Source organism: Hemitrygon akajei, chromosome 8, assembly GCF_048418815.1.
Source record: "Hemitrygon akajei chromosome 8, sHemAka1.3, whole genome shotgun sequence".
In the NCBI taxonomy this organism is placed as follows: Eukaryota; Metazoa; Chordata; class Chondrichthyes; order Myliobatiformes; family Dasyatidae; genus Hemitrygon; species Hemitrygon akajei.
Genome location: NC_133131.1, coordinates 65,009,173 through 65,081,261, shown reverse-complemented (window position 1 = coordinate 65,081,261; position 72,089 = coordinate 65,009,173). Strand labels below are relative to the sequence as shown.

The following is a 72,089-nucleotide window of genomic DNA, read 5'->3' as shown; positions in this document are numbered from 1 at the left end:
CCTAATCTGAGGAAAGACATTCTTGCCATAGAGGGAGTACAAAGAATGTTCACTAGATTGATTCCTGGGATGGCAGGACTTTCATATGAAGAAAGACTGGATTGACTAGGCTTACACTCACTGGAATTTAGAAGATTGAGGGGGGATCTTATCGAAACGCATAAAATTCTAAAGGGATTGGACAGGCTAGATGCAGGAAGATTGTTTCCGATGTTGGGGAAGTCCAGAACGAGGGGTCACAGTTTAAGGATAAAGGGGAAGCCTTTTAGGATAGAGATGAGGAAAAACTTCTTCACACAGAGAGTGGTGAATCTGTGGAATTCTCTGCCACAGGAAACAGTTGAGGCCAGTTCATTGGCTATATTTAAGAGGAAGTTAGATATGGCCCTTGTGGCTAAAGGGATTGGGGGTATGGAGAGAAAGCAGGTACAGGGTTCTGAGCTGGATGATCAGCCATGATCATACTGAATGGCGGTGCAGGCTCGAAGGTCCAAATGGCCTACTCCTGCACCTATTTTCTATGTTTCTATGCTTCTATAATCAACATCATCAGGCATTAAGTAATCCTGTAAGTAGGCCAAATTAAAAAAGTATGCTTTTAGAAGAGTTTTGAAATGTTCCGCTTTACCAGCCTGACACATCTCAGTCAGCTGAGTATTAAAAACTGTTGGTGCATAAGAGCAAAAGGCTTCATCACCAGTTCATATATGCTTGGCTCTAGGAACAGTAAGTGATCCAGTATTCACAGATCTAAGACTATGATTAGGGTTGTCAGGAGATAGACACTCCAAAAGATACAGAGGAGCTAGGTTATTTAATTAAGAATATTAATTGCCTTATATATAATTAAGATTATTTTAATATTCATCCTGAAGGACACAGGAAGCCAGTGGCATGGGTAAGCCAACTCAGATTTTCTTTGTTTTGGTTAAGATTGTTTCTGCTACAATTTCAAAAAGCTGAAGCTGATTGATATCTTCCTGAAAAGAGTACATTACAGTAATCTAATCTGCTAAAAACAAAAGCCTGCAAAAAATTTTCTGCATCTCTGGATGTTATAAGAAATCAAACTGTTGCAATATCTCTTAAAGTAAAGAATACAGAGAGGTGTCGAAGGAGTCGGTGCACGAAAGCAGTGCGCTACAATGAGTGATCACCTTAGTCACTTTTCTTGTGATCACAAGACTCTGTCTGAATCCCTGACTTATTGGCGGACAGCAGGGGCCGACTGAGTGTGAGCTGTGTGGGCTTGGTTGTAGCGAGGATGAGGCCGTGAGCCATGGTGTTGTCTGTTTACAGCCGCCCTAGAGAGAGGCATAAGAGTCAGTATGCTCCACTGGAGGTGGTCCAAGCTGAACTGGGTGCTGCCCCCAGTGTTTGCTCAGTAGAAGATAAGCTGTTTTGTCTTCAACTGCAGACAGCTGCAGCATAAGTTCTTGGGTCTTGCGCTATACATTCTTTTGCATGACTGTACTTGACTGATCACTCATATGTGCTACATGTGCCTTGTGCTGTGTGACTGTTGGTACTGTGTTTTGCACCTTGGCTCCAAAGTAATGCTGTTTTGTTTGGCTGTATTCATGTATGATTGAATGATAATTAAATATAGAAACATAGAAATACAGGCCCTTTGGCCCACAAAGCTGTGCCAAACATGTTCCTACCTTAGAAATTACTAGGCTTACCTATAGCCCTCTATTTTACTAAGCTCCATGTACTTATCCAAAAGTCTCTTAAAAGACCCTATCGTTTCTGCCTCCACCACCATTGCCGGCAGCCCATTCCACACACTCACCACTCTCTGAGTAAAAAACTTACCCCTGATGTCTCTGTACCTACTCCCCAGCACCTTAAACCTGTGTCCTCTTGTGGCAACCATTTCAGCCCTGGGAAAAAAGCCTCTGACATGATCAATGCCTCTCATCATCTTATACACATCTTAAACTTCAACTTGAACTTATTGCTGCCAATAAAAAAAATTCATTTTTTTCCATATTTACTGTAGTTTAAGGAAATTCAAACTCATCCACTCAGGAATACTTGTAAGATATTGGACCAGAGGCCTCACTATTTTTTAATTTTTGCTTTCTTTTTGCACCATGTATTTCATTTCAATATATATACAATACCGTGCAAAAGTCTAAGGCACATATGTATAGCTAAGGTGGCAAAGATTTCCGCACATTACTGTTTTAGGAGTGGAGAGCGAGTTTGTAAATCAGAATCAGAATCAGGTTTGTTATCACATGTGATCATTTGTTAACTTATCAGCAGCAGTTCAATGCAACACATAATATAGAAAAGAAAAAAAAATAAAATAAAAAAAATAATAAATAAGTAATTAAATCATTTATAGTATACGTATATTGAATAGATTAAAAAACATGAAAAAACTGAAATACTGTGTATTAAAAAAGTGAGGTAGTGACCAAGGATTCAACGTCCAATTAGGAATTGGATGGTAGAGGGGAAGAAGCTGTTCCTGAATCTCTGAGTATGTGCCTTCAAGCTTCTGTACCTCCTACCTGATGGTAACAGTGAGAATAGGGCATGCCCTGGGTACTGGGGTTTTTTTAATAATGGACGCTGCCTTTCTGAGAGACTGCTTCCTGGACATGTCGTAGGCTAGTACCCAAGATGGAGCTGACTACTTTTACAACCCTCTGCAGCTTCTTTCGGTCCTGTGCAGTAGCCCCTCCATACCAGACAGTAATGCAGCCTATCAGAATGTCTTCCATGGTACATTTATAGAAGTTTTTGAGTGTATTTATTGACATGCCAAATCTCTTCAAACTCCTAATGAAGTACAGCCATTGTCTTGCCTTCTTTATAATTACTTCAATATGTTGTGACCAGGTTAGATCCTCAGAGGTCTTGACATCCAGGAATTTGAAGCTGCTCACTCTCTCCATTTGGTAGATGTTCCTTCGTCACTACCTAGGACAGAAGGAGGAAGAGGAATAACCAGAATTAAAATCTACACAACAGTTAAATGAAGCTATTAAGGATATACTTTCATCAACCAAAACAGGATTCAGCACTTCATGTGAACATATGGAATTCTGATGAGAAGTATACATCACTAAACTTAAATGAGAGCACAACCCAGAAAACTGAAGACATTATCACTACTGAAGAAAAAGTTAACCAAATGAACAGCGTGATCCTTCACGGGAGACATCCCCACTATCTGAGCAGACTATATGTCAACAAGGAAGCGTCGAACGTCTGGCTCAGAGTTGGAGACCTCTTCCCAGAAACAGAAGTGTTCCTTTTGGCAACACAGGACCAGGTGATTAACACAAAAAATATCAAAAATACATAATGTTACGCCTGTGCCCCAACTCTGAGGGGCCGAAGGGTAAAAAGTAGCCCCCTCCTTTTTGAGACTCGCAAGATCGCTATTAATTCAGGTCAGGAGACCCAGGAAATGAGAGAGAGATGTTTGGAATGTGTCCTGGCCTCTGTGATACAAAGCCACAGATAACAGCCATTGTCTCTTGGAGACGGAATTGTGTATTGAGTACTGTACTATTCATTGAAGCCCTCAGGGAACGATCAGAGGGGGTTGATTGAGGGATTGCATCATCCCAACCTGATTGACATCTGAGACCCCGTGAGTAAGGATAAAAGAGGGTCTGGGGAACAACCCCTTTAGACGCACCAGGAGAAACGCTGGAAATCCCGTGACAGCGTTTAATAGCGACAGCCAGTGGAGGGCCCACGTGTGTCCTTTCCCGTTGCCTGGGATTGAGGCCTTACCATGGAAGACAGCTTAGCTAAAGAAGAGATCACCACCGACGACATTTCGAAGGATCGACATCATAAAAAGGAAAACGGGCAAGTTCTAAAAAAATCGTCTCTCTCTCCAACCAAAAGCTGCAGCCTGAATGAACTTGAGTGACTTTTATATTTCCATCGGACAATACATTATCCCCTAGACAATGATAGAGCTATTTCTTATTGATTATTATTATACCCGCACTTTTAGATTTAGTATTGACGACATATATTATCTGTATGTTTGCATTGACATTATTTTTGTGTATTTTTATCAATAAATACTGTTAAAAATAGTACCATCAGACTTCAACGGATCTCTCTATCTTTGCTGGTAAGTGACCCAGTTATGGGGTACGTAACAACTTGGGGTTCTCGTCTTGGGATTTGACACCAAATTGGGGGGCCAGTGAATCAGGCTTGTAAGTCCAAACTCGGATCTGGTACGCGGGTAGCCAGACGGGAAACCAGCAAAGATGGACGTGGATGAATTTATAGAAAACCTGACTCTGGAGGCGCTAGAGGCGGCAACCAAATCGGACTTGATAAATATGGTGAAGGGACTAAACCTTGCAGAGGTGAGGTTGTCAATGAAAAAGCGGGAGGTGCGAAGGGCCATAACTCAGTATTATATTGGGAAGAATGTGTTTGCAGCTGAGGTATTGGAAAATATCCCTGAAAGGGTACCAGCTAATGGGACGGCTCAGTTAGAGTTGAAGAAATTAAGGTTGGAACATGAAATTAAATTAAAGCAGCTGGAAGTGCTGAAAAGGAAAAGGAAAGAGCTGAGAGAGAGAAAGAAAGGGCCGAGAGAGAAAAAGAAAGGGCCGACAAACAAAGGGAGTATGCGCTCCAGCTAAAGGAGTTAGAGGTGAAACAGAAGCATGAGCTCCAGCTAGAGGTGAAAAAAGAGCAGGACAGAGCTGAGAAGCAAAGAGAGCATAAAATTCAGTTAAAACAGCTGGAAGCAGCTGAAAAAGAGCTGAGAAAGAAAAGGAAAGAGCCGAGAAGGAAAGGGAGGCAGAGAAACAGAGGCAACATGACTTGGATATGGAGAAATTAAGGCAAGAGCGAGGAGCTCAAGGGTCAGACCAAGAGGAGTGGTTTAATGTTAGTCGGGAGTTGAGGGTAGTACCTCCGTTCGAGGAGACAGATGTTGATAGTTATTTCTTGCTTTTTGAAAAGGTGGCAGTGAATCAGAAGTGGCCCAAAGAGCAGTGGGTGGCATTGTTACAAAGTGTGTTAAAAGAGAAGGTACAACGGGCATATGCGGCATTGTCCATGGAGGAGGAAGAGGCGGAGAGTTATGCCAAAGTAAAGGAGGCAATTCTCCGGACTTACGAATTGGTACCTGAAACGTATAGACAAAAGTTCAGAAATTTAAAGAAAGGGTGGAATCAGAGGTATACCGAGTTTGCCTATGAGAAGGGTGTGCTCTTGGATCGTTGGTGTACAGCAGAAATAGTGGAAGAGAATTTTTGGCGTCTCAGGGAGTTAATTCTGATTGAGGAATTTGAAGGTTGTGTTTCGGAGGATATCCGGATGTATTTGCATGAGAAGCCGAATAAGTCCATCTCCGAATTTGCTAGGTTCGCCGATGAATATGCCCTAACCCACAAGACAAAGTTTTCCTCGAATAAAAGTTCCCAGAGAGACCGGGGGAACGATAGTGAAAGCCCGCTGGCTGAGGCAGAGGTCCCGCCGGGAGCTAGTGGTAAGATTGAGGAGGAGAGGCAAGACGGCCAGAGATTTCTGGGCTTGACCTGTTTTAATTGTGGAAAGGGGGGACATATTGCATCTAGGTGCTTTGCTCCGAGGAGGGAGACAGGAAAAGGGAAAGCAGTAGTCCCTATAGGATGTGCCGTGGTAATCAGTAAATCGACAAGAGAGCCCCGGGTAGACGGAATACGAGAAGGGTCTGAGACTTGTATGTCAAACAGAACCATGTCTGTGAGAGAGGGAGGCCCACCAGTTCCCGTGCGGATCTGGAGAGACACGGGAGCTGAACTGTCATTGATTAGCAGTAAGGTACTGGATTTTGGTCGCAAGACGGGAATGGTAGCTTTGAAAGGAATAGGAAAAGGGACAGAAACGGTGCCCTTGCATAGGATCATTGTGAATTGTGAGCTGGTATCTGGACCAGTTGAAATGGGGGTGCAATCAGAATTCCCGAGAACTAATGCGGACGTCCTTCTGGGTAATGATTTAGCCGGTGGTAAGGTTTGGTCAGCAATGACGCTGACGAGACAGCCGGTGGGGGTCCCGCCCCTAGATTCCAAGATCTATCCTGCATGCGCGATCACTCGCAGCATGTTGAGAAAGGCAGCTGAGAAAGGGAGCAGTTTAAATCCGGCCAGTATCGATTTGGCCGAGACGTTTTTACCAACCCTGTACCAAGAGGGTTTAGAGGGTGGTAAAACGGAGAGTAGTAAAGTGAAAGAGAGTAAGGGCAAGGAGTTAGTCCTGCCCTTAGCCAGGAGAAAATTTATAGAGGCACGAAGTAAAGATGAGAAACAGGTAAAGCTGTTAAAGGGTCCAGAGTTGGACATGGATGATCTGTCTGGTTTGGCAGAACTGTTTGAAGAAGTTGAAAATTTTAAAGGTGTTCCCGATAATGAAATGAGGGCAGTCCTAGATGAAAAGGGTGCCCTTACCTCGAAGAAGTCTGCTGGGCTGGCAGATGAGGTTGTTTCAGCCCGCTGGGTTGAGTTTACTCCGGAAGGGAGTTGCCCAGAGAGTAGCTGGGAGGATCAGGGGAATTTAGAATTTGAACCGGGTACGGGTATTGAAAGCCTGGAAGAGGCAAATGTCCCGTATGAGTGTGTCCAAGATGTGGATGCACGTGGTACTGAACCTAGTAATGGAGCTCAGAAAAAGTCTGAGGTATTTGATTCAGTTGAAAAGGAATGCAGTCCTTGTGGGTCAGATGGACTTGGTTCAGTGAAGAAAGGGTTAACCTTGGTAATAGTGGGAAGTGAGAGTTCCCAGTTGATTGTGCTCGAAGGTGTGTTAAAAGTTAGTGAGGGGATCAAAGGTGGTGAGGTGAATATTATTATTGAAGGAAAAGGGAAAAGTGTAGTTCCCAAATTGAATGAAGAAAATTTAAAGGCTGGACTGATATCAGAAGCAGCAACCAAGCTACAGGGACAAAGGCTTGGTACCACAAAGCCTGTGAATCAATTACAGGTTGAGTTGGAAGGTAAAGGGGCCCCACACGCTATTGTTATTCCAGAGTGTGGTGTGAAACCGCAGAATTCGAAATGCTGTTTGAACAAAGAGGGATCGCTGGCATTGAGACCTAATCACCTGAAGGGTCCTGAAGAGAAAACTAGCAACTTGCGTAAAATTAAAGAATTGTGTGGACATTCGGAAAATGGTGCAAGTTTGGAACACATTGTTGATAAAATAACTCCTATGAAAGGAACGGGCGAAAACCTATTTCGCCAGGGTGCACAAGCCAACCACGTGGGAATTAACCAGAAAAGAGGCGAGGGTTAATGGGACGCCATTTTTGAATAGCAGAAGCCGGTTTTAAGGGATTTCGACAAAGCATGTGAATAATAAAGACAACCCCCAATGGAAGCTTGACTGTTAAGTTTGAAAGTAACATAAAGATTAGTATTTGGTATGAACTTTTGTAGTATACACGTAAGCTAAGATCACAACTCTTTAGATTTTGTTTGCTGAAGGAAAGAAAATTAAAAAAAGGTGGTTATTAAATTGGAGTCTGATGCTACAAGACTTTAGTAAGGTACAAGATGTTAAGATATTAAAGGAAGTGACAATGTAATCGGTAACTGTTTAGATGCTGAATTGAATGTATAATGGTATTACTCTGTAGAGAAAAAAAAATTTTTGTATTGTGTTAGATTCTAAAATCCTGTAAGACTCTGTATTACTTCGTTTTTACCGATGGTAAAAACACATTGAAGAAAGGGGGTGTTACGCCTGTGCCCCAACTCTGAGGGGCTGAAGGGTACAAAGTAGCCCCCTCCTTTTTGAGACTCGCAAGATCGCTGTTAATTCAGGTCAGGAGACCAGGAAATGAGAGAGAGACGTTTGGAATGTGTCCTGGCCTCCGCGATACAAAGCCACAGATAACGGCCATTGTCTCTTGGAGACGGAATTGTGTATTGAGTACTGTACTATTCATTGAAGCCCTCAGGGAATGATCAGAGGGGGTTGGTTGAGGGATTGCATCATCCCAACCTGATTGACATCTGAGACCCCGTGAGTAAGGATAAAAGAGGGTCTGGGGAACAACCCCTTTAGACGCACCAGGAGAAACGCTGGAAATCCCGTGACAGCGTTTAATAGCGACAGCCAGTGGAGGGCCCACGTGTGTCCTTTCCCGTTGCCTGGGATTGAGGCCTTACCATGGAAGACAGCTTAGCTAAAGAAGAGATCACCACCGACGACATTTCGAAGGATCGACATCATAGAAAGGAAAACGGGCAAGTTCTAAAAAAATCATCTCTCTCTCCAACCAAAAGCTGCAGCCTGAATGAACTTGAGTGACTTTTATATTTCCATCGGACAATACATTATCCCCTAGACAATGATAGAGCTATTTCTTATTGATTATTATTATACCCGCGCTTTTAGAGTTAGTATTGATGACGCATATTATCTGTATGTTTGCATTGATATTATTTTTGTGTATTTTTATCAATAAATACTGTTAAAAATAGTACCATCAGACTTCAACGGATCTCTCTATCTTTGCTGGTAAGTGACCCAGTTACGGGGTACGTAACAATAATAAAACACCAATAAGTTCAAGATGATAAATGTAGAAAATGCCAAGAAAAAGCAGAAACAATCCAACTCATTAAAGGATCCTGTAGCAGTTTAACTCAATTTGATTACTAACACAGGCACAACCAAGTGGCAAAATATCTTTCATCAAAATCAGAATCAGGTTTATTATCACCAGCATGTGATGTGGAATTTGTTAACTTAGCAGCAGCAGTTCAATGCCATACATAATATAGAAGAAATAATAATAATAATAATAATAATAATAATAATAAAATACAGTATACATATATTGAATAGATTAAAAACATGAAAAAAACAAATACTGTATATTTAAAAAGTGAGGTAGTGTCCAAAGGTTCAATGTCCATTTAGGAATCGGATGGCAGAGGGGAAGAAGCTGTTCCTGAATATCTGAGTGTGTGTCTTCAGAATTCTGTATCTCCTACCTGATGGTAACAGTGAGAAAAGGGCATGCCTTGGGTGCTGGAGGTCCTTAATAATGGACGCTGCCTTTCTGAAACACCACTCCCTGAAGATAACCTCAGTACTTTGTAGGCTAGTACCCAAGATGGAGCTGACTAGACTTACAATTCTCTGCAGCTTCTTTTGGTCCTGTGTAGTAGCCCCTCCATACCAGACAGTGATGCAGCCTGTCAGAAAGCTCTCCATGGTACAGCTATAGAACCTTTTGAGTGTATTTGTTGATGTGCCAAATCTCTTCAAACTCCTAATGAAGTATAGTTGTTGTCTTGCTTTCTTTATGACTACATCAATATGTTGGGACCAGGTTAGATCCTCAGAGATCTTGACACCAAGGAACTTGAAACTGCTCACTCCCTCCACTTCTGATCTCTCTATCAGGATTGATATGTGTTCCTTTGTCTTACCCTTCCTGAAGTCCACAATCAGCTCGTTTATCTTACTGATGTTGAGTGCCAGGTTGTTGCTGTGACACCACTTCACTAGTTATAGACAATAGACAGTAGGTGTAGAAGTAGACCATTCGGCCCTTCGAGCCTGCACCGCCATTTTGAGATCATGGCTGATCATCTACTGTCAATACCCTGTTCCTGCCTTGTCCCCATATCCCTTGATTCCCCTATCCATAAGATACCTATCCAGCTCCTTCTTGAAAGCATCCAGAGAATTGGTCTCCACTACCTTCCGAGGCAGTGCATTCCAGACCCCCACAACTCTCTGGGAGAAGAAGTTTTTCCTTAACACTGTCCTAAATGACCTACCCCTTATTCTCAAACCATGCCCTCTGGTACTGGACTCTTCCAGCATCTGGAATATATTTCCTGCCTCTATCTTGTCCAATCCCTTAATAATCTTATATGTTTCAATCAGATCCCCTCTCAATCTCCTTAATTCCAACGTGTACAATCCAGTCTCTCTAACCTCTCTGCGTAAGACAGTCCAGACATCCTAGGAATTAACCTCGTGAATCTATGCTGCACTTCCTCTACAGCCAGGATGTCCTTCCTTAACCCTGGAGACCAAAACTGTACACAATACTTCAGGTGTGGTTTCACCAGGGCTCTGTACAAATGCAAGAGGATTTCCTTGCTCTTGTACTCAATTCCCTTTGTAATAAAGGCCAACATTCCATTAGCCTTCTTCACTGCCTGCTGCACTTGCTCATTCACCTTCAGTGACTGATGAACAAGGATTCCTAGATCTCTTTGTATTTCTCCCTTACCTAACTCTACACCATTCAGATAATAATCTGCCTTCCTGTTCTTACTCCCAAAGTGGATAACCTCACACTTATTCACATTAAGCGTCATCTGCCAAGTATCTGCCCACTCACCCAGCCTATCCAAGTCACCCTGAATTCTCCTAACATCCTCATCTCATGTCACACTGTCACTCAGCTTAGTATCATCAGCAAATTTGCTGATGTTATTCTCAATGCCTTCATCTAAATCATTGACGTAAATCGTAAACAGCTGTGGTCCAATACCGAGCCCTGTGGCACCCCACTAGTCACCACCTGCCATTCTGAGAAACACCCATTCACCGCTACTCTTTGCTTTCTATCTGCCAACCAGTTTTCTATCCATGTCAATGTCTTCCCCACAATGCCATGAGCTTTGATTTTACCCACCAATCTCCTATGTGGGACCTTATCAAATGCCTTCTGAAAATTGAGGTACACTACATCCACTGGATCTCCCTTGTTTAACTTCCTGGTTACATCCTCGAAAAACTCCAACAGATTAGTCAAGTATGATTTACCCTTGGTAAATCCATGCTGGCTTGGCCCAATCCTATCACTGCTATCTAGATATGCCACTATTTCATCTTTAATAATGGACTCTAGCATCTTCCCCACCACTGATGTCAGGCTGACAGGTCGATAGTTCTCTGTTTTCTCCCTCCCTCCTTTCTTAAAAAGTGGGATAACATTAGTCATTCTCCAATCCTCAGGAACTGATCCTGAATCTAAGGAACATTGGAAAATGATTACCAATGCATCCACAATTTCCAGGGCCACCTCCTTTAGTACCCTAGGATGCAGACCATCTGGACCTGGGGATTTGTCAGCCTTCAGTCCCATCAGCCTACTCATCACCGTTTCCTTCCTAATGTCAATCTGTTTCATTTCCTCTGTTACCCTATGTCCTTGGCCCACCCATACATCTGGGAGATTGCTGGTGTCTTCCTTAGTGAAGACGGATCTAAAGTACTTATTAAATTCTTCTGCCATTTCTCTGTTTCCCATAACAATTTCACCCAATTCATTCTTCAAGGGCCCAACATTGTTCTTAACTATCTTCTTTCTCTTCACATACCTAAAAAAGCTTTTGCTATCCTCCTTTATATTCCTGGCTAGCTTGCGTTTGTACCTCATTTTTTTCTCCCCGTATTTCCTTTTTAGTTAAGTTCTGTTGTTCCTTAAAAACTTCCCAATCATCTGTCCTCCCACTCACCTTAGCTCTGTCATACTTCCTTTTTTTTAATGCTATGCAATCTCTGTCTTCCTTTGTCAACCACTGTGGCCCCTTTCCCCCCTTTGAATCCTTCCTTCTCCGGGGGATGAACTGATTTTGCACCTTGTGCATTATTCCCAAGAATACCTGCCATTGCTGTTCCACTGTATTTTCTGCTAGGATATCTGTCCAAACAACTTTGGCCAGCTCCTCCCTCATGGCTCCATAGTTTCCCCTGTTCAAGTGCAACACTGACACCTCCGAGCTGCCCTTATCCTTCTCAAATTGCAGATAAAAACTTATCATATTATGATCAATACCTCCTAATGGCTCCTTTACTTCAAGATCGCTTATCAAATCCTGTTCATTACATAACACTAAATCCAGAATAGCCTTGTCCCTGGTCGGCTCTCGTACAAGTTGTTCCAAGAATGCATCCCGTAGGCACTCTACAAACTCCCTATCCTGGGGTCCAGCACCAACCTGATTCTCCCAGTTCACCTGCATGTTGAAATCCCCCATAACTACTGCGACATTACCTTTGCCACATGCCAATGTTATCTCCCTATTCAACTTGCACCCAATATCCATGCTACTGTTTGGTGGCCTGTAGACAACACCCATTAGGGTCCTTTTGTCCTTACTGTTCCTCAGTTCTATCCACATAGACTCTACTTCTCCTGATCCTATGTCCCCCCTTGCAAAGGACTGAATCTCATTCCTCACCAACAGGGCCACCCCACCCCCTCTGCCCACATTTCTGTCCCTACGATAGCATGTTGGTATATAGTTGGTATATCTCACTCCTGTACGCCTTCTCATCATCACCTGAGATTCTACCAACTTTGGTCGTAGTGTCAGCAAATTTATAGATGATATTTGAGCTATGCCTAGCCACACAGTCATGTATATTTAGAGAGCAGAACAGTGGGCTAAACACATACCCCTGAGGTGTGCCAGTGTTGACCATCAGTAAGGAGGATATCTTATCAGCAATCCGCACAGATTGTGGTCTTCCAGTTAGGAAGTCGAGGATCCAATAGCAGAGAGAGGTACAGAAGACCAAGTTCTTCAATTTCTAAATCAAGATTGTGGGAATGATGGTATTAAATGCTGAGCTAATGAACAGCATCCTGACAAAGGTGTTTGTGTTGTCCAGGTGATCTAAAGCCATGTGGAGAGCCATTGAAATTGCATCTGCTGTTGACCTATTGTGGTGATAGGCAAATTGCAATGGGTCCAGGTCCTTGCTGAGGCAGGAGTTCAGTCTAGTCATAACCAACCTCTCAAAGCATTTCTTCACTATAGATGTGAGTGCTACTGGGCGATAGTCATTAAGGCAGCTCACATTATTCTTTTTAGGCACTGGTATAATTGTTGCCTTTTTGAAGCAAATGGAAACTTCTACCCGTAGCAGTGAGTGGTTGAAAATGTCCTTGAATACTCCCGCTAGTTGGTTGGCACAAGTTTTCAGAGTCTTACCAGGTACTCCATCGGGACCTTATGCCTTGTGAGGGTTCACTCTCTTTAAAGACAGTCTAACGTTAACCTCTGAGACAGAGATCACAGGGTCATCAGGTGCAGCAGGGATCTTCACAGCTGTAGTTGTGTTCTCCCTTTCAAAGCGGGCATAGAACGCATTGAGTTCATCTGGTAGGGAAGCATCGCTGCCATTCATACTGTTGAGTTTCACTTTCTAGGAGTAAATTCTTGCAAACCCTGCCAGAGTTGCCATGATCCGATATCACCTATAGCCACATTCAAAGTTGTCCCTTTGCCCTTGAAATAGCACTCCACAAATCATACCTGGTTTTCTGGTAGAGGCCTGGGTTGCCAGACCTGAATGCCACAGATCTAGCCTTCAGCAGACGACGTTCATCACACACTCCTGGCGTGTGTCCTGGTTCATCCACAGCTTTTGGTTGGGGAATGTACAGTAAGTCTTTGGAGGCACACGCGCATCCACACAGGTTTCAATCAAGTCAGTAACAACTGCAGCACCTCATCGTGATTCAAAGATGAATCCCTGAGTACAGTCCAGTCCACAGATTCAAAGCAGTCCTGTATCGCTCCTGTGCTTCCCTTGTCCAAACCTTCCCGGTCCTCACTACTGGTGCTGCAGTCTTCACTCTCTGTCTATACTCAGGGAGTAGAAGTACAGCCAGGTGATCAGACTCCCCGGAGGGAGGGCGTGGAATAGCACGGTAGGTATTCTTGATGGTGGTGTAGCAATGGTCTAATGTGTTGTTTCCTCTGGTATTGCAAGTGATCTGCTGATGTTAATTGCTTAGTGATTTATTTCAGACTGGCCTCGTTAAAATCTCCCAAAATGATGGTGAAGGCATTAGGGTGCGCTGTTTGGTGCATCCCATTACTTAGATCTGTTACGTACCCGTGACACGTGACAGTGGTACCCTTGTCACGTGACTGGGGTTGAAGCTATACTGGACTTGAGGTAATGGTCTTGTGATGGTGGAGTGACGTCATTTTCCCACCAGTAGAGGTCATGTGAAAGGTTTTTTTTACAGGTTATAAAAGGAAGACCCACCCTGTGGGGTGGGGCAGTTCGTGGCTGGGTTTGCCAAGCTGACTTCATGTCACTGCGTGATTTAATGTTATGACGCAGTTTAGTTGAAAAATGAAGTTTTATATAATGCCTAAAGTTTAAAAGGTCATTGCCAGCAGTTTCTTACAATACTGCTAGTGGAGAGTGAATATCGGAGTTCGGAAGTTAAAGATCGAGGAGAATCGATTTTCGACGGTGGATGGGTTTCGACCTTATTTGATCCTCATTCGGAAGGATTCCATTGACTATTCTTGCTGTTAATCCCTGGGTTTGACCAGAAAGGATTTGAGAATAGTGTGGAAGGAAGGTCAGTGCCTTTAAGCCGTTATATTTCATAAAATTCTTTGTGGGAAAGTTCGACAGCGGGGATCGAAGGACAACGACGTGGAAGAGAATTTAAATCGCCTTAAAAAGTCTCTCCTTTTAAATGGACTGTGAGCTTTTGAACTTTCGGCCTACCACTCTAAAGAACTGTTTTTTTTCAATACCGCTTTAAGAACTGTTTGAACTGCAACGCTATTAAGAACTGTGAATCTGCCGCACAGCAGCTGTTTTCTGGTTATGTTAGTGTTTGTTTACTTTTGGGGGGTTTGTTTTCAGTGCCTAATAAACGTGTTATTTGTTATAAAAACCCTTGCCTAACTCATATATATTTATTGTTGCCTGAATACGTAACATAAATATGGGGGCTGCGTCCGGATTGGATCGTATGAGTTTAAATGCTTGTTAACTTTTGAATCGGTGTTTTGGTAACGGGGACTGCTCGATTCTTTTGTTTGATTGGCTTGTGAGTGGTATTCAGCAACGATGAATATTGATGAGTTTCTGGATTCGCCAGCCGCAGATTTGTTAGCGAAGGCGAAAAAAACTGATGTATCTGAGATAGTTCGTAGATTGCAACTTAAAGGTATTTTGAAGACTACATCAAAAGCTCTAATACAGAGAAAAATCGCATCACATTTTGTGGCTTCGGGTGATTTTGATGAATCGATTTTAGAATCGTTTCCAATAAGTAATCTGGAGATGCAGTTGCAAGTCGAACAAATGATGTTAGAGAGGTGTAAATTGGAAGCTGAACAGAAGCAGAGAGATTTTGAATATGCAATGGCGAAATTAAGGTCTGGGAATCAGTCTTCTGATTCTAAAAAAATGTTTGTTGCTAGTCAAGAAATTAAATTGGTCCCTCCATTTAGTGAAACAGAAGTGGAAAGATATTTTCAACATTTTGAAAATATTGCTCGGATGTCAGACTGACTGAGAGATAAATGGTCAGTATTGTTACAGAGTGTAATTAAAGCCAAAGCACAGCAAGTTTACACAGCTTTAACTGCTGCGCAAGCATTAGATTATGATATTGTGAAAATGAATATTCTCAAAGCATACGAATTAGTCCCAGAAGCATATAGGGAAAGATTCAGAAGTTTGAAAAAGTCTGTGCAAAAGACTTATATGGAATTTGCCTATGATAAAGCTATGTGTTTTGAGAGATGGGTTTCTTCTAAAAATGATACATTGAAAGAGCTGATTTTGATGGAGGAATTTAAAAGAAGCATTCCTGTTGAGGTAAGGACCTACTTAAATGAGAGGGATACTGATAAATTGCAGGACTGTGCTAGATTAGCTGATGAGTATTTTTAATCCATAAGAATAAATTTCCTCAGGGTAGAATTTTTAAGAGGAAGAATAATATGGAGACTCAAGGTAAATCAGAAATTAAATCAGAGGTTAATGAGAAAGGTAAGGAGGAAGGAAAACCTGTGAAGGAAAGACAGTTTGGTCTTATTTGTAACTATTGTAAGAAGCCTGGCCATGTAATAGCTAACTGTTTCAAATTGAAAAAGAAAGAGAAGGAAGCAGTTCCAGATGCTTGTGTGCAACATACTGAAGCACCTGTAAAGTTACAGGGTTTGGTAAACACAAATGAGGATTTGTTAGAGTCTGACCAAGTTAGAAAGGGATATGATCATTTTATAACTGAAGGGTTTGTATCCTTGAAAGAAGGATCTACTCTGGTGCCAATAAAAATCCTTAGGGATACTGGAGCTTCTCAATCACTGATGTTAGATAGTGTGTTGAAGTTTAATGAAGAGAGTGATACTGGTGAGGTAAATTACATAAGAGGTCTTGGAAGTGATTTTATGCCTGTACATTTACATAAAGTAAATTTAAAGTCAGGGTTAGTTACAGGATTTGTTAAGGTAGGATTACAGCATAGCTTACCTGTGAAGGGTATTTCTTTATTGTTAGGTAATGACTTGGCAGGTGGACAAGTTTTTCCTGAAGTGCATTTGACAATGGAGTCAGAGGAACCAGAGATGAATTCTAACACAGATTCTTCCTGTGTTGTGACTAGAGCTATGGCTAAAAAAATTGATGTGCAGAATGAGGTTGTTACTCATGACTGTTCACCTCAGGATTCGAGTTTTGAGGATGTGTCAGAGACTTTCTTACCTTCGTTGTTTGAACAAGATTCTGGGAGTAAGTCTGACTATGAAGATTTATCTCTGTCTCAGAAGGAGATGATAGCAGAGCAGAATAGAGATCCTGAGATTATAAAATTAAGGGAACAAGCTTTACTAGGTAGTGAAATTGAGAAGGTGTCAGTAGGATATTATTTGGAAAAAGGAGTGTTGTTGAGGATGTGGAGGTCGCCTACAATTCCTGCAAGTGAGGAATGGAATGTTGTTTACCAGGTAGTTGTTCCTAAAGTTTATCGAAATGAGATTTTGACTTTAGCTCATAGTGTGCCTTTAGGTGGACATCAAGGGGTAAGGAAAACTGTGGACAAGATTTTAAAACATTTTTACTGGCCTGGTCTAAGAAAAGATGTGGCGATGTTTTGTAAAATGTGCCATACTTGTCAAATTGTGGGTAAACCAAATCAGGTTACACCAGTAGCTCCATTACAACCTATTCCAGCATTTGGTGAACCGTTTTCTAAAGTTATTGTAGATTGTGTTGGTCCATTACCAAAGACAAAAACTGGTTATCAGTATTTGTTGACTATCATGTGTACTTCGTCTAGGTTTCCAGAGGCAGTACCACTTAGGAATATAAAAGCTAAAACTGTGACGAAGGCTCTTATAAAATTCTTTACTTATTTTGGATTGCCTAAGGAAATACAAACTGATCAAGGCAGTAATTTTATGTCTGGATTGTTTCAACAGATAGTTTATAAATTGGGAGCTAAGCAAATCACTTCATCTGCATACCATCCAGAATCGCAAGGTGCCTTGGAGAGGTTTCATTCTACCCTCAAGAATATGATTAGGACATATTGTGTGGAAAATGAAAGTGACTGGGATGAGAGTATAAACTTACTTTTATTTGCAGTAAGGGAATCGGTAAAGGAATCTTTAGGTTTTAGTCCATTTGAACTTGTGTTTGGACATAGAGTTAGAGGACCTTTAGCTTTATTGAAAGAACAGTGGATTAGTAAGGAAGTGCATACTAATTTGTTGGACTATGTTTTGAAATTTAAGGACAGGTTACATAAAGCTTGTAGTTTAGCCAAGGAAAATTTAAAATTGGCTCAGGAGAAAATGAAAACCTGGTACGATAAAGAAGCTAGGATGAGGATGTTTAAGCCTGGAGATAAGGTGTTGGTTCTTTTCCCAGTGCAGACAAATCCTTTACAAGCTAGATTTCATGGTCCTTATGAAATTGTGTCTAGAATCAATGATGTGGATTACATAATAAAAACTCCAGATCGTAGAAGGTCAACACAACTTTGCCATATAAATATGATTAAACCATATTTTGAGAAACAATCTGAACTGTGACTGTGGTGGTTAGTGAGAATGAATTTGATTTAACTGGGAACATGATAGATGATTCATCTGACTTTCGTTCTAAATCTAACATTGTTTCTGTTAGGTTACCTAATTCGACCATTCTGGAAAATATGGATGAGAAATTAGCACAATTACAGCTAGAACAGAAACAACAGATGAAGGAATTGATTTTTAAATATAAGGATTTGTTTCCAGATGTTCCGGGAAGGACTACTATAGCTTCACATGATGTAGATGTTGGAGATGCCAAACCTATTAAACAACATCCATATAGGATGAACATGGAAAAATGTGAACTTGCTGAGAAAGAAATTGAATACATGTTAAAGAAATTGAATACATGTTAGAGAATGATATTATTAGACATTCTAACTTGAATTGGAGTTCGCCATGTGTTATGGTGCCAAAAGCCGATGGTAGTATTAGGTTTTGTACGGACTATAGGAAGGTGAATGCTGTAACGAAAACAGATGCATATCCAATTCCTAGAGTAGATGATTGTGTAGATAAGGTTGGAAAAGCAAAGTTCCTTACAAAGATTGATTTATTGAAAGGGTATTGGTGTGTTCCATTAACGGACAGAGGTAGAGAGATTTCTGCATTTGTAACTCCATCTGGGTTCTATGAATATAATGTTCTTCCATTTGGGATGAAGAATGCCCCAGGTACTTTCCAGAGAATGATTAACTCTGTGATTCAGGGATTGAAAGATACTGATGCTTATATTGATGATTTAGTGACAGGAAATGATACTTGGGAAGCACACATAATTGCGGTGGAGAAATTGTTTGAGAGGCTTTCAAAAGCTAACTTGACTATTAATTTAGCTAAGAGTGAATTTGGACATGCCACTGTGACTTACCTTGGTTATGTTGTAGGTCAAGGTAAGGTAGCTCCTGTTCAGGCAAAAGTTCAGGCAATTTTAGAGATTCCCACTCCGACGGGGAAAAAAAAACCCTCAGAAGATTTTTGGGAATGGTAGGATATTATCGAAAATTTTGTAAGAATTTTGCTAATGTTGCTCTTCCATTAACTAACCTTCTGCAGAAGAATGTGAAGTTTGTGTGGACAGTGTCTTGTCAGGAAGCATTTGAAAAATTGAAAACAATGATATGTCAACAACCTGTGCTTAAGGCACCTGACTTTGAAAAACCTTTTTCATTAGCTGTAGATGCTAGTGATGAAGCTGTGGGAGCAGTATTGATGCAAAGGAATGAGGGTGATGAGGTTGATCATCCAGTAGCTTACTTTTCTAAGAAATTTAATAAGCATCAAAGAAACTATTCAACAATAGAGAAAGAATTGTTATCTATTGTTTTAGCTTTGGAATATTTTGAGGTATATGTTGGTACAACTCAAAAACCACTTATTGTTTACACTGATCATAATCCGTTAGTTTTTCTGAGTAAGATGAAAAACAAAAACAGAAGATTATTAAATTGGAGTTTGATGTTACAAGAGTACAATATTGTGATAACTCATTAAAGGTAAAGATAATGTGGTTGCTGATTGTCTATCTCGATGTTGAATGTACAATGTAATTTTTTTTTGGAGTGGTTTTTTTATTGTAACACTCCTACTGTATTGTATATTGTGTATGTTATATAATTTATACCTTTGTTTTTCTTGTAAGTAATTGTTAAAATTTTTGTTCTTGTAAGATCAAAAATGTTTTTTTTGGAGGGAGGTGTTACGTACCCGTGACATGTGACAGTGGTACCCTTGTCACGTGACTGGGGTTGAAGTTATACTGGACTTGAGGTAATGGTCTTGTGATGGTGGAGTGACGTCATTTTCCCACCAGTAGAGGTCATGTGACAGGTTTTTTTTAAAGGTTATAAAAGGAAGACCCACCCTGTGGGGTGGGGCAGTTCATGGCTGGGTTTGCCAAGCTGACTTCATGTCACTGCGTGATTTAATGTTATGACGCAGTTTAGTTGAAAAATGAAGTTTTATATCATGCCTAAAGTTTAAAAGGTCATTGCCAGCAGTTTCTTACAATACTGCTAGTGGAGAGTGAATATCGGAGTTCGGAAGTTAAAGATCGAGGAGAATCGATTTTCGACGGTGGATGGGTTTCGACCTTATTTGATCCTCATTCGGAAGGATTTCGTTGACTATTCTTGCTGTTAATCCCTGGGTTTGACCAGAAAGGATTTGAGAATAGTGTGGAAGGAAGGTCAGTGCCTTTAAGCCGTTATATTTCATAAAATTCTTTGTGGGAAAGTTCGACAGCGGGGATCGAAGGACAACGACGTGGAAGAGAATTTAAATCGCCTTAAAAAGTCTCTCCTTTTAAATGGACTGTGAGCTTTTGAACTTTCGGCCTACCACTCTAAAGAACTGTTTTTTTTCAATACCGCTTTAAGAACTGTTTGAACTGCAACGCTATTAAGAACTGTGAATCTGCCGCACAGCAGCTGTTTTCCGGTTACTTTAGTGTTTGTTTACTTTTGGGGGGGTTTGTTTTCAGTGTCTAATAAACGTGTTATTTGTTATAAAAACCCTTGCCTAACTCATATATATTTGTTGTTGCCTGAATACGTAACAGATCATTTAAACAATGCTTGACATTAGCCTGAGGTGGAATGTTTTCCGCCTTCAAAATGATCGTGGTAATCTTCCGTGGTAGGTAAAAATGACAGCACTTTACTGCTACACATTCCAGGTCTGGTGTGCAGAATTGGGACAGCACTGATATATTAATGCACCAGGAAGTATTGATCATGAGGCATACTCCTCCACCTCTGCTTCTGAGAGACTCTATAGATCTATCCTGACGGTGTATATTAAACCCGCCAATCTAAATCGCTGCATCCGGTAGGGAAGGGGTTAATCAGGATTCCGTGAAATAAAGGACATGCGCGGTCCTAAAGCCCCTCCGATTCTGCACCCTAGGGCTGAGATCTTCAATTTTATTCACCAGAGACTGCACGTTCGCCACCAAGATAGTCGGTAAAGGGAGTTTAAAACCCCGTTTCCTTAAATGCACGCTGCACCCACGCTTCTTCCGCGGTATTCTATGTGGGTGCTTCCAACCAGAATCGGTGTTGTTTCCGTCAGTCTTAATCAGCGATAGTTCGTGTAAATGCATGAAGACATCTTTGTTGACTGTACTGACCTTGGAAACAGCTGTGTTTTTTAGCTGTAACAGGGTGAAACGGGAATATTTCATCTGGTGGGAACAAAGGATGTTGGGAATGGTGAGGACACAGCACCCAGGGATTGGGGGGGAGGGTGTTGCTGTGGGTAATGGGACAATAAAAGTGTGCCCGGGGCAGAGTGTGGCGCGGTGCAGTACCTCTCATCCAGCTCTGAGACACCAGGGAAGATCATTTGATTCCAAGCAATTGGTGTATTGATCATTACAGGATGTCTCTCTGGTGCTTTTCCACCCCTCTCTCCATTCCCCTTTTCCCAACTGCAATTCCCCTCTGAAAGGCTCTAGGTTTCATGTATTATCTAAGCATGTGTCCGTATACAACTCTGTAATTTGCCTTCTCCAGACAGCCACGAAACAAGAAAGAACTTAAACGTTCTTCAGAGAGAAACCCAGCCCCCCCCCACACAACAGAACAAACAGAAAATTGACCCCCTTCACAACAAAGTGGAAAGGGAAAGAGCGATAAAAAACACAGAAAATATAAACCCCAAGTCCGAAAATGTCCATAGTCCATAATGGAATAGTTTAATCCATTACGCAGAACCACGATGCCATCCTCCGATATCACCGACACTCATCCCTCCCTGCCCCCTTCCCGTTCTCGGCACAACAGCGACTCTTACGAAAATCAAGTTTATCTTCACTCACATATGTCATGAAATTTGTTTATTATTATTTGTGGCAGCAGTATAGCACAATACATAAAATTATGACAGTTATGTGCAAAAGTCTGTGGCACCTTAACTATGCCTCAGATTTTTGCACAGCACTGCAAACGGATTTCAGTCAGATTATTTCCCTGGGTGTTTGCTTCCCTGTTACTTCCAGAAAATTATTTGTGTCTTCCTTTCTGAAGCCAGATTTAAAGTATGTTTTTAGCTTCTGCCATTTGTTCCCCCAATTAAAATTTCAAAAGATTCCAGTTATAGGGGACAAGAATTTATTTGGAATTTCAAACTAATTTTATTGTGACCCCCCTATAAGCCTCCAACCTAGAGACACAGAGGCCAGATATGGCCACTGCCTGAGACAGGGTGGCGTGGAACCACACAGTCTGCTGAATCTTCCCTAAACAACGCCCTCCCCCAATATTTGCCACCCGCCTATGTACAACATTTGTAGAGTGCTGCCCAGGTCCTGGTTAAGTGTGATGCCCTCACTGCCCCACCCACACAGTTTACCCTCGTCTAGGATCACTGAGATACTTCCCATCCTTGTCCAACAAGAACAGCTGCAAATCTGAGGAATGTGGAATCTTTCTATCCCCCAAAACACACCAATTCCGCAGCCTGGCTTGCAGACGCAACACCAGTCTCAGAGAGGAAGATGGGCGCCTCCTGATTATATTGGTGGGGATTTTCCACGGGCTCCTGCTCCAGTCCTGATTGTGGCCATGCGTGGAATCCCCGGATAGTTCACTGTTTCATACATTTCGAAGCTGCTGTCCCTCACGTTCCTGCGGGCTCCTCGTTTACCCCTGTCTGGTTCAGCGGCTGGATTCCCAGGGGAGTTCACTGTGGCATACACGGTGTTCGGAACTTCCAGCCAGTCGTTATGCCCATGAACCTGCAGTGAAGCACAACGTTCAGAGTGAAGAGAGATCCAGTCCGGCACCACATTGGCTGGGCTAAGAAAGCAAAACGTAACCGGGTGTGGGGTGGGAGGATAGACTGTGTTCCCCGGAGATTCAGTGTACGGGAGGAGTGTTTGGCGGGGGTGTGCCAGGGGGTGAGTTAACAGTGTTCCCTGGTGACTGGGTGTGTGGAGGGCAGGAGCATCCCCCGGTGACTTAGTGTACGGGGGTGGGGGGTGGAGTGAATCAGTGTCCCCCAGTGACTGGGCGTGCAGGTGGGGGGTTACAATGTCTCCCCGTGACTGGGTGTGTGGGGTCAGTGAACCCCAGTGACTGGGTGTGTGGGGTCAGTGAACCCCAGTGACTGGGTGTATGGGGGCTAGTGAACCCCAGTGACTGGGTGTGTGGGGGTCAGTGAACCCCAGTGATTGGGTGTATGGGGGTTAGTGAACCCCAGTGACTGGGTGTGTGGGGGTCAGTGAACCCCAGTGACTGGGTGTATGGGGGTTAGTGAACCCCAGTGACTGGGTGTGTGGGGTCAGTGAACTCTGCATTCATTCGGTAGCCATCTCCGGTTCATCCCGGCACTGCTGTGTGTGTAAGCAGGTTCCTGTTGCAATGTGCCCCAGGATGTTGAAGGTGGTCCCAGAAGATTGAGCAGTTCACTTCCCCATTCCCCCTTCATGGGGGAATTGTGTCTGAGCTGGGAGTAGTGAAAATTGTTCAGAGTTTGAAGGATTGACCCCCCCCCCCCCCATTTGCCCTTCTCTGGGGTAATTTCTGTTCTGTTACCATCTCATTCCCCTGTCGAGTTTGCCGGCCAGCTGCATGACTTTGTACTGGCTGAACTACTGCATACTCAGTCTCCACGGGCGGTGGCTCTGTGAAGCACAGGGAGGGGTGATAAAGGCATCCACATGAAGGCAGCATTTACCAGTCCCCTCTACCCCCTCACCTTTCTATTCCCCACCCTTTCTGACTCACTCCTTCCACTCTCTCCCAACACTTCCCTTCTACTCTCTGAACCCTCTCCCCTTCCACTCCTCTATTGTCTCTCCCTTCAAGCCTCTGCCCCGTTGGAATTGGTATTTGTTATTTTCTTCACAGCTTAACAATTAGTTGTCTGATTGTGTTTTATGTTACCAAATAACTGTTTAGTGTGTCCCCCTATTGGTCACAGTATATATATGCAGTTACGAGGAAATCTGTAGATGCTGGAAATTCAAGCAACACACAAAATGCTGGTGGAACGCAGCAGGCCAGGCAACATCTATAGGGAGAAGCACTGTCGATGTTTCGGGCCGAGACCCTTCGTCGGGACTAAGAAAGGGGGAGGGGAGCACAAGAGGGAGATGGAGAACAGGCAAAGAGTGATGGGCAGAGAGAAAATAAAGGGGGGGGGGGTGAGAAAACTAAATATATCAGGGATATATATTTTTTTCTCTCTCCCTGCTCATCACTCTACCTGTTCTCCATCTAACTCTGATGCTCCCCTTCCCCTTTCTTTCTCCCTAGGCCTCCCATCCCATGATCCTTTCCCTTCTCCAGCTCTGTATCACTTTCGCCAATCACCTTTCCAGCTCTCAGCTTCACCCCACCCCCTCGGTCTTCTCCTATCATTTCACATTTTCCCCTCCCCCCCCACATTCAAATATCTTACTATCTTTCCTTTCAGTTAGTTCTGACGAAGGGTCTCGGCCTGAAACGTCGACAGTGCTTCTCCTTATAGATGCTGCCTGGCCTGCTGTGTTCCACCAGCATTTTATGTGTGTTGCTTGTATATGCAGTTGTTCAGCATGCTCCCCCATGGTAACATTGACTATGAAGTGACAAGTTTTGAAACTCTCCCACCCCTCACTACTTCCTCCCCCCTCTGACCATTGCACCTTCTCCCTTGTGTTCCCTGTCCCAGTCCCCTCTCCCCTCCAGCACCTTGTGCATCCCCACCCGAAATCATCAGACTCAAAGAATGGGTGTCAGATACTTACCTCCAGTGATTTGAGGCTTTTGACGATGTTTTACGTTTTTGATGATGAAACACAGCAGACAAATAAGGAGAACAATGACAAATATACTGGATACACTTGAAATAATAATTATTTCAATCATTGTTAATCCTGACGGTTCTGCAATAACAACAGAAATTTTAAAAAAAATCAGCAATTCAAATCTTAAGCACAAAAGATTCTGCAGATGCTGGAAATCCAGAGAAACAACTCTATCCTTTGTCTCCATTGACAGAGAACTGATGGGCCATACTTTGACATAAAGAATATTGATACCAGTTTCAATACAGCTCTCCAACATTCAAACTCACTGTAAAACTAACTGCTGGAGGAACTCAGCAGTCAGGCAGCAAACGTGGCTGTTAATTGGCAGACAACAGTCTGTCGTGGCCTCTGTGGTGTTCGTGGTTGATAGCCATTTCAGTCTCTCTGCACATTGCCACAGTGACCTGTCTGTCGTCAGTCTCCTCTACTGCCAAGGTGAGACTCAACACAGTGCAGAGGACCAGTACGTCACCTTCTGTCAGGTAGTGTACAACCCAGCAGAGTGTCACCTTCCATCAGGTAGTGTACAACCGAACAGCACGGCATCTTCCATCTGGTAATGTACAATCCAATGACACGTCACATTCTGTCAGGTTGTGTACAACCCAACGACACATCACCTTCCGTCCAGTAGTTTATAACCCAATGACATCTCACCTTCCTTCATGTAGCGTACAACCGAATTACACGTAACCTTCCATCAGGTAGCGTACAATCGAAAAGAACGTCACCTTCCATTAGGTAGTGTACAACCGAACATCATGTCACCTTCTGTCAGGTAGTGTACAATCCATCAGTATGTCACCTTCTGTCAGGTAGTGTACAACCCAATGACACATCTCCTTACGTCTGGTTATGTACAATACAAAGGCACGTCACCTTTTCAGGTAGAGTACAACCCAACAACATGTCACCCTCCATCAGGTAATGTACAATCTATCAGCAAGTCACCTTCCATCTGGTAGAGTACAATCCATGAACACGTCACCTTCTGTCAGGAAGTGTACAGCCCAACAGCACGTCACCTTCCGCAGGTAATGTACAATCTAATGGCTTCAACATCCGATTCTCCAATTTCAGATAATCTGCTTACTTTCTGTCCATTTTTCTCCTCTTTAATCTACCCATTTCCTTCTATCTACACCACATATCCCCAGCCCACAATCACTCTGTTCCTTTCCTCCATACACTTCATCTTCCCCTCTGCACACTTACCTCCCATTCGATCCCTCTCCCCACTGTCCTCATCTGCTCTCCCCACCGCCCGTATGTGATTCCGTGTTCCTGCTTTGTTTCATATCGGGTCCATCATGTGCAGCCCTTTGTTGTTTCCACCTGTCATTCCGTTGATTTATTTAGGGATTCCAGCCCATCAATCCCACCTATTTAACCCTAGCCGAATCACAGGATAATTTACAATCACCAGTTAACTACTCACTAGTCCGGTCTGTCTTTGGACTGTGGGAGGAAACTGGAGAACCCTGAGGAAGTCCACATTCTCATGGGGAGAACGTACAAATGTCCTGACATAGGATGCCAGAGTGAACTCCAAACGCAAACACCTCGCGTTGTAATCGTGTTGCGCTAATCGCTACACTACCATGATGCCCAATCATCTCTCTGCCTCTATCACTATTTCCTCTCTTCCCTCCTCCATCTGTTTATCCTCCATCCTACTAACCTGGAGCTTCCTATTGCTTCCCAGTTCTGAAATCTGATGGTGTAGGGGGAAGAAACTGTTCCTGCAATGTTGAGTGTGTGTCTTCAGGCTCCCGTCCCTCCTCCATGGTAGGAGCAATGAGAAGAGGGCATGTCCTGTGTGTTGGCTGTCTGTGATGATGGATGCTGCCTTTTTGAGGCATCACCTTTTGAAGGTGACCTCCGTGCTGGGGAGGCTACTGCCCATGATGGACCTTGCTGAGTTTACAACTTTCTGCAGCTTTCTCCAGTCCTGTGCAGTGACCCTCCATACCAGACAGTATGGAACCAGTTAGAATGCTCTCCACAGTACATCTGTACAAATTTCCGAGAGTCCTTGGCGATGAAATATCCTTGGCAAGGAAGATGAAGGAGAATTCCAAGATATTCTGCAAATACATTAAACAAAAGAGATTGCCAGAGAAATTGTGTGTGTTCTTAATCAATGTATGGCGATGGGGGCTGTGAATGAGATCCTTAATCAATAGTCCTTAACAATGGAAGGAATGTAGAGGATGACAAATTTAGAGAGGGATATATCGATGGTCTGGTTCATGTCAGTATCAAGAAGATGAAGCTGTTAGGTGTCTTGCAAAGCAAAAGGAGGAATAAATCCCAGGGATTGGATGGGAACTATGCTGGATTCTCAGGGAGTGTCAGCATTCATTTCAAGAAGATATAAAAACAAGGATGTAATGCTGAGGTTTTACCAGGCATTGGTCAGATCACACTTGGAGTATTGTGACCAATTTGGAGCATCTCATCTGAGGTAGAATGAGTTGCCATTGAAGAGGGTTCAGAGAATGTTCATAAAAAAGATCCCAAGAATGAAGTGGTTAATGTATGTGAAGGGTGGTGGGGTGGAAATATGTCTCTACCAATGGAGGTGTATAGGATGCTCGTGCTCCTTTTCTTCACTCCAACTATTCTTCAGGTCACCTTTGGGCAAGATGTAGCACTTGCTTAGCCCCCTGATGAAGCCATGGGAGCAGGTGGTGGATGGTCGTAGGTCCATATCACAAGTTCTGGTAATGCGTCCACTGATTCCAGGCGGACAATCTCTGATGATAATTAATAATGGCCGGGGTAACTTGGCTTATAAAGACATGCCTAAAAGAAGGCAATGTCAAACCACTTCTGTAGAAAAAAATTGCCAAGAGCAATCATGCTCATCATGATCGCCGAAGTCAGACAACGAGGCACATGTTGATGATTATCATGATGTTGATAATGTATGAGGAGTATTCGTAGCTCTGGGTCTGTACTCCTTGGAGTTTAGAAGAATGAAAGGGGATCTCATTAAAACCTATCAACTATTGAAAGGGTGAACTTGGAGAGGATGTTTCCTGTAGTGATGAAGTCAAGGACCAGATGGCACAGCCTCACAATAGAAAGACATCCCTGTAGAACAGAGATAAGGAGGAATTTCTTTAGCCAAAATGTGGTGAATGCGTGCAATTCATTGCCACAGATGGCTGTGGATGCCAAGTTATTGGGCACATTTACAGTGGAGGTTGATATGTTCTGATTAGTAAGAATGTCAAAGTTTACTGGTAGAAGGCAGGAGAATTGGGTGGAGAGGGATAATAAGTCAACCAAGATGGAATGATGGAGAAGACTTGATGGGCTGAATGGCCTCATTGTGCTCCTATGTCATATAGTCCTACGGAAGGGAAAGTTGGGGGTCTGGACCAAGATATCTGCAACTCTGTGAACTACCGGCAAGGTCTAGAAGACGGGAGGGTTGTTTGTAATGTTCCTTTATTTAAGAAGGGCAGCAGGTATAATCCAGCTGGTGAAACTTCTGTTTCTATTTACACCCTCTCCAGAAACTCAATTTGCAATGACTCCCTTTCCATTGCACCCTCGCTAGAGTTTCATTTAGAGTCATAAAGACAGTGTAGTACAGCTCCGAAACAGGCCCTACTGCACTTTGAGTCTGTGGCAAACAGATTCTGCCTTGTCCATCGACCTCCATATCCCTCTCATCCATGTACATATCCAAATTTGTTTTGAATTTTGAAATCAAACCTGAATCAACCACTTCCACTGGGAGCTCGTTCCACACTGTCATCACCCTCTGAGTGAACAAGTTCCCTCTCGTATCCCCCTGAATCATTTCACCTTTCACTCTTAACCTATGACTTCTAGTCTCAGCCAGTCTCAATAGAAAAATATCTGTTTGCATTTACACTATTAATACCCCTCATAATTTTGTAACCTCAATCAAATATCCTCTCAATCTTCTACATTCCAAAGAATAAAGACCTACCCTATTCAACCTTTCCCTATAACTCTGGTCATCCAGACCAGGCAACATCATTGTATATTTCCTCTGTACTCTTTCAATATTACTGATATCTTTCCTGTAGGTAGATAGCACACAATTCTCCAAATTCGGCCTACTAATGTCTTACACAACTTCAACTACTGTTCTCAGTGCATTGATTTTTGAAGCCCAGTGTGCCAAAAACTCTCTTTATGACCCTCTCCATCTGTGAAGCTATTCCTAGATATCTCTGTTCTACCGTACTCCTCATTGTTCTACTTCTCACTGTGTAAGTTATACCCTGGTTTGTCCTTCCAAAGTGCAACACCTCACACTTATCGGCATTAAATTCTATCTGCCATTTTTCAGTCCAATTTTCCATCTGGTCCAGATTTCGCAGCAAGCTTTGATCGGCTTCCTCACTGTCTACTACGCTCCCCCCTCGCCTAGAATCTTGCTGTTATCTGTAATTTTGCTGATCCAGTTTACTACATAATTTTCTAGATCCTTGATAGAGATAAACAACAACAGACCCAGCACCAATCCCTATAGCATACCACTTGTTACAGGCCTCCAGTCAGAGAGGCAACCGTCTACTACCATCCTCTGTTTTTCCTGGTAACCCGATTTACTTCCTCATCCTAAATGCCAAGCAAATGAACCTTCTTGACCAAGCTCCCACGTGAGACCTTGTCAAACACCTTGCTGAAGTCCATGTAGACAACATCCATTGCCTTGCCTTCGTCAACTTTCCTGATAACTATAAAGTACCCAGGACATCTTTAGGGAGCGGTGCCTCAGAATAGCAGTGTCCATTATTAAGGACATTCAGCACCCAGGGCATGCTCTTTTTTTCAGTGTTACCATCAGGCAGGAGGTACAGAAGCCTGAAGACACACACTCAGCAATTCAGGAACAGCTTCTTCCCCTCTACCATCCGATTCCGAAATGGACATTGAACCCTTGGACACCACCTCACTATTTTTTTTAAAGTATACAGTATTTCTGTTTTTGCATGATTTTTAATCTATTCAATATACATATACTGTAATTTATTTATTTATTTATTATTATTTTACTTCTTCTATTATATGTATTACATTAAACTGCTGTTGCTAAGTTAACAAGTTTCATGACACAAACCTAACTGATTCTGAAATTCTTAGTAAAACTCTATGAGTTTGGTTAGACAGGACCTACCATGCACAAAGCCATGTTGTCTATCCCTGTCTATCTGAATACATGTATCTGGTCCCCAAGAATATATTCTTCCAATAACTTAACCACTACTGATGCTAGGGTCACCAAACTATAATTTCCCTGCTAATTCTTAGAGCCTTTCTTAAACAACGGACCAGCACTAGCCATCCTCCAATCCTCCAGCACCTATCTTGTTCCAAAGGACATGTTAAATAGAGGCATAATATGATTAGAAATAGTCAGCATGTCTTTGTCAAAGGCACGTTGTGCCTTATGAGCCTGATTGAATTTTTTGAGGATGCAACTAAATACATTGATGAAGGTAGAGCAGTAGATGTAGTGTATATGGATTTCAGCAAGGCATTTGGTAAGGAACCCCATGCAAGGCTTATTAAGAATTTAAGGAGGCATAGGATCCAAGGGGACATTGCTTTGTTGATCCAGAATTGGCTTGTCCACAGAAGGCAAAGAGTGGTTGTAGATGGGTGATATTCTGCATGGAGGTCGGTCAACAGTGGTGTGCCTCAGGGATCTGTTCTGGGACCCCTTCTCTTTGTGATTTTTATAAATGACCTGGATGAGGAAGTGGAGGGATGGGTCAGTAAATTTGCTGATGACACAAAGGTTGGGGGTGTTATGGATAGTGTGTCAGAGGTTATAGCGGAACATCAATAGGATGCAAAACTGGGCTGAGAAGTTCAACCCAGATAAGTGTGAGGTGGTTCATTTTTGTAGGTCAAATATAATGGAAGAATATAGTATTAATGGTAACACTCTTGGCAGTATGGAGGATCAGAGGGATCTTGGGGTCTGACTCCATAGGACACTCGAAGCTGCTGCTCAGGTTGACTCTGTGGTTAAGAAGGCATATGGTGCATTGGCCTTCATCAATCGTGGGATTGAGTTTAGGAGCCAAGAGGTAATGTTACTGCTATATAGGATCCTGGTCAGACCCCACTTGGAATAATGTGCTCAGTTCTGGTCATCTCACTACAGGAAGAATATGAAACTATAGAAAGGGTGCAGAGGAGAGATAGATAGATAGATAGATAGATAGATAGATAGATAGATAGATAGATAGATAGATAGATAGATAGATAGATAGATAGATAGATAGATAGATAGATACTTTATTCATCCCCATGGGGAAATTCAACATTTTTTCTAATGTCCCATACACTTATTGTAGCAAAACTAATTACATACAATACTTAACTCAGTAAAAATATGATATGCATCTAAAAACACCCTCTCAAAAAGCATTAATAATAGCTTTTAAAATGTTCTTAAGTAGTTTACTTAAATACATTGAGTCCTAACCCCGGCACTTTAACATATCTTACTCCTGGCGGTTGAATTGTAAAGCCGAATGGCATTGGGGAGTATTGATCTCTTCATCTTGTCTGAGGAGCATTGCATCGATAGCAACCTGTCGCTGAAACTGCTTCTCTGTCTCTGGATGGTGCTATGTAGAGGATGTTCAGGGTTTTCCATAATTGACCGTAGCCTACTCAGCGCCCTTCGCTCTGCTACCAATGTTATACTCTCCAGTACTTTGCCCACGACAGAGCCCGCCTTCCTTACCAGCTTATTAAGACGTGAGGTGTCCCACTTCTTAATGCTGCCTCCCCAACATGCCACCACAAAGAAGAGGGCGCTCTCCACAACTGACCTATAGAACATCTTCAGCATCTCACTACAAACATTGAATGACGCCAACCTTCTAAGGAAGTACAGTCGACTCTGTGCCTTCCTGCACAAGGCATCTGTGTTGGCAGTCCAGTCTAGCTTCTCGTCTAACTGTACTCCCAGATACTTGTAGGTCTTAACCTGCTCCACACATTCTCCATTAATGATCACTGGCTCCATATGAGACCTAGATCTCCTAAAGTCCACCACCATCTCCTTGGTCTTGGTGATATTGAGACGCAGGTAGTTTGAGTTGCACCATATCACAAAGTCCTGTATCAGTTTCCTATACTCTTCCTCCTGTCCATTCCTGACACACCCCACTATGGCCGCGTCATCAGCGAACTTCTGCACATGGCAGGACTCCGAGTTATATTGGAAGTCTGATGTGTACAGGGTGAACAGGACCGGAGAGAGCACGGTCCCCTGTGGCGCTCCTGTGCTGCTGACCACCGTGTCAGACCTACAGTCTCCCAACCGCACATACTGAGGTCTATCTATCAAGTAGTCCACTATCCAATCCACCATGTGAGAGTCTACTCCCATCTCCGTTAGTTTGTGCCTTAAGATCTTGGGCTGGATGGTGTTAAAAGCACTAGAGAAGTCCAGGAATGTAATCCTCACAGCACCACTGACCCCATCCAGGTGAGAGAGGGATTTGTGCAGCAAATACGTGATAGCATCCTCCACTCCCACCTTCTCCTTATACGCAAACTGAAGAGGATCCTGGGCGTGCCTGGTTTGTGGCCTCAGATTCTGTATTATCAGCCGCTCCATGGTCTTCATCACGTGCGACGTCAAGGCAACAGGTCTGAAGTCATTCAACTCCTTTGGTTGTGGTTTCTTCGGTACCGGGACAATACAGGATGTTTTCCACTGTCTGGGTACTCTTCTCTGCTCCAGGCTCATGTTGAAGATGCGCTGTAGTGGTTCTCCCAGCTCAGTCGCACAGGACCTCAGTAATCGTGAGGATACTCCATCCGGTCCAGCCGCCTTGCTGGTACAGATCTTCCTCAGTTGACCTTCCACCTGTGCAGCCGTAATCCTGGGCGTGGGCAAGGTCTCCTGTGAGTGGCTATTTTCCTGTGAGGGAAGTAAGAGGGAGGACGAGTAGAAAGACAAGCCTGGTGTGGAATTCTGCGGTGAGGATGATATTGTGCTGTTGAACCTATTGAAGAAGTTGTTCAGCTGGTTCGCTTTCTCCACATCTCCACTTATGTTTGCCCCCCGCTTTGCACCGCATCCGGTGATGATCTTCATCCCTTCCCACACCTCCTTCATGCTTTTTTTCTGCAGCTTTTGTTCTAGCTTCCTCCTATACTGCTCCTTTGCCCCCCTTTTCTGTACTCTGAGTTCCTTCTGAACTCTTTTAAGCTCCAACCGATCACCAATTACAAGAATGTTGCCTGGATTGGGGAGCATGCCTTATGAGAATAGGTTGAGTGAACTCGGCCTTTTCTCCTTGGAGCAATGGAGGATGAGAGGTGACCTGATAGAGGTGTACAAGATAATGAGAGGCATTATCAGAGGCTTTTTCCCAGAACTGAAATGGCTAACATGAGAGGGCACAGTTTTAAGGTGCTTGGAAGTGCAGAGGAGATGTCAGGGGTAATTTATTTATGCAGAGAGTGGTGAGTGCTAGGAATGGGCTGCTGGCAACAGTGGTGGAGGCAGATACGACAGGGGCTTTTTAAGAGTCTGCTAGATAGGTACATAGAGCTTATAAAAATAGAGGGTTGTGGGTAACCCTGGGTAATTTCTAAAGTCATTATGTTCGGCACAGCTTTGTGGGCTGAAGGGCCTGTATTGTGCTGTTGTGTTTCTGTGTTTCTATGTTTCTATTTCTGCCGTGGAGCCTGCAATTTTTGCACTGGCCTCCCATGAGGTCCAAAGGAACACCCCATCAGTGCCTGGGGATTTATCCACCCTAACTTGCCTCAAGACAGCAAATACCTCCTCCTCTGTAATCTGTGTGAGTTTCGTGACCTCACTGCTGTTTTGCCTCACCTCAAAAGGCTCAGTCTTAGCCCACCTGATTTTCCCCTTAAGTGATCTTGAATTTCTTGTATTCAAAGCCTCATTTTCTCCCTACTGCCTGTGCACCTCCTGCTTCTTAACCAGGGCCTCAATACATCTTGAAAGCCAAGATTGTGAAAACCTGTTACCATTGCCTTTTATTCTGATAGGAACATAGGAAATCTGTACTCTCAAAGTGTCACCTTTGAACACCTCCTAATGACCAAAAACAGCTGTGCCAGAAACAGTCTGTCCCAATTCACACTTCCTGATACCATCAAAATTGGCCTTTCTCCAATTTATAATCTCAACTCATGGACCAGACCAACCCTTCTCAAGTCTTACCCTGCTGCAGACATTCCTTTTGTTCCCCCTTCCTTTGTCTGCTTGATACATGTATGGTTTCTAACCTTTCCTGGGTCTGACAGAAGGTCATCATCTAAAAAATTCACTCAGTTTCTCCTCCCACAGCTGCGGCCTCCACCATTTTCTCATCTCTCCTCCACCAAAGGACCACTGCTCCTCTCCACATCCATCTCTTTCAGTCATTCAGAGTCAGCAGTGAGCCTCCTGTCCCACCATTCAAGATATGACTGATCTGACTAAACTCAGTGACTTTTTACCTCTCTGCTCATTGGGAATCTCTCTCTCTGCCTTAACAATATTCATCACTCTTAGAAAAATATAGTTGAATCTGGTTAATTGGGACACACCAGGACCAGTGCATTTTAGCACATGTAAGTGTTTGCCCCAATTAGCTGAAATTTCATTCAAATAGTTAAAGAGGCATAAAAAACACACTGTTGTTTAACGGAGTAACAAATAATGTATTTAAATGAAACACAGAACAAATTAGAACACTACTAGGGTACTATAATAATTCCTAATAGTTACAGACAGAGGAATACACTCGGTGTATGCTGCTGTGTTCTTTTGATTGACAGTAAATTAACAGAATCGGCACAGACACCTCGTGTAGATAACTGACGGACTTCAGTGCCTTACTGCAGGAGCGTGTCATAATCCAACAATAAGTTTTCAGGCACAAAGTTATAAAACATCACTGCTTTTTCCAATCAGTGTCTTTTGGTCCAACTGGAAACCACAAGCACACATATCTGACATTATTTAAAAAGAATGTGCTCATAGCATATTGTAGTTTCCAATGGCCACACCAGTGCATGTAACTGACACTAGTTAGAAACTATTGGAACGGTCTCATGTCCCAATTAAGCAGCATAATGTACCACATAAACAATAGGAATTCTTATTATTTTCTTAATTAGTTTTTGTTCTTTAAGAGTTATCCCAATTAATCAATGGCCTAATTCAACAGAATCCACTCTATTTCCAAAGATACTCTCTAAATATACAGTGCCTATAAAAGTATTCAAACCCTTCTTGGAGGTTTTCATGTTTTATAGTTTTACAATATTGAATCACAGTGGATTTACCACTGTACCATTGAGATCATACTCACTAACTGCATCTCAGTGTGGTATGGCAATTGTACTGTATCAGGCCGCAAAGCACTCCAGTGTGTGGTGAAAACTGCCCAGCGGATTAATGGCACCCAATTGCCCATCATTGAGAACATCTACCATAAACGCTGCCTGGGCAGAGTGAAATTATCAAGGATGCATCTCACCCTAACCATGGACTTTTTAGCTTCCTCCCATCCAGTAGGTGCTACAGAAGCCTCCGCTCCCACACCAGCAGGTACAGGAAGAGCTTCTTCCCTGAGGCTGTGACCCTGATGAACCACACATCACAGCGCTAAGCAGTATTGCACCCATATTGTACTGTCTCAGTACTTCTATATTTGTGTGCTGTAGCACTTACTTTTTATTTGCAGTTATTTTGTAAATAATGCTATTCTTTGCATTTCTGGATAAATGCTAACTGTGTTTCATTTGGTTTTGTATCTGTACTCGGCACAATGACAATAAAGTTGAATCCAATCTAATCTAATCTAATTTAATTTGTCTTGTTTGACACAGAGCAAAAGAGAAAGACTCTTTTCTGTCAGAGTGAAAATGAATCTTCACAAAGTTATCTAAATTAATTACAAATATGGTACACAAAATAATTGGTTGTCTGTATTCACCCTTCCACCCTTTAATATGACTCACCAAATCATCACTGGTGCAGCCAATTGTTTTTAGAAGTCACATAATTAGTTAAATGGAGATCAGCATGTGCAGTGAAGGTGTTTCATCTGATTGTTGTAAAAATACACTTGTATCTGGAAGGTCCAACTGCTGGTGAGATAGTTTCCCAGCAAAAAACTACACCTTGAAGACAAAAGAACATTCCAAACAACTCCATGAAACGGTTATTGAAAAACACAAGTCAGGAGATGAATACCAGAAAACTTCCAGGTCACTGAATATCCCTTGGGGTACAGTTAAGTCAATCATCAAGAAATGGATAGAATATGGCACTGCTGTAAATCTGCCTAGAGTAGGCCTTCCCCAAAAATTGAGTGACTGTGAAAGAAGGGGACTAGTGAGGGAGGAGTTACAAGCTTCAGTGACTGAGATGGGAGAGACTGCTCATACAACAAACTGTTCCCCGGGAGCTTCACTGGTCGCAGCTTTATGGGAGTGTGGCAAAGAGAAAATCACTGTTAGAAAAAACTCACATGAAATTTCTGCTACAGTTTGCCAGAAGACATGTGGGAGACTCTGAAGTGAAATGGGAGAAGGTTCTATGGTCTGATGAAACCGAAATTGAGCTTTTTGGCCATCAGACGAAACATGATGTTTGGTGTAAGCCAAACACCACACATTATCAAAATACACCATCCACCATGAAGCATGGCATTGGCTGCATCATGCTGTCGGGATGCTTCACTGCAGCAGGGCCTGAAAGGCTTGTGAATTTAGAAGGTAAAATGAATGCAGCAAAATACAGGGAAATTATGGAGGAAAACCTGATGCAAGGGAATTGGGAGAAGATTTGCTTTCCGGCAAAACGGTGACCCCCAAGCATAAAACTAAACAGGAATGGCTTAGAAACAAAAACGTTAATATCCTGGAGTGGCCAAGCCAGAGTCCAGACCTCAATCCAATTCAGAATTTGGAAAGGGCTGTTCACTCATGGTCCCCATGCAATCTGACAGAGATTGAGCAGCTTTCTAAAGAAGAATGGGGTAAGATTGCAGAGTACAGATGTGCAAAGCTGAAAGAGACCTCTTCACACAGACTCAAGGCTGTAATTGCTGCCAATTGTACATCTACTAAATACTGTCTTGAGGGGAAAAATGCTTATATAATCAATTATTTTGTGTTTTATATTTATAATTAATTCAGATCACTTTATAGAGATGTTTTCACTTTGACATGAAAGTCTTTTTCTATTGATCAGTGTCAAAATATCCAAATTACATCCGCTGTGATTCAAAGTTATAAAATAATAAAACATGAAAACTTCCAAGGGGGTGAATACATTTTCTAAGCGCTGTATGTCCTTGTTGGCAGGTATGCTGGTGCAGTGATTCCAAGTGAAATTCGTAGCATTTCAGACTACCCTAGAATGCAGCAACATTTAAGTTATTTAGCATTCTCTTGGCACTCTGAGATCTGCGCTGAAGGCTGAACATTGCCTTGAGTGTCTCTTGATTTTGGTCAACAGATTCAATTCACTACATCTCATTTCCACAGTTCCACTGCACGTATCATTGTATTTGATGGATCAGAAGACTTACTTTTCTCTTTAATAATCACAAACTTCAACAACTCCAATTCCAAAACTCCTCTGGATCATTCTTGCTTTTCAGTTTCTCTCCCGCTCTCTCTCTCCCTCCCTTTCTCTCATTCTCTCCACCCTCCCTCCCACTCCCCCTACCCCATTTCTCTACCTCTCTTTCACTCTCCTTCTCTCCCCTCCCTCTTCTCCTTTTCTCCCTCTCTTTCTTACTCTCTTCCTCATCCTCTCTTTCTTTCCCCTTCCTCTCCCTCCCTCTCTCCCCTTCCCTCTCTCCCCCACCCAATTTCTCTTGCTTCCTCTCATTTTCCCCCATTCTATTTCTCTCTCTTCCTTCCCACTCACTTCCTCTCCACACTGTCTCTCTCCCTTTCTCAGTCTCCTTCCTCGACTCTCCCTCCTCTCCCTCTTTCTCCTTCCTCCCCATCCTCCCTCTCATTCTGTCTGTCTTTGTCTATCTCTGCCCCTCTCCTTTCTCTCTCACTCCCTGCTCTTTCTCTCTTTCCCCACTCTTTCTCTCTTTCCCCTTCTCTTTCTCTCTCTCCCTTTCTCATCCTAATTCATGTCCCAAAGTTGTCTTCACCGCCCTTTCTCAGCCACCACTATCTTGACGGTTGTTACGTGTCTCTCTGCCTCTACTCATCACTAACATCCAATCCTCCCACTGCTCTGTCAGATAAAACATATTTGATTTCAAACTTTTTCCAAGTTCTGACTCGAGGTCATTGATCAAATATGTTCTCTCTGTTTGCTGTCTGACCTTCAGTGTATTTTTCTAGTATCATCTGTTTTTATTTCAGATTTCCAATATCATTAGTGTGTTTGACTCACCTTTTGTAGTTATATTACATAAGTCCCTCAGCCAGATATTTGCTGTGCTCAGACTGATGGGGTTCCTGACCTCACACCTGTAGTTAGTATCGTTGACCTTTCCGGTATGATGAATCGATACAGTCTGACTGTGTTCCCAGAGGTGATGGGTGCTGTCGTTTCCCACAGCTTCTCCTCCCCTCCACCAGCTGAAGCTGGAGGGGTTGCCTGAGGTCACGGAGCAGGTCAGAGTGAGGTCACAGTTCCCAGTCATGTTCTGAACTTTGATGTGTGTTCCAGACACGGGCTCTGTGGTTGGGATGGAGAGAACAATATAGAACACAGAAATTTGGCCCTTCGGCCGACCATGTAACCTACTCTAGAGAACGCCTAGAATTTCCCTACCGCATAGCCCTCTATTTTTCTAAGCTCCATGCACCTAGGAGTCTCTTAAAAGCCCCTCGTGTATCTGCCTCCACCACTGTCGCTGGCAATGCATTCCACACACTCACCACTGTCAGTATGTTCAGATATGGCCCACGTGCAGAGTGAGAGACACTGAAGCATGCACTCAGACTTCAATGTGAATGGAGTTAGAGGGAAAAGCAAACAATGACCACTAAGCCAAGCAGGGCCGTGAGCTAAAACTCCCAAACAGAAAACGAAGCCCACACTGTAGCTGAAATACAACTAGATATAAAGTGAATAGCACTAGTCTTCAGAGTCAGTTGACTCGACAGTCCCATTTCTCAGGCAATGCTGAATGCAAGCAGGCAGCGAAATGTTGCTGTGCTTTGCTCAAGTCTTGACAAGCACTCCAACGAAAAGAATGGAGTTAGATACCATCACAATGAAATAATAATCAGCTGACATGTGCATATTCATGAGTGCAATTGCGTATCCACTGAGCTGCTGAACCCCCTCCTTCAGCACAGCCCCGATGCACCACAGACCTGTGTCCGCTGGAAGTCCTTGATCAGCAACTTGTCCAAGGTGTCCTTCGCTGGGATCCAAGTACATTCTTCTGGACCATACCCTTCCCAGTCCATAAGGTACTGGAACTTAGCACGTACCCGGTGAGATGCCAGGAGGCACCACACAGTATAGACAAGGGAACCATCTACCATGGGGAGGAGGGAGAGGTGGGGTGACTGGGGCCAGGGGAGGAGTAATAACTAGCTTAAGCTGTTAAACATAGAATACTGGGTGGATCTTCAGTGATGTTGGTAGATGCAATCTATAGGACACCTTGTTGACAGCCTTTTCCACTACAAATGGTTCCACATAGCGCGGTGCCAATTTCTGGTTCTCGACTTTCAGAGGAAAATCCCTTGATGCCAACCAGACCTCCTCCCCTGGCTTGAATGGCGTTACCTGTCGATGAAGCCGATCAGCCTGCCGGGAATGTTGCTTCTGGGCACGCGGCAGAGAAGCCCTAGCTTGTCTCCGGATGCACTTGTAGCGCTGGATCAGCTGTTCAGCAGCAGGACCTCCTACGTCAAACTGCTGATAGGGGAAGAGCGGGGGCTGGAATCCCTTCCGGCATTCAAAGGGAGACATACCAGTGGAGGACGACTGGAGTTTATTGTGGGTGCTATCTGCCCAAACTAATTGGGAGCTCCAGGACGTGGGGTTGGAAGTGGCAAGACAGCATAGGGTTGTCTCCAACTCCTAGTTCACTCTCTCATTCTGCCCATTAGATTGGGGGTGGAAGCCAGACGAGAGGCTGGTGTGGCTCCTACAAGAGAGCAGAAAGCCTTCCAAAAGTGGGAAGTGAACGGGGTCCACCGTTGGACACTATAACTTAGGGAAAGCCATGGAGCCTGAACATATGTTGAACCTTGAGTGTGGCAGTCTTACAAGCTGATGGGAAACTGGGGAGGGAAACGAAGTGACACAAAGTCCAAAATGGTGGTGTTTCCACTAGACAGGGGCAGACTAGTGATGAAATCTACTGACAGGGGGGTCCAGGGGCAGTGGGAAATAGGCAGTGGACATAATTGACCCCCAGGACGCTGCCGTGGTGTCTTGTTCCGAGCGCAGGTGGGACGGGCAGATACAAAGTCATGGACATCCTGGGACATAGATGGCCACCAAAACTGTCTCTTTATAAACTCCTGGATCTGCTGAATTCCCAGATGTCCAGCCAGATGAGAGGAGTGACCCCATTCCAACAATTTGGAACACACCTCAGCAGGGACAAACAGCCGGTTGGGACGAACCCCATCCAGGCCTGGATCTGATTGTTGGGTGGCCCTCACCTCTGCCTCTATTCCCCAGATCACTGGAGCAGCGATACACGAGCGAGGAAGAATGGGCCCTGGATAGGCGTTGTCCTCAGATCCGTCGAACTGCCGGGAGAGAGTGTCAGCCTTTGTATTCTTGCTGCCGGGATGATAAGTGAGGGTGAAATTGAATCGTGTGAGGAAGAGAGCCCACCGGGCTTGACGAGAGTTCAGTCTCTTAGTATCCTGAATACAGGAGAGGTTCTTGTGATCTGTTCAGAGCAAGAATAGATGCTCTGCCCCCTCCAGCCAGTGTCTTTATGAAAAATGACACCTGGTCTTTATGGAAATCCCATTCCTTAGGCTTGGTGCATGGGTTATTTTCAAGAAGGCAACTGAACACTCTCCGGACATGCTGGAGGTGCTCCTGAAAAGAGCGGCAATAGATAAGGATATCATCTAAATACACAAACACATCTGGTTCAACATGTCCCTGAGCACATCGTTAACCAAGGCCTGGAATACAGTGGCCATTAGAGATGTTGAAAGCTGATTTTCACTCATCCCCTTCTCTTATGTGAACCAGATTGTATGCATTGTGCAGATTAATTTTAGAAATCATGGTGGCTCCCTGGGGATGTCCAAATGCAGACGCCAGCAAGGGAAGAGGGTAGTGGTTCGTCACAGTGACGTTGTTCAGGGACCGATAATCGATGCAGGGATGGAGCTTGCCATCTTTCTTGCTCACAATAAAGAAGCCCGCTCCTGCCGGTGAGGTTGACGGACGGATAAACCCCATGCTCAATGTCCCCTTGATGAATTCCTCCATGGCCACCGTTTCAGGACGAGAGAGGGAAAGGAGCCGGCCCCGGGGAGGACTAATGCCAGGTAGGAGGTCTATGGCACAGTCGTATGGCCAGTGTGGGGGCAGGGTGGTGGCCATTCTTTTACCGAAAACCTCAAGGAGATCCGCATATTCAGCCAGAATCCCAGACAGGTCCACATCCTTAGCTGACACAGGAAGGGATTCATGGGATGGAGCTTGAGCTGGACCCAGACAGGTCCACATCCTCAGCTGACACAGGAGGGATTCATGGGATGGAGCTTGAGCTGGACCCAGACAGGTCCACATCCTTAGCTGACACAGGAAGGGATTCATGGGATGGAGCTTGAGCTGGACCCAGACATATAGACAGGCATGCCGGTCCCCACTCTTGGAGTACCTTCAGAGACCAATCGATCCGTGGGTTATGTCGGGATAACCAGGGAAGACCAAGTTCCAGTGGCATTTCAGGTGAATTAACCAGATAGAAGGATATTTTGTCATGATGGTTTCCTTCAAGCATCAGTTGGAGGGGTTGGGTGGAAAGGTGGAAAGTTGTTTCCCAGTGGTCGAACGTCCAGCGCCTTGACATTGATCTTTTTCCTTAATTCCTGAGTTGGAACTCCCCATCTTTGAGCTAGAGAGATGCCCATGAGATTCCCAGCTGCACCGGAGTCGATACCCGCCGGAAGTTCATGGGTCTGAGACCTCCACGTCAAGGAAGCTGCGAGCGTTACACGATTCAGGGGAAGCTGACTGAAGAGAGAACCGACCCGTCAGGATTCTCCTCCCCGCTGACGGGGATTCTCTTTTACTGGTCGCTTGGAACATGCCACCCGGAAGTGTCCTGGATCACCGCAATAGAGACAGGAACCTGTTCTCCGGGGCTGCTCTCATTTCTTCTGAGACAGGCACACGTGCCCCACTTGCATAGGCTTCTCCATGGGCCAGATGCTGGGTGGTGAGGGAGGGGGAGAGGGCGAGGAAAGATGATGATCTGGTGGCACATAGGAAGTCTGAGACATTCTTTCCCTGTGCCACTCAGTCATCCGGTCGTCAACTCGAATTGCCAGATTAATCAGGTCTTCCAGACTATCCTGCTCGTCCCAGACAGTGATCTCATGCCAGACCCCTCCATTCAGTCCACGCTGGAAGGCAGTGATGGGAGATCTCTTATTCCATCCCATCTCTACTGCAAGGGTACAGAATTTGACTGCATTGGCTCCCACCGTTCCTCTGCCTTGGCGCAGGTCCAAGAGTCGGTGGGCAGCCTCCTGACCCCCTACTGGAAGATCAAAAACCCTCCTTAACTCCGCCACGAAATGTCAGAACGACTGAGCTGTGGGTTATCCTTGCTCCCGTAAAGTGTTGAACAGGCTGAGTGGAGGTTCATCAAGAAGATAGAGTATATACACCAATTTTTGCACATCATCACCAAAACAACCAGGCTGGGCTTGGAATGGTCAGCTCGCATTGGGTAATAAAATACCTGCAGCTATCGGGATCACCGGAATATCTGCCTGGAGGTGGAATACTCGGTTCCTGTATGGACTCGGGAGTCTGTGGGTGTCCGAAGGCGGGAGTCTGTTCTAGTCTGGGCACAGGAGAAGAAGCATTAGAAGCAGAGATTGTCAGGGCAGCAGTAAAGAATGACCTGCGAGATGCTGGGAGTGGGACTGAGATGGTCTGAAGCTACTGAACTGAGCTGTCGAGAACATTAATGGCTGTCAGCTGATGCTGGCTGTCCACAGTGAGTTTGTGGATAGCGGCCGTGAGAGCAGAAATCTCAGACACCTGAGTCTGATTGTCTGCAGTGAGCTGTTCAACTGTTGCGGCTAAGGATGATACCTTTTCCTCCAGATGAGACTGGGCTTGACGGCACAAGATTATCTGCCTCATTGCCTCCATAACTTCATTCAGAATAGATTTCATTGCCCGTAGATTGTCTCCTACCTGACCAAAGAAACTCATGACCAAGGTCAGCTTCTCCCTCTCTGCTGGGTCCATCTTTGTATGGTGGTGACTTGCTGTCATTAGCTTTGGATGTGGCCAAAGTATGGAGCGAGAGACACTGAAGCCGGTCGATAATTCACCGACTTCAATGTGAACAGAGTTTAGAGGAAAAAGAGAACAATAAACATTGGGCCAAACAGAGCTGTTAACTAAAACTTTCAAATGGAAAATGAAGCCAACAGTGTGGCTGAAAGGAATAACAAAATATAAAATGAATATGAGTCTTCAGTCAGTTGACTGAACAGTCCAATTTCTCAGGCATGGCCGAATTCAAGCAGACAACGAAACATTGCTGTGCTTTGTTCACGTCTCGACTTGCACTGCAATGAAAAGAATGGAGTTAAATACCAGCACAGTGAAATAATAATTAGCTGACATGTGCATATTCGTGAGCATAATTGCCATATCTGGGGCGCAGCCAAATCTGTGGTTGTGAAAAACTTATCTCTGATATCCCCCCTGTACATACTTCCAAGTACCTTAAAATTATGCCCCCTCATGTTAGCCTTTGCGGCCCTGGCAAAAAACCTCTGACTATCCACATGATCAATGCCTCTCATCATCTTATACACCTCTATCAGGTCACCTCTCATCCTCCATCACTCCAAGGAGAAAAGGCCAAGTTCACTCAACCTATTCTCATAAGGCATGCTCCCCAATCTAGGCAACATTCTTGTAAATCTCCTCTGCCCCTTTCTATGGCTTCCACATCTTTCCTGTAGTGAGGTGACCAGAAGTGAGCACAGTGGGGTCTGACCAGGGTCCTATATAGCTACAACATTACCTCCCGGCTCTTAAATTCAATCCCACGGTTGATGAATGCCAATACACCATACGCCTTCTAAACAGCACTGTCAACCTGTGCAGCTGCTTTGAGCGTCCTATGGACTTGGACCCCAATATCCTTCTGATCCTCCACACTGCTAGGAGCCTTACCATTAATATTATATTCTGACTTCAAACTTAACCGACCAAAATGAACTACTTCACACTTATCTGAGTTGAACTCCATCTGCCACTTCTCAGCCCAGTTCTGTATCCTCTTGATGTCATGCTGTAACATCTGACAACCTTTCAGACAATCCACAACAATCCCAACCTTTGTGTCATCAGCAAACTTACTCATCCACCTATTTCCTCATCCAGGTGATTTATAAAAATCACAAAGAGGATGGGTCCCAGAACAGATCCCCTCAGAACACCACTGGTCACCAACCTCCATGCAGAATACAAACCATCTACAATCACTCTTTGCCTTCAGTGGCAAGCCAATTGTGGATCCATAAAGCAAGATCTCCTTGGATCCCATGCCTCATTCCCCATGCGAAGCCTGAATGAGCCTCACATGGGGAATCTTATGAAATGCCTTAATGAAATCCATATACACTACATCTACTGCTTTACCTTCATCAATGTGTTTTGTAAGGCTTGTAAGGCATGACATGCCTTGACAAAGCCATGCTGACTATCCCTAATCAGATTATGTCTCTCCAAATGCTCGTAAATCCTGCCTCACAGGATCTTCTCCAACAACTTGCCAACCACTGATGTGAGACTCACTGATCTATCATTTCCTGGGTTATTTCTACTCCCTTTCTTGAGCAAGGGAACAATGTTTGCAATCTTTCAATCCTCTGGTACTTCTCCTGCCCATATCGATGATGCAAAGATCATCGCTAGAGGATCAGTAATCTCCTCCCTCACCTCCCACAGTAGCCTGGAGTACATCTCGTCCAGTTCTGGTGATTTATCTAACTTAATACCTTCCAAAAGCTCCAGCACATCCTCTTTCTTAATGTCTATACACTCAAGGGTTTTCAGTTCACCATAAGTCATCCTCACAATTGCCAATTCCTTTTCACTGGAAAGATGAGTAAATGAGATTCTAGTGAACAGCTCGATTGCCAGCTCCCCATCCCGTCCCAACAGTCCCCAGTGAACCTTAAGCCAATCACAGCTCATTTCCACCCACCAGTTCAACACTTCAGCCAGCGGCTGCTGGAGGAAGTTCCCACATGTGCTCCACTTTCTTTCCCAACTGCAGCCCACGCTCAACCACAAACACTGCACCCTGTCCTGTTTAGCAGACCGTAAGACAGTGTAGCAGAATTAGGCCATTTGGCTCATCAATTCTGCTCCACCATTCCATCATTGTCAATTTATTATCCCTGTCAACCTCATTCTCCTGCCTTCCACCCATAAACTTTGACCCCCCTGACTAATCAAGAGCTATTGACCTCCACATTCCACAGATTCACCATCCTTTGGCTAATGAAATTCCTCCTCATCTCTGTTCTAAATGGACACAACTCTGTTCTGAGGTTGTGCCCTCTGCTCCTAGATGCCCCACTATAGAAAACATTGACTCCACATCCTCTGTATTGCTCTGTATCTCAGGAATTCTGTCCAGTTCCTTGGATTTTGTCACTCCTGCGAATGATCCTGGTGTCCTTTCTACACCCGAGTGTGATCCAGCCCAGACCGGCATTAAATCTGGTCTGACGGCAGCAGCCCTGGCACTGTAGAGATCGCATAAGAGCCAGACAGCAACTGGTGTGGTGTTCCAGAGTGAGCCTGGCCCTGCACAGATCCTGGGTGACCACACTGTGACATTCATCAGCTCACCGATCGGGTATGGAATCAGGGGGTTAATTCCAATCGGGAGCAGTGGCTCGGGTGGATGAGATGTTCAGAGAGGGGCAGCACCTCTGGAGAAGGGGCTTGGCGTGTCCATTCTGGGGCAGCTCACTCACCTTTGGGCCCCACTGGACACTCAGCTCTCACCTGTGGCTCCATGTAGCCATTTGCTGTTTGTATGTGAAAGTACACATCAACAGGCTGGCCAAACCAGGTGAGGGTGGCCAGTGGGATAGGGACATGCCTGTCCTAGCATGTGTAATCAGGTCCAGCAGACTGGGCGGTTCAGATCTACAGTGAGATCAATGGCCAGGAAGGTGGTTCTGCAACGCTTTGTGGAGAGTGAAGGCAACAATGAGGCACAAAGAAAGTCATGACCATCCACTACAACCAAGCAAAACTTCAGTCGTGTGATGACTACTTCTACCAGTGGACCTAGACTTCTGAGGGTGAAGCAGAACTGCCCAGTGCAATGGCTTTTCCACTTTACAAACTCCCCCGCACAGGTTTCCTGTCATCGTTGAACGTGACGGACAACCAACCAGAGCTGTGGCTAATTCTGAGAGAGTTAGGAGTCAGAATGTGCAATCAGTCAGGGACAGAGCAGGGATTTGAGGTGACAGATTCACCTTCACTGAAATCAGAGACATGGACTAATAGGGCCAAGCTCCAGGCAGGAATGGTTCCTCCACACCACCTCCTGACATCCCTCAACTGAAGATCCAGTTCTCTTTCATATGCAACACTTGGAAGAAGCACCTGGTAAGTTCTCCCCTCCACTCCCCCTTCTCTCTTTTTCCATTCCCCACTCTGTCCCCCCTCTTACCCCTTCTCTTCTCTGCACTTTCCGATCACCTTCCTTTGGTGTCCCTCCTCCTTCCCTATTTTCCATGATCCACTCTCCACTCCAATCAGATTCCTTCTTCTTCAGTCCTTTACCTTTACTAGTTGCGCCTGTCACCTACCAGCTTCCTACTTCATCCCTCTTCCCCCACCTTCCCACCATCCTCTTCACCCGAGTTCTCCTATCACCTTCTGGCTTGTACTCTTCCCCCTCTCCCCACTTCTTATTCTGGCCTCTTCCTGTTCATCTCCAGCCCTGGTGAATAGTTTCAGCCTGAAACTTAAACTGTTTATCTCCCTCAGTAGATGCTGCCTGACCCGTTGAATTCCTCCAGAATTTTGTGTGTGCTGCTCTTGACTTCCAGCATCTGTAAAACCTCGAGGTTATAATAATCTCATCCAACAATGTCTGGCAACAGTTCACAGGAGGCTTCAGGAACGTCCCCACCCTCACTGATGCTGGGACCCAGTGTGTGAGAGCAGGAGACAAGGAGAACACTCACATACATGTTCAGACAGACATGAGGAGTGGACAATCTCCCTCGGCTTCCCCTGAGACCCCCGTCACAGAAACCTGTCTCCAGACAATTCAGTTCACTGCCTGTGATATCGGGGAATGGCAGAGAGCACTGGATACAGCAACAGCTATGGGACCAGACAACACCCCAGCTGTGGTTCTGAAGAACAGAGTCCAGCACCAGATGGACCTCTGGCCGAGCTGTCCCAGGACAGGTACAGTAGTGGCATCCACTGACAACGTGGACCATTACCCGGGTGTGTCATGTTCACAGAAAGCAGGAGAAATCCAATCGAGCCATTGTCTAGTCTGTGCTTTGTCTCTCCAACGTACCCTCACCCATTAATTATGGGTGTTCAGGAACCAGTAAACCCGGGACCCTCAGGGGAATGTCACTCACCGTACACCTCCAGTCGCACTGTCACACGATACTCATCTCCCGAACCTGCTGTAGCAAGTGCCTCATAATCACCGGCATCCTCTCTCCGTAGGTCACGGATTTGCAGACTGAAGCTCGCCGGATCAAGAGTTAACCGTGACTTGAAATCCTCAGAACCAAAGTAAGTGATGTTCCCTTTCACATACAGCACCACGGACTTTGTCTTTTTCCACTCAAGCTCAGCAACATCTATTCCGACTGGGATCCCAGGAGATAAGGAGGCCGACTGTCCCAGGGTTCCAGTCACGTTGAGGGGAGCAGCCCCACTCCCAGCTGAGGACAAGAGGAGACAGACAGCAGGTCAGCTCAGTGACCAGAGGAGAAATCGGAACTGGAAGAGTCACAGGCACAGATGCAGACCATGCGGCCCATCGTCTGGTTCCTGGCCCTGTGTGGGAGGATCGACCCACGGGACCTTCATCACACAGTGAGCCACAGGGGAAAGGGGAGTGAGGAAAACAGTGAAAACTTTCTGCATTTGACCTGAGGAGAGCATTGCACGCTACAGTCAGATATCAATGGACAGGTCAGGGTGTCAGCGTGCTACAGAAATAACAAATGGAACCCAGTGGTTAGGAGTGGAGGGAATGTTTGGGGATGGTAAATGTGGGGTAAAGGGGAGGCTGTGTGTGGTGTAGTGGGGCAGAGTGAACTTGGAGCAGACCCCTGGGATTTATGTTGACAGATTTCTGAAGGAGTAGGTAGAGGTTCATGGCAAAGTCTCACATGGAATTGGAAAACTTCGACCAGGGATTGATGTGGGGACACTTACTGTTTCTTATACAGTAACAGTTTGGATATCACTGTCAGAGGTTTAAAATTAGGACTTTATAACCTAGAGCAGAGAGGAATGAGTGCAGATTAAATAGAGATATATAAAACTGAAGGATATGGTTAGGATAAATGCAAGTAGGCTTTCCCACTGAGAATGGGTGAGACTAGAACTAGAGGTCATGCATGAAGGTTGAACGGTGAAGTGTGGAAGGAGAGACATGAGGGGGAACACCTTCACTCAGAGGCTGGTGAGAGGGTAGAATGAGCTGCCAGGTGTGGTGGATGTGGGTTCAATTTCAACATGTAAGAGAAGTTTGGATGGGTGCATGGATTGGAGGGGTGTGGAGATCGATGGGACTAAGCTAAGTAACAGTTCAGCATGGACTAGATGGGCCAGAGAGCCTGTTTCTGTGCAGTAGTGGTCTATGAATCTGACTCTAGTAAGGTTAAGGAGAGGGTGCAGGGGAGATTCACTGGGATGTTGCCTGGCATGGAGTGTTTCATTATGAGAGAGTCCAGGTAGATGCAATTTGTTTTCCATAGAGTGGTGGAGGCTGAATGGGGTCCCGAGAGAGGTAGACAAAATTGCATGGGGCACAAGTAGGGTAAATACCCGGAAATAGTTTCCAATATTCATGATGTTTGAAAGCAGAGGACCAGAGGACACAGATTTCCCCAGGTGGGAATCTCAAACCCACTGCCCGTGGTAGTGAAGCAGATGAATAATCTCACAGTAATTCAGAATTATCTGGACAAGCACTTAAATTGTCAACATATAGAAAAAGTTCAAAGTAAAATTATTTATTTATTTTTAATTACTTTGAGATACAGTGGGGAACAGACCTATCCGGCCCAACAAGCCACACCCCCCACTGTGGGAGTAAACCGGAGCTCCTGGAGGAAACCCACTTGGTCACGAGGAGAATGAAGAACATTGGAATTGGACACTGAACTCCATCTAACTGTGCATTAGCATCCCGCAAACTGCTACACTACCGGGAGATTCATTGTGTTTGTGGAAAACAAAGAAATACAATTGAATCCACAAAAAATACACAGAACAAAGAACTACAAACATCCAATGTGCAAAAGAAGACAAATTGTACATATAAAAATTAGACAAATAATACTGGGAACATGAGCACGAGCTGCAGGGTCCCCGACAGTGACCCCACAGGATGCAGAGTCAGTTCAGCACCAAGGAGAGCGAATCTGGGTCCAGGAGCCCAATGGCAAGGACAACAACTGCTCCCAAACTTGGGGGCGTGGGACTCAAGATTCCTGCACCTCTCACCTGATGATCGGAGTGAGAGGGGAGGAAGACAGGTCAAACTCAGGCAGGTGGGATGGGACCAGGTTTGGGATCTTGGCCAGCCCGGAGTAGTGAGCCGAACACCGGTCTGTTTTCCATTCTCGGATAACGATAGTTTGGAAATCAGATGGGGTAGGACCACTGAAGTTTATTGAAGGGTGAAAGAATGTGTTGATGAACTGAGATGTCAGGGTTCCCTGAAAGTGGACAGGCGGATGACGAAAGCACTGAGTGTGCTGGTTTTCAGTGATTGGAGCTTCAGATATTAGAGTTGGAGGCTACTTTGTAACTTTACAAATCATTGTCTAGGCTGCATTTGCAGTATGGTGTGGATTTCTGGTTACCACACTATAGAGAGAGTGCAGAGGAAATTCACCAGGAGGTTGAGAGAACACACACCTAATGCTGGATGAACTCAGCAGGTCAGGCAGCATCTATGGAAATGAACAAACAGTCAACACTTTGGGCTGAGACCCTTCGTCAGGACTGGAAAGGAAGGGGAAAGATGCCAGAATAAGAAGGTGCAGAGGGTGTGGGGAGTGGAGGGGAAGAGTACAACCAGGGAGATGAAAGGTGAAGCCTGTTGGGTGGGGAAGGGGATGATCTAAGAAGCTGGGAGGTGATAGGTGGAAAAGGTAAGGGCTGAAGAAGAATTAATCAGATAGGACAGGAGAGTGGAAAGAAATGGAGAAAGGGAAAGAAGAGGGGCACCAGGGGAAGGTGATGGGCAGGTGTGGAGGAGAGGTAAAGGGGGTCCAGAGTGGGGAATTGAAGAAGAAAGAAGGGGTAGGGTGAAAATTTTTGGATGTTTGAGAAATCATTGTTCATCCCATCAGGTTGGAGGCTACCAGGAATCTCACCAGGATGTTGAGTGGATTGGAGGACTTTAGTTATGGGAAGAGTTTGAATCGTCTGGCTTGTTTCCCCAGAACAAAGGAGGCTGAGGAGTGATCAGACAGAAGTGAGAAGAGAAGCTGCTGGAGGAGTTCAGTAAGTCAGGGAAAATGTGGAGGCAGCGATATTCGTGATTCTGAACAAGGATCTTGAGCTGAAATGTCAATCACCCCTTTGTCTTCACAAAATTTGTTTTTGCTCCAGATTCCACAATCTGCAGTCTCTCGTGTTACAAGGAAGAGATTATGAGAGACATAGCTAGGGGCAATATTCAGAATCCTTTCCCATATTGGGATATGAAAAACAAATTTACATAGGTTTAAAATGAGAAGCCCTCACAGGTAAGGCCCACCCCACCACTGACCATATCTACAATGAGCACTGTGCAGGAAAGTGTAACGATTGTGTAGCGTTTCTCTTATCTCGTATGACTAGTCGTTGCACTCTTCATGGGAAAATGAAATTAGATAATACTACACGGAGGTGCTTGTGGGCCATCAGAAGCTCTTAGTATCAGAAGAGGGCAGTGAATAGTACACACACCTCTAGAGATTAATTTTCTTTATAAAAATATGGATATATAAAATACTTATGTAAGAACAATTCAAAATTCTAACATTCTGTTTAGGTTCGCAATTTCAGATGTTAAAAGAAAACCAAAGACCTGGTTAGTTAGAATTAATGATATTCATTAGAATAACCCTTGTTACTACAATTTTTCTAACTAATTAGATCCAGTGTTATTCCCTATTTAAAGGTTTACAGACTAACAATTGTCTTTCTATTTTTCTCTCATTAATTAGAAATCTGAGTTCCTATTCTTAAGTTCCAGTCAGTATTTCTACAAATTCAAATAATATCTATACAGCTTAACATCTTTCGTGACTATTCTCCCAACATCACAATTTTTAAACAAAGTAGATCTCATTCAGTAACTTATGAAAGTCTCTGCAAAGATAATCAGTTCTTTCAGAAAATCAAATTCAGATCCTTTGAATGAAAATAAACTTATACATCCAACCATATTGAATCCTTTGCATCATGAAACACTTTGTTCTGTACTGATTCTTTGATCTTGGGTCGCTCGCCATCTTGTTTCTTGGTTCATTGGATGAAATAGCTGATCACCTACAGAAAGTTGATTCACAATACTTACACAATAAACAACTGCTGACCAAGTCCCTTGGTGATTTAACAGAACTAATTCCCAGTTGCATGGTAGTGATCTTGAAATTTTGGTTTTCATCAGGACTTACAAGGAAGTTACTTTCTACGGTGGATTCTGCTGCATCAGAACTTTCATTTTTTTGGGATTCCAGCACTGGGTCTGTAACTGGAGTGGGTGCAAGTGACTGATTTGGACTTGGTTTGGAGCCCACAATTCATTTGTGTAACTGTTCACAGGTTTCTTAAGTCTTAGAAGGTTCATCTACAATGTCAAGTCTTGATCTGAGGTAATGAACCTCATCCTCTTCAGAGTTAATTGGATTTTCTTCCTCTTCAAACGACTGCTTGTTAGTATTCCTGTGAGATGTGTACTGGTGAACAGGGACTGGAGAAAGATGTTCATCTTCAGAAGGAAGAAATCCACAAGGGAGCAATAGATCCCTATGGAATGTCCTTATGGGCCCAGACTGGTTCTCAGGATGGACCTTGTAGACAGGCAGATCACCAGCTTGGCTCTCCACTACAGAGACTATTTCTAAACATTTATCGGCAAGTTTGTTCTTACCTCATAGGTACGCATTCCTTAGTAGCACTTGTCTCCTTCTTTCACTCTAAAGCTGTCACCTTTTTCATATCTGGTCTCGTTTCAATCTGCCATTTTCAATGTCATTCCTAGTACAATTATAAGCATGGACTAATGGTTTCACAAATTCTCACCAGTGACTTTTATCTTTCATCTCCAGGGTGCCCAGCATATTTAAGAGGGTCATGTTAAACCTCTCAACAGGGTTTCCTCTGGGATGATACGACGTGGTTCTGACTTTCTGAATTCTACCCATCTCACACGATTCTTTAGTCAAGTGGGATTCAAAGTCAGCCCTGTGCAGGCACTTGGGATAATCATAATGCGAGATGAAATGCTCCCATAGGCACTTTGCAACCATCTTGGCTTTTTGGCTGGGTATAGGATTAGTGAAAGCATATTTAGTGAAATGATCAGTTATTAGTAACACATCTTTTGTGTTACTTTGATCGGGTTCTGATGTAAGAAAGTCTATGCAGAACAACTGCAAGGGTCGAGTTGTCACAATATTCACTAATGGAGCAGCTTTCTCAGTTAAGATCTTTTTCCTTACACATCGACTGCATGTTTTAATCTTGTGTTCCATATCAGCAGCCTTTGTAGGCCTATAGAATCAGCTGCTGACTAAATCCAGGGTACGATCTATGCCCCAGTGACCAAAGTTCATTCTGAAGATTCTTTCATGCATCAATTTGAAACTTTTCAGATAAAACAAGCTGGTATGTTCCTGTATCTCTGGTTAATCTTTTCCTCTAGAGAACTCAGTCTTTTAGCTCCAGATGATCCCATTCTCTGAGAAGTTAGGGGAGTCCGGGGATTGCGTTTCTCACTGAAGGGGATTGTTTTTTTCCAGTTTCCATCTGCTTGAGGACTTCTCTAATACAAGGATCTGATAATTGGAAGTCTGTAATCTCAGCATCAGAGGGATAAGAAATGATTGGTAATCCCCCACACTCAGCATGTTGGGTGTGACTGTCACTTGAATGCATTGTTCAGGATGCAACAAATGCGATGGTGACATCGACGGCAGGTCCTGTCTGTTGGATAAGAGAACTCTCACACATCCCTTGCACAACGTCGGTGCTAACTTCAACCACATCACCCGAGTTCACCAGATGACTTGCTGTAAACTTCAAAATGTGTTCCTACTCCTTCTGGGACTTGGGTCGAATAAGCAAGATCTTGGAGCTTTGGGACATGATTTGTCAACATCAATCTCCATTTATCCCGTAGCAGCAATCATTTCTAGTTTAAAATGAGTCTGAAAAGTACCATGACATGATTCCCTCTCACTCCGTCTCTTTTCAAGATTTCTTCCCTTTTCTGTTCCTAATGCTGGATTGGGTTCACAGCAGCAAGAGGTGGCTGTGTGCCCAGATTCACTGCATTTAAAACACTACCAAGGTTTTGGTTTGACACTTGTCTGTTTGTCAGTGGTTGTGGACTCTTGTTTGTGTCTGCCTTTCCTTATCACTTGTTGCCTTCGAGCTCGCTTTTACCTTCTATTGTTTTGTAGTTTGTGGAGTATCTAGTTGACTTTGAAGCTCAGCAATTTATTCAGTCAGTTGAGAATTAACTGAAATTAGCTGTGCTACATCATCTTCCTTACAGGGGCCTGTGGTCTGTGACTGTATACCGGCACGTTGTTTCACTGTTCCTAAATGCTGTTTATGTGCGCATTCTGGAAGCATGCTTGTCTTCCTCGGTGTGTAGAAATGTCAGTAGTTTGGTAAACGATGGTGGGTTTTGCTTTTTCTGTTCCAGTTGCAGCTCTGAGATCGGAGAGTGATCCCAACATACCTGACAAAACTGCTTTAAAAGATGCTTGTTAGCTTCAGTTTAGTCAAGTCTGCATTGCTTTACAGTCAGTGTCAATGCTCCCTATAGCCACTGTAGGGAGGCAGATGGTCTCTCACTCATGTTTTGTACCTTATTCATGAATTTAGCGAAAAATTCATCACTGTCTTCCAGGTGGCAAAAGCTGAATCTCGGAGTTGGATGTAAATAGCGAGTGAAGCTCCAGGTCTTGTTGACCTGATGATGTCAGAAGCTGCTGGAAGAATACTTTCACGTATTGTCTGTGTTCTATGAAGATCAGACACACTTGGGTCTTGCAAGAGCAGTTCAACACTAGCACACTGTCTCACAATCTGTCTCATTAGGTGGATGACAGGTTCTCCCAGAAAAAGTTTGGAGCCTTACTGGTGGATTGCCATGAACTATCAAGTCCTTACTGCACACAATGTGCTCCACTATGTCTCTTTGAATATCTGGAGGGTTAGGATCACTGGGAGAGAGGGATGGGTTCACTGTAACTCCATTAGTCTGTATTACAGGGACTGAGTTGTTCTGCACCGGGGTCAGGTGGAGGAATAATTCTGGCAACTGAACCACATTCTTTTAGAAAGTCTGGTATTTCCTCATTATTTTCTGTTCCTGTTTGCCACTGAATAAAACAATATTGGGGAAGTTAACCCCCTTTTCCTCTGTGTTTTCCACTTTCTTTCACTGTAGGTTTCAATTGAACAAGTGAGTTTGAACAGTAAGACTCTTTCAGTGCTTTGTACACTAACGAGTGTGTTACTGGTTATCTGATACATGGCCTCCTGGCTGGCTCACCAAGTTTTATGTAACACCTGTGTAGTGCTGGTCTGATCTTGTGTGACTGGACACCACTCCCTTTATGAGAAAATCTAATCACAGAGCACTACACGAGGTGCTCGTGGACCATCAGAAGCTCCAGGTATTGGAATGTGGCAGTGAATCGAAAAGTCACATTTCTGGAGGAAAGTTTTGTTCACAAAAATACACATACTGAATATTTACATGAGTAAGAATACTTCAAAATTACAACATTCTGTTTAGATTCCAGATATCAAACAAAAACCAAAGTGCTATTTAGTTAGATTCAGTGATCTTCATTAGAATAACCCTTGTTACTCCAAATCATCTAACTAATTAGATCTATTGTTATTCAATATTTGAAGGTTTACAGACTAACAATTGCCTTCCCATTTATCCCTAACTAGTTAGAAAACTATTTGAATTCCTATTGTTAGGTATTATGGTTAACTTCAATTTCAGTTCCAGTCAGTACATATACAAATTCAAATTCAAAAATTATTTATCTATACAGTTTAACTGCTTTCACAACAATTCTCCAGCATCACAACTTTTAAACCAAGTAAATCTCATTCAGTAATATATCAAAGCAAAAATAATCAGTTCTTTCAGAAAATCAAATTCAGATACGATTTACCAGACTATTCCTGGTTACATGGTAGCATTCTTGGGCACTCATCTCTGCTGATATTGTCTCGTTATAGCTGCTGCTTGTTGTAGCCCAGCTTCAACAACCGTTTTATCACTATTGTCTCTCCTCCACGGGTTTCCCCTGAACTTTTCTAGTAAATAGCTCTCTTCATCTCATATGTGTGATATTTATTGTTTATGTATTTACTATTAATATTTTGTTTTTTCTTGTTTCTTTGTATTCACTGTGAATACCTGCAGGATAATGAATCTCAGGGTTGTCTATAGTGAGAGATGTGTTCTTTGAAAATAAATTTACTTTGAACTTTGCAAAGAAGGAGTTTGAAAGAGGATCTGGGGCATATGATTTTTTTTAAAAAAACATGGAATCAGAGTCTGGTTTATTATCACTGAGTCAGAGATATCGGAGAGCGTTTGTTATCTGAAAGTGCTGGATACAAACATTGTGTTGAAGAGACACTTAGACAATCAAATAGGCAAGTCACAGGATGATAGGAGTAAATGGTAATGAGGGTTAGTCTGGATCTGATGGGCTGAAGGACCTATTGCCGTGCTGTTTGATTCTGTGAATCTGTAGTCCAGATCTGTCTCGTGTACACTGCTGTGAACTGTGTGGTCAGTGTTAATGGGCCCTTGGCTTTAGGAGATTGTGTGAACAACCACACACTCTCTCTATGTGGGAAACTACCCCAGCAAACTGGCAGGAACTGGAGGCCTCACCACCCATCTGGGGAGTTGGCCAGGACTGTTCTGAATGCTTTCATTCAGGGGCCAAGCACTCATCATAAGCTATCTGCTGTCCTCTGTCCTGACTGGTCACAGGTCTGTCTCCTGGCTTTCCCTCCAAGTTCTGGAAGAAGTTGGTGCATTTCTTCTGGCCCAAGATGAAGCTTATGTCCCTTCTATAGTTCTGAGTCTCCATGTTGAGCAGATTGGTCAATTGCTTGTGTCTGTCTGTCCCCGTCCGTCCGTCCAGACCAAGACGGTGACCTTCTGGCTGGCAGGCTGACATAATGTATTTTTTTTCTTTTCAAGACGACACACTGAACTCACATCACGTGCCTGACAGAATTAGAGGAATATTGCCAGAATGTGGATGTGTTCACTCCAGTTAGAGAACTCCTCTGTTGGAAGAGGGCTTGACTCAGGCTGACAGGGTGGCCAAATGTTGGCAGAACATACAGTCAACATTAAGATTCTTAGTAAGACACTTTGGAGTCCTGTCACTAGACAGTGACTATAAAGGCTTGGGGAACGAACTACAGTTTTCATCTTCACAATATCACAATACTGCTGTAGAGCTCCTGCACACCCTCACCAGTGTGCTTCTCTCTCTTCAGATGTGGTGACCAACTGTGGTCAAACTAGAGTTGATACAGTTCCACCATGATATCTTTCCTCTTACATTCTGTGCTCGGCTAAAAGAAACAGCCTTGTGCTTTTCAAGATATTTAACAGATCTTAAAAAGACAGTCACACACATACACACATACACTGCAGTCTCTCTCTCTGTCACAGAGTGCAGCTCACTCTCACACATATACACACAGTGCAGGTCTCACTCTTTCACATTGCAGCACACACACACACATACATACACACACATACACACACACACACACACACACACAGAGTGCAGATCTCACTTGCACAGTGCAGCTCTCTCACTCTCTCACACACAGTGCAGGTCTCTCTCTCTTTCACACATACACACTCACAACTAACGAACTCTCTATACCATGTCATGATATTCTGAGGTAGAGTGTAAGTCCAAATTTAGGGTCTGTTAATGTTATCTATTAAGGGACAGTTGAGTCTGAACACCCACCGACCCTGTGACAGAGGGAAGCTGCAGTCAGGTTGTGTGATGAGCTGATTCTCAAATGCAGGACGTTTGGTCAAACTCTGCAGCAGACACTGGGAGGAAGTGGTTTAGGCTCAGAACAGTTCTGGTGAACAAGTGGTAGATGCAGCCAAGAATAGTGCTGGCTGGACTCCAGTTATCAGGAAACAGCCGGGGGGGGGGGGGGGGTGGAGAGTTAAGAGAGAGAGAGAGAAACAGAGAGAGATGGACAGACAGACAGAGACAGACAGAAACAGAGTGAGACAGACAGAGAGTGAGAGATGGGGTGGGAGTTGGGGAGACAAAAGCAAGGCTTGGTAATCTTCAAAGCTGATGAGTCAGGTTGTAGAAATAGTGACAGAGCTGGAGAGGACAAAGAGCAAAGGAGCATTTACACACACATTATATACACAGACAAAGGGAGAGAGGTGACCTCGGGAGAACACAAAACCAATTAATGAAGGAAAGAGGACAAGGCAAGGCAGTAGTGTGTCGTATTTTTGGGTCTCAGCTGGGTAGTGTACGGACTAGCAGAGAGCCAAGGTATGATCACAATGGACTGAGAGACCTTTACACACAGTGAAAACCAAGGCAAGGCTCACACACGATAACCAGCATCAGTTTTAAAATCAGACCTTACCCATGCAGATGGCCAAGAGGGAGATGGAGAGCAGGCAGAGAACCCTCAGCATGAAGGACTGCAGCATCTTGAAGTTGTATTTCGGTATTGTGGGATTCAAAGCAACAGAATAAAGAACAGGAACTGACACTTTCTTAAACTCGCCTGTGATTGGATCAGGCAGCATGTTCTACATCTGACACAGGGACTTACAGTGAAGAGGCAAGTTGCACCAACTTCTTCCACTCTCTCTCTCTTTCACCTGGTTTCTCTGATTCTGGCACTCTGGGACTCTCTCTCTATTTTCCTCTCCCCCTCCCACTCACTGGTTCTTCATCCCTCCTTCTCTGTTTGTATGTCTGTCATTCTTTCTGCCTGTCTCTGTCTTCTCTCTGAGTGTCTCTCTCTCATCTCCAGTATCTCTCTTTATTGTACATTATCCATTTTCTCCACAGACCCTGCGGATTCTATCAACCTTACCACCTGCAACCTACACATTTCACACCCCCCCCCCCCATCTGGGTACAATCAGAGTCCTGAAGAAGGGTCTCAGCTGAAACATCAACTCGTAGCTGTGCTGGATTTCCAGCATCTGCAGAAACTCTTGTGTTTATGGTTGTGAAAATCTTGGGTTTGCATGCTACTCATACTGTAAAATATCAGAACACAAAGGTGGTACAGAGGGAGTGAATCAGTAAGAGGAGGCAGAATATAGCGTTACAGTTGCAGGGAAAGCGTGGAGTGGGTAGGCAATGAGGTGCAAGGCCATGAGGAAGAAGATTGTGAGGTCAAGAGTTCATCTGTCTTCACAAAGTTGGGAGAATACCAGACCTTTAGGAAGATTTAAGGTTTTGTACATCATGGTTCAGAACTCATGCTTCAGCCTACAATACAGTCCTGAAGAAGGGTCTCAGCCTGAAACACCAGTTGTTTATTCCTCTCCATAGATGTCACCTGACCTGTTGTGTTCCTCCAGCATTTTGTGTGTGATGCTCCAGATTTCCAGCATCTGCAGAATCCCTTGTGTCTCAGCCTCCATAACAGATATTCCACCCGCTGGTGTTGTTCTTCCCTTATTAGATGCTCTTGACAATGAACTTGCTTCGGAGTCGCGCAGCAAGCCTGACTGTTTCCTCCTTTTGCACTGGGCAGGGGCGCTGATGGTCACAGCCTTGCATCTGGAGCTCGTGCAGAAGATGGTTGCCGCTGGACTGCTGAAGGGGACAAAGTGGCAACCTGAGCCATACATGGAGGCTCTCCTCGAGTCCGGATTTGTTGATGTGCGGTTGGAGGATCACCAGATCAATGGAGAAATGTTTCAGGACACCTTTGCTTCAGTCAAGGCACTGACCGCTGAGCCATTCTACCACAGTAGCTGATGCTCTCAGCCAATTCTTTACCAGTGTGAAGGATCTCTTATCTCTTGTGTCAATGGTGGTTGTTATTATCGAAGGCCACTTATCCCGTTCCAAGGACATCAGTGGCTTCACCCCTCACGCTGGTGTCATAAATACAATGCCCTTCAGCAGTTCAAAAAACAAAAGAGCCAGAAATGTAAGTTAACTCTATTCTTTACTTTCAGTGAGGTGTACACGTGTCACGTTGGAGTGTGATGACACATGCAGTTCTTACATTCATACATATAACCCATAATGAATTACTCAAATGGACAAGAAAGCCCAATCAAACAATTTGTATACATGATTACTCAAACATTACAGAAATATTAAATACACAACACTGTCCCCTGCTCAGCTATAAACTGCAAATCCATGTAGAATGCATCTCAACTGCAGGAACAGTATACTGGTTAATACAACTACTATAGACAGACATCCACAGCATAGTAAATATTAAATCGACCTATTCATGCCTGAAGATTTAATCATTCTGGAGGATTTCTTACTCCTGTGGGATAACGTATTTCCTGATATCTCTCCTTGCCAGGTGAGACTTGCAGCTGTGAAACAATCTTAGGTTCTGGGGCCTCTGTGGTGTTTGTAGAAGTTGTTTCTGAAATTCCAAGAAGTAGTTCTGATGATGACAGATGCCTTTCTTCTTCCCTTTTCTTCTTCTAGTTTGTGGACTATTCTCTTATTAATCCTTCTATTGCTCCCTTTATGATCTGATCTCTCCTCTTGGTTTCCTCATCCACAACATCATCTGACAGATCCTCTGTTTTCATATCTCCATTGACTCCTTTCTCTCTGGCTTTCCCTTCATCCAGCTGGGCTTTGGTCTCTGCATCTACTTTTACCAGCAGATTTTTGACTCACACTTGAAGTTCATGCAATAACGTTAATGCACACAGACTAGATCCTGGTTCTTCATACTCACAAAAGCCAAATGTTTACAACTTTCCTGAAGCTTCTCAAACTCACTTCCAGCTTAAAACACAGCCACAGTTCACAAGTAACTGTGGGATGAACATGTACGCCTACCAAAACTGTTGGAGTCAGACCACTGCTTTCACCATTCCTTCCTTGACCCAATACCCTTTCCAACCAGAGGCACAGAGGTTGGCACCAACACCTCTGTGGGGCAACAGTCCAGTGTACAGTAGGGAAACAAGTGTGGCATCATCCAGTAACTTTCTTAATTCACTTTCAGTTGGCTCTGTTTTAGGGGATGTACTATACAAATGGTGGACAGATCTCCAGTCTTCTTGTAGTCATGGCTCCACATTGCTGGCCCTCCTGTTTTTTTTAAACCACATACAAGCTCAATGTGACTTGTTGGTTGTTGTATTTCACTGTGACCAACATATTTCCCACAGGAGTTACTGATTCTCCAGTGTAAGATTTTAGTTGGATTGATCTATCTATTGATTGATTGAGATACAGTGCGCAACAGGCCCTTCCAGCCACACCACTCAGCAATTCCTGATTTTATCCTTGTCATAAGGAGGGCGTTGGTGGTGGACCCAAATGTAAACACAGACACTGAGGTACTAGGAACAGGACTAGGTGTAACACGAAAGCAAGGGAAGTGAGGACGAAATGACGCTGAACATCAACACAGGCCCTGGAGGAGACTAGGATTCAGGGCCTGGGCGAGGACTAGGAACAAGTGGCCAGAGACTGGACGGGGACCTGGAACCCTGGTCTAGGCTAGGACAAGACATGGCTACAGGACAGGATGAGACACATGAACAGGACAAGAACATGAAGCCTTGACTAAGTCTCGGGAGACTGGGAGCACAGGGCCTAGGTCTCGGGAGACTGGGAGCACAGGGCCTAGGTCTCGGGCGACTGGGAGCACAGGGCCTAGGTCTCGGGCGACTGGGAGCACAGGGCCTAGGTCTTGGGAGACTGGGAGCACAGGGCCTAGGTCTCGGGCGACTGGGAGCACAGGGCCTAGGTCGTGGGAGACTGGGAGCACAGGGCATAGGTCTCGGGCGACTGGGAGCACAGGACCTAGGTCTCGGGCGACTGGGAGCACAGGGCCTAGGTCTCGGGAGACTGGGAGCACAGGGCCTAGGTCTCGGGAGACTGGGAGCACAGGGCCTAGGTCTTGGGAGAATGGGAACTCCTGGGCAGGTGAAGGTCACAGGCAGGGCTTCAGAAGGAAGGGAAAGGAACAGTCCAGCACTGAAGCTGCTTCTTCTTCTATTTCCGGCAGTTTAGATGCATCTAGGCCTATTATTGCCCTCCGCAGGATGTATAGATTTTCAAGAAACTCAAATTCTCAGATATAAACTAGATGCACGTAGAAACAGAATAATAAACTTTTCAATCAGGTAGTGGTTCTCTTGGTGGCCAAACAAAGATTCAACAGAAAAACAAAATATATTGAAGTCAGACAGCCTCTTGAACAATATGCTTCTTTCAATTTTATATGATTACAACTCAGCAAAACATGCTGAACTATCTCTGGACTACCACAGTCACATAATCCAGTAGGATGTTTTCCCATTATCTTTAAGTAATAGTTTATACTATAATGCCCCAACCTAAGTCTTGTTAATTTCACCACATCTCTATGATGTGAAGAGTAACAGTCTGAGACCTTTTTAACTAGTGGGTGACTAGAAAAGAAATGCCTTCCCTTTAATTCATTTTTCCAATCCTCCTGCCATTTCTTCTCTAAACCTTTTTTTAAAATCCTACTTCTCAATTCTGCTCTGTCTAAGGGTATTCCAATTCCTACTTGCCCGCTCTGTAAGGAAGACTTTGCAATGCCATCCACAATTTCATTTCCCTCCACCCCAGCATGTCCAGGTATCCATGTAAATCTGACTTCACAATCCATCTTCCCTACTCTAAACGAAAGTAAGAGAATCTCAATAACTATGTCAGGACGAGCTTTTGATTTAATCCCTTTTATAGCCTCTAAGGCAGCAGCAGAATCCGAACAGATCATAACCCTGCATGATCGAGAGTCTTCGACCCACCTCAAGGCCCAAAGGATTGCTAATAATTCTGTTGCAAAGACCATCTGAAACCCGGTGACCAATCTCAACTCCAAGTTGAGACACGTACATCCCAAATCCTGCCTCACTGCTCTCTGGGTCCATTGAGCCATCAAAATCTTTAGATAAGATCCCCATTATTTAAATATTCATTTACTATCAACACTGTTGAAATTGCTCTGCTTCCTTGAAGCTGAAAAAGGAGGAACAGGTCTACTTCTTGTTCTGGCAAAAGATAAAAAGAAATGGGTGGCAAGCAAATTTGGTCAACTAAGTCTTCTTCAATCAGCTTCAATTTCACAGCCCAGATATTAACCAAATCTAAAAATTGATATCTTTTAATTTTACTTTGGTGCTCCGATGTCTCCTGCAAAAGACAATTTGATGAACAGCTGTGACTGAAGCCATTTAGTTTTGCCCAATACTGCAGGCCCAACTTAACTCGTCTTAAATATAGAGTCACTTCTCCTATCTCCACACATAATACAGGGACTGATGTTGTGCTGAAAGCTCCACAACAGAGTCTAAGTTCTTTGGACAGCAGAGTGTCTAATTCTCCAAGCACTGTTGTAGCAGCAGAACCATAAGCAATACAACCATAATCAATTACTGATCTAATCATAGCTAGATATATTAAGCAGTTTCCCACCCTGCTCCCCAGTCACATCCAGAAATACTTCTCATAACATTTAAAACCTTCTCATACTTTCCAATTGTTTTATCTATATGAACCCTCCAAGTAAGTCTTTCATTACACCAGACACCTAAAAACTTGAATACCTTGACTCTTTCTAATGGAGAATCATATAGACACAATTCACAATCAGGAATCTTTTCTAAAGCCAAAAAGTCATATTTGGACCTAGAAGCAGAAATCCTGAAACCCCATTTATCTGCCCAGTTTTCAACTGATCTTACAGCCTTTTGTACCTGCTTTAATATATACTTGACATTTCTTCCTCTTTTTCAGATTGCACCATCATCTGCAAACAACAATTTGCCAAATCCTGTCCCCATCTACTCAGATATCATTTATCATGACATTAAAAAGAACTGGACTAATGACACTTCCTTGAGGGGTACCATTACCTATTATAACTTACTTGGAGCTTATTCCACCTATTCTTTCTTGAATTGTCCTTTCTGTAAGAAAATCTTTGATCCAATTAAACATTCTACCTCTAATTCACACATCATAGCATTTAATTAATAAACCATCCTTCCATAGTGAGTCACATGCTCTTTCAATATCTAGAAATACACTTACCATTACTTCTCTATTTTGAAACACATTTTTAATATCATGATCTAAAAGTGCAACAGATTCCATTGTTGATCTTCCAAAATGGCAGCAAAATGTCTCTTATTTTCTAAGAAAGAGACAAGTCTGTTGGTGACCATTCATTCTATAGTTTTACAAAGCACTGATGTTAAAGCTATAGGCCAATACAAACTAGGACTAGCCACATCTTTACCTGGCTTTAAAACTGGAATTACCACCATACGCTTGCATTCTACTGGCACTTCTTCTTTCCACACTGAATTAAACAAAGCTAGCATTTCTATTAATACAGAGTCATCTAAATGCTTAAGCAATTCATAACACAGTCCATCACTACCAGGAGAAGTGTTTGAACCAGATTGGACAGCTTCCTGCAATTCCTGAAGGGAGAAAAACAAATTTATGTTGCTATCATCATCCAAACTCCAGTCCAATTTCCAACTTTCCTTTAACATAATTTCCTTTCTCAAATCACCTGGCTCTCCAGAACTGTAACACTTGGAACACCTCTACAAACAAATCAGCCTTTTCTCCTTCCAGCAAAGCTTGGGATAGATGGTATTCTATATATCCCTGACATTCTGTGAATGATCATCTATGGCTGCTTTATAGGTGTCTCAGGGGCAAGAGTTCCACAAAATCTTCTCCAACTATCCCTCAACACTGAATGAATCTCTCTCCCTTTCTCCCTCCCTCCCTATCTCTCTCTCTCTCTCTCTCTCTCTCTCCCCCCCCCCCCCCCCCCACCGCGGTTGGCACCCAGCTTAGTGGTACATTACCGCCACCTTCTGCCCCGGAGTGTGCGATAGACTCACATTCTAAATCCCTTCACCCAATCGCGCACACACACATACCCTAACCAACACTTTATCTTCCCATCTTTAGTCATCCTAGTACCCTATTCCTGTTTATCCATCATATCCTATAAAAAACCCTGTAACCCTTAAGAAAGCTGAAAATACTCTAACCTGTGCTCTCTCACCCATGCTCAGCAACCCTTTTAATGTGAATTCCTGCACCCCCAATTCCCTTAGATTAATTCTCATCATCTCTGTCTGTATCCCATACTTCCTGCAACTCCGAACTACATGTTCTACTAACTCCTCTTCCTGACATTCCTCACACAGTCCTGTCTGGTGTTTCCTTGTCAATTTCAGTGTTTGGTGTAGTGCACAGTGCCCCAACCTTAACCTAGTCCACATAATTTCCTCTCTTCTGTATTTACTACCTACCCTGGTACCTGCAACACTTTTTTGTATTTGATACAAATGCCTCCCTTTCCCCTCCCTGTCCCATCTTTCTTGCCACATGTAAACCTCTGCTTTACTGATACTAATGTGCATTTCTATATTTTCTTTCTTTAACACCCTCTTTGCCAACTCATTCGCCCTCTCATTCCCTTTCACTCCCTACATGAGCTGGAACCCATAGAAATTTAACCTGACCTCCCTGATTTGCAACTCTTGTGACTGACTGAAGGACTTCATGAAGTACATCTTGCCGGCTGTTTGAGTGAAAAGACCTTAAACTTGCTAGAACTGAGGATGAATCTGAGCTTTGACTAGTCTAGCTTTCTCCACCCAATGCAATGCAACCTGCCAGCATCTCCACTGTATACACCACTAACTTATCAGATGTTCTTCTGCTGATTGCAATTGCTTTTGCTGGTATAGCCACCCCAAACCCTGTCACTCCTGGTTCAGGTTCCTTAGCACCATCCGTATAAATCTGAGTATAATCGCTATACTTTTCTATCACATGACAGTTAAACGCCCTTACCAAATCAGTTTTATATTTTCCTTTCCTTTTTACCTCTAACAAATGCCAGTCTATGTCAGGCCATAAAAGCTTCCATGGAGCTACAACCGGATAAACTACTGAAGGACTTATCCTTAGATCAAACACTCCACATTCTTTAGCAATATCATTCCCTACCCGACTAAAGTTTTCCCTCTGAAACCTCCCATTTTCCCAGGACTCCTGCAACACTCCTTTAGCAGGGTGAGAATCATTGTGTCCCTGCAAATTAGCCCAGTAGTTTGCCATCAATTGCATCCTTCTTAATTCCAAAGGCATTACTCCCATTTCTACCTGCAGGGCTGATACTGGTGATGTTTTAAAAGCCCCACTGCACACTCTCAAAGCCTGAGCCTGAATCACATCCAGTTTCCTTATAAGAGACCTAGCTGCTGATCCATATGCTACACTTCCATAATCCAACACAGATCTTACTAAAGCCACATACATTCTCTTCAATGCTGAACAACTTGCTCCCCATTCCATACCAGTCAAACATCTCATCACATTTATTACTTTTTCACATTTCTCCTCAACTTTCCTGATATGATCTGCCCATGTTAATCGTGAATCAAATATAACTCCCAGAAATTTAAATGATCCAACCCTTTCTAATTCAATCCCATACATCCTTAACTTCTTCCCTACCTTAATTCTTTTCCTGGTGAAAAATACAGTTTGAGTTTTTTTCTACTGAAAATCTACATCCCCAATCATAACCCCACTCTACCATTTCATCAATTGCTCCTTGTAGTTTCCTGATAATATGCTCCATGTTCCTGCCACTTTTCCACATGGCCACATCATCTGCAAACAGTGACCTACCTATATCCACTGGTACCTTTGTGAAGACATCATTGATCATAATGGTGAAAAGTAATGGGCTAATCACACTACCCGGAGGTGTGCCATTTTCCACTATGAACTGTTTTGATAATTCTGATCCAATCCGAACTGAAATTTTTCTACCAAACAAAAAATCTTTAATCCAATTAAAAACTCTCCCCCAACCCCCATTTTGTGCAGTTTAATTAATAATCCTTCCTTCCACATTATATCATAGACTTTTTCAATGTCAAAAAACACTGCAGCTACTGATTCTTTATTTGCCTGGGCCTTTCTTATTTCAGTCTCTAACCTTATCACTGAGTCCATGGAATTCCTTCCCTTCCTAAAACCACTCTGATAACTTGCCAGCACTCCTCTCTTCTCAAGATCATACGATAACCTTTCTGTTATCATCCTTTCCATTATCTTACATATATTTGATGTTAGTGCTATTGGCCTGTAGCTAATGGGTTTTGACGGATCCTTGCCAGGTTTCCTTATTGGAATTACTACTGCTTCTTTCCATGCACTTGGTAATCTTCCCTCCTCCCACACTCTGTTGTAAAGATGCAGTAACTTCAAGAGCATTCCTTCTCCTAAATATTTTAGCATAACATAGCATATTAGATCTTTCCCTGGGGAGGTTGGTCTCAATCTCTTTATTGCTCTCACCATTTCTGCCAAAGTAAATGGATCATCAATTATATCATCTGTTTAACACACCTGGGTATTGACTCATTGTTCTTTCCCTTCTCCTTCTCCCCTCTTCAGACAAATTTTCTGAACTATGTATCTTTACAAATGACTTGACCATGATCTCAGCCTTATCCCTGCTGGAGACTGCTGTTTCCTCCTCAGATATTACTGGATACTCCCAATCCCTTCTATTTCCCCCCATCCTCTTAATCATTCCCCATACCTCTCCCACAGGTGTTGTTCTTCCCATTTTGTTGCAAAAACTCCTCCAACTTGCCCTTTTAGCTTGACGTATAGTTCTTCTCACCACTGCCTGTGCCACCTTATATTGAATTAAATGCTGCATATTATGGGTTCTTTTAACTAGCCCAAATGCTCTATTTTTGTTTTTTTACAGCCTGACAACATTCCTCTGTCCACCATGGAACCAGTTTTCTATTCATCCTATTTTTACTCCTGGGTATAGATCCTTCTGCTGCCATAATAATTGCTGAAGTCACCTGACTGTTTAATCCATCTCTATTTCCAGAAATGTCAATCTTTGTCAATGCTTCTTCACTTAACTTCTGGAACTTACCCCAGTCTGCTTTTCCAAACACCCACTTTGGGATTCCACCACCTGGTCTTACTTCAACTCTTTCACCTACTGAACATAAAACTGGGTAGTGATCACTGCCTACTGTTGAAGCAGTCCAAACTCCCCAGTTACTAATGCCAGCCAAGATATTAGACACTAACGTAATATCTAATACTGACTCAGTTCCTGTTGCTGTGTTTATCCTTGTTCCTCTACCATCATTCATATACACCAAATATCTTTCTTCCATCAAATCTTCAATTACCTTTCTATTTGAATCTGTAATTGGATCCCCTCATATTGAGCTGTGAGCATTGAAATCTGCACACCACACTACTTTATGTCTGTTTTGTCCTTGTATCCTTAATAGGCTGTCTAAATCCAACCTTTTACATGGATTGTTAATTATAACCACTCCCTCCCCTCTCTCCCACATTTCCACCACTATGTATTCCTGATCATCTCTTTTTTCCAGTACCCTATATGATTATACCTTGCTTGATTAACATAGCACAACCCCCTGCTCCCCCTAGATTTCTATTTTTCCTTATCATTGTATACTCATATACCACAAAGTCTAAAGCTGGTTTCAACCAAGTTTCCTGGATACACACTACATCCGGTTTTACAACCATTTCCTTAATAAAGTGCTTGAATTCATGACATTGGCCAGTAAGCTCCTTGCATTCCACTGCAAAAGAATCACCATAATGAGTATTAACCAACCCATGACACTTCCTGGCTTGACTGATTAGTGAGGTTCTCCCTCACGTCTTCCCATGTCACTCCTACTAACCCTAAATGGTTTACTGCTGCTTTGACCACCAGCTGAATTTTGTCACTTTTTGACTTTACCTCAGCCGTACTATAAATCACTCCTGCAATGAATGTCACTAGAGCCTTTTTGTCTATATAAATCCTGTCATTTGTTCTTTGCTGTGTCTCTCGCATCCCTATTGCTCCCTGTTCATTAGGAGCATAATTCTTACAGCTTGATATTCTTACAGCTTCTGCATAAGTGATCTTTCTTTTCACTCTTATTTCTTGAATTTTATTCTCCCGTCTCAAAACCTCACACCCACTATATGCCACATTATGAGCTCCTCCACAATTGCAGCATTTTGGTTGCACTCCTGCTTCGCACTTTCCCTATTCATGATCACCCCCACATCTAGCACTTTCCCTCTGTCTATTACAGTTTTTAGTTATGTGTCCAAACCTTTGACAATTATAGCACCTCAATGGCTTTGGCACATACGCCCTTACTGGGTAACTCATGAAACCCAGGAACACTTTCCTTGGCACTCTTTCGGCTTCAAATTCAATCAATACTGATTCACTTTCCTTTTTTACTCCCTCCTTTGTTTTCAGTCTTAGAACATTAATTACTTTCCCCCTTTGATATTCCTCTTTAACTCCTTCATTTTTATACTCATCGGTATACCCGTGATCACTCCTTTACAACCACCATTTCGTGCTCCCACCCTCCCTGTATACTCCACCTTGCATTTTCCTATCTCTTTTAGCTTGAGTGCTTTCTCAAGTTGTTCCTGATTAGCACATCCTACCGTTAGGTTGCCATCATTAAGGACTTTTGCAAATACTATTTCCCCTATCTTATTTGCCAGAGTTGTTGTTAGCACAAACGGGTTAATTTTCTTCATGTGTCCTTGAACTTGTTCATCTTCCTCACTTTATGAGCTCTCTCCACTGTCATTTCTTATTCTTTTATTCCCTTTGTCTCGGCTTTCATTCATCCGTCCCCTCACTGTCTCCTCATTCCCTTTATTTCTCCCTTCACAATAATCCATTTCTCCCCAGCTGCCTACCTCTGATCCCAAATCCCTACCCCACTCGTTCTCCACTCTCTTTCCCTCAACCTCCCCTCTCGTCTTTTCCGCCATTACCAGACCCAGACAACCCCCTCCCAGCAATTCCCGCTCCTTCCCCACTCTCTTTCCCTCAACAAGTTCCAAACCACATTCACGCATGCACCAGCCCTTCACTTCCACCCAGCCCGCCTCCAGCCCAACACTGAAGCTGACCCCAGGAGCTATTCATATAGCCAGCCCAAAATGAGAATCAGGTGCCGCAATTGAGACACCCCAACAGAACAAGGGAAAACTGGAAAACCTGAAATAAGGGTCGATGGACCGGACCATGAACCGGAATGCAGGCTTCACGGACCAGACCATGACAATCCTAGCCCAATAAAGGAAAAATTTACAATGACCAATTAGACTACAATACCAATAAAAATTATTCACCCCTCCTAGAAGTTTTCATGTTTTTTTTTTGTTTATCAGCATTGAATCACAATGGGTTTAGCTTGGCTTTTTGACACCGATCAACAAAAAAAGACTCTCGAGTGTCAAAGTGAAAACAGATCTCTACAAAATGATCTAAATTAATTAAAAATATAAAACACAAAATAATTGATTGCATAAGTATTCACCAGCCCCTCCTTTAATATGATACACCAAATCAGCCAACTGATTTTCAAAATCACATAATTAGTTAATTGGAGATCACTGTGTGCAGTCAAAGTGTTTCAATTGACTGTAGTAAAATTATACCTGTATTTGGAAGGTCCAACCACTGCTGAGTCAGTATCCTGGCAAGAACTACACCACAAAGACAAAAGAACACTCCAAGCAACTCCTCAAAAAGGCTATTGAAAAGCACAGGTCAGGAGATGGATATAAGAAAATTTCCAAGTCACTGACTATCCCTTGGAGTACAGTTAAGTCAATCATTAAGAAATGGAAAGAATATGACACAGCTGTAAATCTGCCTAGAGGAAGCTGTCCTCAAAAACTGAGTGACCATGCAGGAAGAGGACTAGTGAGGAAGGCCATCAAAAGACCTATGACAACTCTGGAGGAGTTACAAGCTTCAGTGGCTGAGATCGGAGAGACTGGGCATACAACAACAGTTGCCCGGGTGCTTCACCAGTCACAGCTTTATGGGAGAGTGGCAAAGAGAAAGCCACTGTTGAAAAATACTAACATGAAATCTCAGCTAAAGTTTTCCAGAAGGCATGTGGGGTTTCTGAAGTCAGCTGGAAGAAGGTTTATGGTTGATGAAACCAAAACAGCTTTTTAGCTATCAGACTGAACACTATGTTTGGTGTGAGCCAAACACCACACATCATCAACAACACACCATCCCTACCACGAAGTACGGTGGTGACTGCATGGTGCTGTGGGGATGCTTCACTGCAGCAGGCCCTGGAAGACTTGTGAAGGTAGAGGGTAAAATTAATGCAAGAAAATACAGGGAAATCCTGGAGGAAAAGAACTGCAACTTGGGAGAAAATTTGTTCTCCAGCAAAACAATGGTCTCAAGCATAAAGCTAAAGCTACACAGGAATGGCTTAAAAACAACAAAGTTGATGTCCTGGAGCAGCCAAGTCAGAGTCCAGACCTCAATCCAATTGAGAATTTGTGGTTGGACTTGAAAAGTGCTGTTAGTCACTAACCCCATGCAATCTGACAGAGCTTGAGCAGTTCTGTAAAGAAGAATGGTGAAAAACTGTAGTGTCCAGATGTGCAGAGCTGATAGAGACCTATCCACACAGGCTCAAGGCTGTAATTGCTGCCAAAGATGAATCTACTAAATACTGACTTGAAGGGAGTGAGTAATAATGCAATCAATTATTTTGTGTTTAATAATTACAATAAATTTAGTCTAACTTGCAGAAATTTGTTTTCACTTTGAGATGAGAGTCTTTTCTGTTGACAAGTGTCAAAAAAAGTCAAATTAAATCCACTTTAATTCAATGTAATAAAATAATAAAACATGAAAACTTTAAAAGGAGTGAATAGTCTTTATAGAGCCTGTACCACGTCTTTGGACTGTGGGAGCAAACTGGAGTACCCAGAGGAAACCCATGCAGTTAGAGGGAGAACATACAAACTCCTTAAAGGCAGTGGTGGGAATTGAACCCAAGTTGCCTGTACTGTAAAGCATTGTGCTAACTGCTACACTCTACAGTCTTCAGTTTAGTATCTTTAAAATGCATTGCAACTTATTTTGTGGAATGATTGAAGCAGCCGAGCCAGTGTCCAATTCTATTTTAATTAATTTGCCATTCACTTCTGCTGTAAGACATATTGCTTGTCTATTGTTGATTTTCACATTGTAAATCCCAAGACTAGTCAGTCCTGTGTCACTCTCATCATTATCAGATTTTTCATCAACAGCATGCAGATGAGTGCTCTTTAATGAAACTAAAATTGACTTTTTAGTTTTTTCTGGGCCCTGTGCAGTCCATTTATGTCTGCCCAACATGCTCTTTGTTTGTGTCCTACTTTGTTACATTTTCTGCAGGTTTGGGTGAGACATTTCAACCTCACAGGTTTGGCAGGACCAAAGTCATATACACCCTGGACGTATGGAGCCTGAGAAAGGTGGGTTCCTCGCCGTGGACTCCAGTGGCTGTTAGTGGGGCTAACAAGCTGCATTTCCAGAGATGCCCAGTAAAAGGGTGTTTCAACTTGAGTGCACTTAGATTAACACT

At 43.6% G+C, this 72,089-nt stretch overlaps 1 protein-coding gene across 2 annotated transcripts; it reads right to left on the bottom strand.

Annotated features, from left to right (window-relative positions):
* Window positions 1-21,651: 21,651 nt before the first annotated feature.
* On the bottom strand, window positions 21,652-58,097 carry LOC140731420 (SLAM family member 5-like). 2 transcript variants are annotated; one of them, XM_073052925.1, is made up of 6 exons: window positions 57,998-58,097; window positions 47,473-47,784; window positions 38,036-38,323; window positions 24,562-24,699; window positions 23,366-23,454; window positions 21,652-22,566 (listed from the first exon to the last, which is right to left on the bottom strand). In XM_073052925.1, exons 1-6 carry the CDS (start codon window positions 58,062-58,064, stop codon window positions 22,342-22,344), a joined length of 1,119 nt encoding a protein of 372 aa, XP_072909026.1. In that variant the 5' UTR covers window positions 58,065-58,097; the 3' UTR covers window positions 21,652-22,341. The 2 variants fall into 2 exon arrangements, with proteins under 2 accessions (XP_072909026.1, XP_072909027.1); XM_073052926.1 differs by lacking the exon at window positions 38,036-38,323.
* Between the last annotated feature and the right edge of the window lie 13,992 nt (window positions 58,098-72,089).

Bases quoted from the DNA above. Each gene is read 5' to 3' on its own strand.
- LOC140731420 (XM_073052925.1), bottom strand. From the start codon at position 58,064: ATGCTGCAGTCCTTCATGCTGAGGGTTCTCTGCCTGCTCTCCATCTCC. The intron at 38,324-47,472 runs GTGAGTGACATT...TCCCAACCACAG, and splicing joins AGTGCGACTGGAGGTGTACG to AGCCCGTGTCTGGAACACAC. The intron at 24,700-38,035 runs GTGAGTCAAACA...TTGTTATTGCAG, and splicing joins ATGTAATATAACTACAAAAG to AACCGTCAGGATTAACAATG.